At 29.7% G+C, this 72089-nt stretch overlaps 4 protein-coding genes across 11 annotated transcripts; all 4 read left to right on the top strand.

Moving 5' to 3' along the window:
- The first annotated feature begins 5659 nt into the window (after positions 1-5659).
- On the top strand, positions 5660-13260 carry LOC129313106 (probable disease resistance protein At4g27220). Of its 2 annotated transcripts, XM_054955998.1 has the most exons (3): positions 5660-5709; positions 5862-5912; positions 10735-13260. In XM_054955998.1, exon 3 carries the CDS (start codon positions 11454-11456, stop codon positions 13257-13259), a length of 1806 nt encoding a protein of 601 aa, XP_054811973.1. In that variant the 5' UTR covers positions 5660-5709; positions 5862-5912; positions 10735-11453; the 3' UTR covers position 13260. The 2 variants fall into 2 exon arrangements, with proteins under 2 accessions (XP_054811973.1, XP_054811974.1); XM_054955999.1 differs by lacking the exons at positions 5660-5709; positions 5862-5912 and adding an exon at positions 9688-9737.
- A 266-nt stretch (positions 13261-13526) lies between these two features.
- On the top strand, positions 13527-21363 carry LOC129313105 (uncharacterized). Its single transcript, XM_054955997.1, has 7 exons — positions 13527-13796; positions 14367-14999; positions 16073-16711; positions 18561-19251; positions 19330-19508; positions 19940-20032; positions 21149-21363. Exons 1-7 carry the CDS (start codon positions 13527-13529, stop codon positions 21254-21256), a joined length of 2613 nt encoding a protein of 870 aa, XP_054811972.1. The 3' UTR covers positions 21257-21363.
- A 773-nt stretch (positions 21364-22136) lies between these two features.
- LOC129312579 (uncharacterized) lies at positions 22137-24431 on the top strand. Of its 2 annotated transcripts, none has more exons than XM_054955239.1 (6): positions 22137-22245; positions 22854-22925; positions 23006-23114; positions 23185-23271; positions 23384-23518; positions 23600-24431. In XM_054955239.1, the coding sequence occupies exons 1-6, from the start codon at positions 22198-22200 to the stop codon at positions 24301-24303; spliced, it is 1155 nt and encodes a 384-aa protein (XP_054811214.1). In that variant the 5' UTR covers positions 22137-22197; the 3' UTR covers positions 24304-24431. The 2 variants fall into 2 exon arrangements, with proteins under 2 accessions (XP_054811214.1, XP_054811215.1); XM_054955240.1 differs by having other exon boundaries at positions 23009-23114.
- Positions 24432-37802: 13371 nt separating this feature from the next.
- On the top strand, positions 37803-51880 carry LOC129313457 (uncharacterized). Of its 6 annotated transcripts, none has more exons than XM_054956585.1 (11): positions 38081-38101; positions 41624-41704; positions 42283-42915; positions 43226-43714; positions 44607-45242; positions 46594-47284; positions 47364-47545; positions 48949-49032; positions 49991-50065; positions 50817-50888; positions 50973-51880. In XM_054956585.1, the coding sequence occupies exons 1-11, from the start codon at positions 38096-38098 to the stop codon at positions 51654-51656; spliced, it is 3633 nt and encodes a 1210-aa protein (XP_054812560.1). In that variant the 5' UTR covers positions 38081-38095; the 3' UTR covers positions 51657-51880. The 6 variants fall into 6 exon arrangements, with proteins under 6 accessions (XP_054812562.1, XP_054812560.1, XP_054812561.1 ...); XM_054956583.1 differs by lacking the exon at positions 38081-38101 and adding an exon at positions 39372-39404; XM_054956584.1 differs by lacking the exon at positions 38081-38101 and adding an exon at positions 39372-39404 and having other exon boundaries at positions 43229-43714.
- The last annotated feature ends 20209 nt before the right edge of the window (positions 51881-72089 follow it).

A 72089-nucleotide genomic window follows, 5' to 3' on the forward strand; every position in this document is an offset into this window, starting at 1 on the left:
GTAATACAGATGGCTTAGATAATAGATTTTGGGTTTCATTAAAATTTATTGGAATGAAGGCAGGACATTAAAATTTGACTTTAATTTAGACCTCAATTGCTTCAATACATTGTATTGGAAATGAAAGCAAAATCCATCTGAATATACCCACTTTATTATCCACTCCCAAACACAATGCTCCTTAATTATGATTTCAATACCAATGAATCAAAAAACAGTCCTCTATAAGAGCCCTCTCTGGTGAACCTTCATATATGGTTTTAGCCTTTCTCTCTTTGGAGATTTTCCCCTAATTTTATTTTTAAATTCAGCCACTTTTACTTAGTTCCAGGTTTTTTTATGCTCCTAGTGATTCCATTTACCTATAAATTTTCCTCATGGATTACAAACTACTCCCTCGCTTTCTATATACTCCCTCCATCCCTGTATATAAAGTGTCTTTAATTGAATCTCGCATACTAATTAATGTTTATTATTTAATCGAAATCACATAAAACACAATAATTTTTCAGTTTTACCTCTAATAATATCATAATTAATATCATGATGGTGATAGGAAAAACATACAATTAATGATCTATTCCATTTTCCAAGACAAGGGTAAATTTGTCTAATTATTTAAAAATATCATTGCCACTCCTTATATTTAGAGACAAAATAGGCTTTTAGAAAACACCTTATCTATAGGGACAGAGGGAGTACAAGAGAAAAAAAACTGTATCATACAGTTTAAAAAAGTTAGTTAACTATAATAATTATGTCTGAAAATAAAATAAGTGGACTAAAATGCCCTATATTAATCAACATAAGTATACATTAATTATTTATCGTTAATGTAAATTAAGAGAGGTGATTTAAAAAATGTGTAATAATTACTTATTAAAATGGATGATTTTGCTTATAAAAAATATAAATCAAAAGTGATAGTTTCTCTAACAATAAAAAATGGAGGGAGTATCATGGTTTATTGTATATAAGATGAAGTTAATTTTTTTTTGGTCCTTAATACAAAGCTTCTTGCTTTATGTACATACTAAGCATATCTTGAAGAACAAGAAGTTCCACGACTGCTTTATGCCTTTCTTGCCCTCTTCCTCTTGCTCTTCGCGAGGGAAAAAGTATTTGAGGAAATTCTTGAAGTTTATTAGGGAATTGATAATGGACTGAAAATAATTTCAAACAGTAACACACACATACACAAAAAGCAAGAAGCAAAGAATATGGACAATGACAACATTGAGGAGAGGTTGATGAAAACTGTCACCTCTTTTTCCCCAAATAAAGACGAAAGATGAATCATCTTTGAGTGGAACACACTCCTGTGAGATTCTTGCTCTCATTACATATAATTAAGCTAAGCAAATAGATAACTCTCTTTACAATTCCTTCATCGATCACTCTGAGTTCAAGAAGTTTGATCTTCCAGCTTTAACCAATCGTCAACAAGTTCGATTCAGTTGTTGCTGCTTCAATTTTTACAATCGAGGTGTGTATAGTAATATAAATGCACATCTGTACATGTATTGTTCTTTGCTTTATATGTATGAGAATGATTTTCAGTGATATCAAAAAACTAGCATATTGTCAGCTTTTTCTATGCAATAATAAGTTTGATTAAAATGTTGATGCTTTCCATGCTTCGCTTATGTTAGCATTTGAATATATGTCAAAATTTTACTGGCTTATTTAACCTTTTTGGAGAGTTAATCAACTTAACAAATAACAATTGACAACTTCTGGGGATACAAGGCCTCTCAATAGAAAAATTGGTAACTTACAATTAAAAATTTCAAACTTAAGGGAAAATTATATGCATGGTGCAGTATTTTAAATATTCAAATTAATTATTTTCATGGCTCAAAGGGATTTTGAGTTGATGATGAGTGGGCAAAAATATCCTTATAATGGGGAACCTATAACTTTGTGAGAAGTCTAGGTTCTAACTTTTTTTATGTTGTCATGAACTAATGATCATAAAATACTTTTTTTTTGTTTTTGTTAATTTTATGCTTAGAGAGGCCCATTTTTGTACCCATTACTTAGCTAGTAATGCTCTGACCACTTAGCTGTTTGGACTATTTTTTATCAACCCTCGCCTTCTTGTGTTAAGGTGGTGGATGATAAGAGGAAGTACTGTCTTGATCCTATCTCAATGTAAATTGTTTTAATTTCTTTGTATCACTTTTCATTCGAAAAAAAAAAACTTCTTGTGGTTGTAGAAAAACTCAATATTTAGTAATTTGAAACATGATGAATAGTAAATTTCTTATGCTATAACTTCTTCGTGTAATTTTATCAAAATTAAGGATTAATAATATGATATGAGTCCTATATTAAAAAGTTTCAAAAGAAAAGTGCGGTTTATTTATAAGTTTAGTAAACACTTTCACCTAAAAGACTCATCTTTTAAGATAAGTTTTTCTTTTGAGCTTATACTCATAAGTCATAGCAAAATATTACGAAACATACATAGTAGAAGTATAAACTATATATATCATATCATTCCAAAGATGAAAAAAAAAACATATTATATGGTCAATGCATTTTATTATCGCCTTAAACACACATGTGCTTTCATTTAAATTGCTATATAATTTGCCTCTTTCCCTATATATTGGTAATGATTCTTCAATTATTAAAACTTTTGTAGTCATTTGCTTGGCAGATTCTGATTCTTGTCATCCTGCAGTATGAAGATTGTTGATTTTCTCTTCATTATTTTGATCTTCTTCAAATATTAAAAAAAAAAGGTTTCTTTGTTGAACAATATTGAAATATCTACGAAAAAAAAAGGTGAGGATTTATTTTGATTGTTATTTTTTTTATCATGTTATGTTTATCAGAGTTGTCTTTTAACATATAATAGGTTTGCACTTTTGGCCTTTTACATAATTCCGATCAATATACCTGCAATAATTATAATATTGACCTTTATTGACAATTAATGTATATTCGTATGGTCAAAACTAAATACGATGTTCTAAATTTTTTGTATTAAGAATACTTCTTCTTTTTTTTGTGAAAAACATTTTATAGCTATACGGGTGATCAAATTTTCATAAATTCTCCCCTCTATATTAATTCTGCCCTCATCATTCTATAGTTAACAATAATTACATTGTATCAGAAGTCTAGTATCATTCATAATATAATTGTTATAAAAGCAAAGGATTTATAGATTTTTATAACGATGAAGGCAACATGAATTTCACAGGACAAAATTATAAAAATGAAAAAAAAATAAATTGACACTGTTTTGTGGCAATAACATTAGTCATATGTATATATATAGTACTTAGAGAATATTTTTAATAAGAAAATATGTCTAAGCTTATATAGTTAATGTACTTTCTCCCATTTTTAAGTGCAAGTATTCCCCCATTTTTAATAGTATTAGAATTACAACCGGCCAAATAAAGAAAGGAAAAGTAATCTCAAGGACTATAGAAATTAACAGCCCAAAAGTAAAACAAGAGAAGATTGATTATATTTTATACCAAAATCTAACATGAGAGATGTTAAAAGTTCATAATTACTCTTAAGATCCACAGATTGCTAACCTTAATATAATTTTTTGATGCATAGTAATGAATGTTGCACATAATCAGTTTAAAGCTCATACTTTTATGTAATTTTTGTCGATTATTTGTGGTGTACTAAATTTTGGTCTGTTTTTGTTTGGCAGATGTTGTGTTCTTTTCTATTGCTGTGAGGAATCTTTTTATTTCTGCTTCAACACTTTGTTCTTCTCCAAATTTGAAAAAGATAAAAAAAAAAAGTAAAAAAGTAAAGAGGAGGTCTCTCTTTGTCCAACAACATTGAAATCTCTTAAAAAAAGGTAAAAATATATTGATAATGTTTCATTTCATTATATTCTTATATATTTGTCTTTTGCTATATATTAATCTAGACTATTAAAATATTACGTAAAATATATAATAATTATTTTAAAAGTTTATAATTGTTTTTTATTTGAATAATTTAAAATAAGATTAAATTTTAATGCTTGTTTCAAACCTAATGCTTGCAACAACGTACCTTTTCTTTTCATGCGAAGCAGCACTCAACCCAAATCAATGAATTTGTATGATACCCAAGATCCTGTCAAATTAACAAGACCTTCTTTTGGCTGCTCTTTTTTTTTAAAAAATAACCAATAGTTGCTTTGGTCATCTGCAAAAATGTTGTTTTATTTTTTAATTACTTCGTGTTTTATATTTGTCAGGAATTTATTTTGCATTAATTTTTTCATCGATGCTAGATTTCCTTTATATTTTTGTGTTAAACAGGTTTTCTTTGTTTCTGTTTTTCTGTGTGAAAGAAAGTTTCTTCATCAAGCAGCATTAAAATCCCTCAAAAGGGAAAAAAAAAAGAAAAAAGGAAGGTTAGAACACATTTTGATAGTGTTTAATTTTATCAATGCCGATTACCAAATGGACATTTGATCACTTATCTTTCTGCATACTTGATGTAGCATATGCTGTAATGACAGCTTGGAGCGTGTAATAATCATGATAAAATGTTTTATCTGATTTAAGAAATAAGAGATATAATTAACTCTTTAAAGTAGTAATATTATGAAAATTTTCTTGTACTTATAATTTACACAATAATATTATTAGAGGAATAAGTTGGCAAGAAATTAGAGGAATAAGTTTGTTTGACTAGCTCAAATAAAAAGGGTGAGATGTGTTAAACTCTTTATATTAAGTATGCTTGATGGTAGTTTGCTTCACCAAAATAATTTAAACTATTTAGTCAGACACACCCTATTTTTAGTCTATCTTCTATTCTCTAGATATGAGACTTTGATTTCTTTAGCTCTAATAAGATGAGATGTAGTTATCAAAAAATTCAAAATCTTTTGTTGGAAGAAAAAAATAATAGAAATAATTCTTTTGGATCAAAGGTTATGTGTGGCGCACATTATTTAAGTTACCATAGAATTGATATCCTTTTATGCAACAGAAGTAAGCCTCATAAAATTAGTCAAGGAAAGGTTTCCCGCAACATAAAAAAGAAAAAGGAAAAGGAAAACAAAAAAACAAAAAGAAAGGAGTTTCCTACCATAGAATAAAAATCTATCGCCAACTTTGTCAAGGTTTATAAAACATTATTTTAACTATCTTGCCCCTCCTTGATCTAAGATATTTTAATTTTTTATTTTCAAAAACAAGTGTTATTGTATGTATATGTGTGTTTCTCGTTTCTCTTTAAAAATATTAGCCTTATATATTATATTGAAAGGGCACCTATCTTTTTGAATACTCAACTTGTGTGTGTATATTGATGAGAGGAATTAATATCACCACTTTGATTTCTTTCCTTCCTTTCTTGCATTGTTTCTTACTAAACTTTCAATACTAATATTAAAAAAAATCATGAATTCGACCATCTTGCCAAACACATTTTTAGCCCAAAAATCAGTTTTCACCAAATATGTAAAGAAGCCTTTAATCAACATAGTTAAAACAATGTCTCACTTCCCTTGGGAACCATAATGTTTGAATTTGGCACTAAAATTTTGTATCAATTATTCTTTCACCAACAATAAATTGTGTTTTGTATTTGACAGATTTTGAAGTGTTGTCTTCTCATGTAAAAGACTGGTTTATTTTTCGTCTTCAATACTTGGTTCTTTTTTAAGTTCGGAAAAAGAAAAAAAAAGAAAGTGAAAAGAAACAACAGTGAGATCTTCAAGAAAAAGAGGTAAAACATATATATATATATATATATATCATATTTATTTTGTTGTATAATGGAATGCATATTATTGTCACTTTGAATCTTATACTCATGCGTTTCTGAACTAATTCTACTCTAGTTAATGCTGAAATTTTGTCAGCTCACTTTTTTGACAGATTTTGTGTTCTTGTCTCGTATAAGTAACATTGAAATCTCTGCAATAAAAGGTAAGTGTGAACATATTTTAATTTTTTATCCATGTTTTGTCTTATATATATATATATATATATATCATTTGTTATATATATTTAATCAGTTTGTACTTTTTAATATCAACTTCTACAGTTATGCATGAAAAAATTGACCGTTATAGACAGTTAATTAATTGCTTTGAACTTCAATAAGAAAGACAAAAGATATTTTTTATTATAGATCATTTGATGATCTATATATAATATGTTTATAGTTAGTATGCTAACTATTCACTCCTTTAAGGCGAATTAGTAGTTAGCTGATGATATACAGTAATAATGCATTGATATTATTGCTGTAAATATTGGGTGGCTTGGGCTGCGAAATTTTAAGTTCACTTAAGAGACCACCAGAGCTACCTATACTATCATATTCTAGTATTTGGCCTTGGCATATTACTACAATAATATAGAAAATTAGAAATTAAAAAAATCCGTTGCTATTCAAGGAAAAGTCTGCCACAAGTTAGCACTGCAAAAAAAAAGACTTGTGGGTCAAAAAGTTGCTGCTAAAAGTTTTTAGTAATGAAAGGTCGTTGTCATAACTTTTATTGCTAATAGTTTTTATACTTTTGTTGTCATCAAAACTTTTTTTAGAAAATAATAATTTATTTTACATCACGTCACTCTGCCATGGGTACATAGAGTTGGGAAACGGGGGGCCTGGCTCATATGGGCCCAAGCCTAAAAGCTCAGTTTTCCTAAAAATGCTATATTTTTAAGGCCAAGTCTTTATTCAAAGGACTTAGGATCAGGATCTTAAGCCCATTTTAGGGAAAAAAAAACAAACATTACTAATTAATTAAAATATCCAAAAAATGTCTCAAAGCAATTGGAAGATAAGAAATACATAAGATATTAATTGGATATGTATAAATCAATTTTTGATGATCTACAGAAAAGATCAACCTCTTTAATTATGAAGGAGAATCCTATCACTCCAAAACACAAGAATCTCCTCACCAAGAGACCTGGTCCACTATGTATCCCTTGTTCTAGGAAGCTTGATTACCATGATCATACAGTACCCATATCTCAATAATCAAACCATCCAATCAATAACTCACAAGTCATGAAGTTATTGATCACAACAACACAAGGCACATCATGGTGTCACATGAGAAGCTTTATTTAAGGAAACATAAGTTCAATGGACATTTTGACATTACATTAATTGAACCATCTTTGAAGGAACCATATTTGCAACATAACAATGTCTTGTTTAAGGTATGCTTGAATTTTGTAGGATGCAAAAAAAGAGAAGTTTACTCATCCTAGATTTAGACTTAGACCAAACCTTTCCTTCCCTCCTCTCTCCTTAATCCGAACATATCCTAAAGCTTACTCATCCTCTAACATGAACAAGGGAAAAATACTTACATATTTGAAAGCCTAAAACATTTTCCTTGCAACATGGGTTAGAGGTTGATTTATTCTGTAGAGGATGAAGGGGAGCAAATGAGCATAATGATTTGAAGCCAAGATAGAGGAGTGAGAAGAACGACCAAGAAGCAAGCGAGATTGAGACACGAGAGGCAACGACATCATGATTCTGTGACTTGGCAAGCTTGTCGTTGTCAAGAGAGTTGGTTGGAGTGAGGAGAGCATGTCACAGTATGGAATGTGAAAATGTTAAGTGATGATGTGGCAAAGTTTGTTAGAAGAAGTTATTGTGTGAAAGATGGAATGTGTGAATGGTGTGAGCAAATCTTTAACTATAAAGAGAAACAAGATGAAGCAATGGGTATGGATGATTTTAGTAATGTTCTCTCTCTAATATATTCTTCTCATTTCCCTTATATATATTCTGTCTTCCCTTTCCCTTCAACTCTATAACTATGCTTTCTTTACTTATTTCCCCTTTTGCTATCATCTTCTTTGAACATTTTCGTTGTACTTGACTTTATGATTGAAATTAGAGTTAAATAATATCTTGAGCTGGAATTTGATCCATATCAATCTTGTATCTTGTTGAGTATGCAACAGAGTGATTGAGCTGACTTAAGCTTTAAAGATCGAAAGGCAAGAGTGGAGAGGCGAGAGCTCAGTGACTGAGGAGAGGGAGCATTATGTGTTGTCAAGTGAGCATCTTAGCTCAAGGGTTTTCATTTTTCTTCCTCGGGTGAAGCTATCTGTTTTGAATTGAGGGTGGAAAAAAAAAAGAAAAGAAATTAGGCTTGGAGGACTGCTTGGACCTAGTCCCATTTTTTAAGGCCTATTAGGGCCAAGCTCTAAACCGAATTCCCTAAAATTGACCAATTTTTAAGCTCAAATCCTTATAAAAATGGGGTTTAAATGGGGTGGCTTGGCCCTACACGTGCATCACATGATGCCGCACGGTTGGGAGATGATGCCAGTCACCCACTACCTCGTACCATGTCACCTGCAATGTGTGTGTGCCTCCTCAAGTGACATCACGTGCCATATCACCTCCATGTACCATCTTAAACATTTGTTGCAAAATATGTCAAAGATAAGGTTTGAACTCTTAACCTTACATTTTCAAGCCTCAAGTCATCCTCCTTTACTAGTTGAACTAAAATACACTTGCAGTTATTATATGTGAAATTAAATATTTGTTATTTAACTACATACACATAAATCAAATAATATATTATTAATATATATATATATATTATAGTTTATTTTCAATTATTAATGTAACAAAATAATTTATATAAATATTTATATTATATTTTTAATATTATATTATTTTTTACTAGTAAATATTATTTTTGTTAGGAAAATGAACTTAAAATAAACAAATTTTAAATATTAAATAATTTTCTTATAAACATTGTAACCAATTTTTAAATTTTATTTTTAATTTTTAAATGAAAATTATCAAGTATATAATTTATTTATAAATATGTATTATATTAATTAACCTAATTATAACTGAAATGAATAACCCATAAAGATTTTAATTTATCATATTAAAATACTAGTTTAATAACATAATTCTAAAAAAATATGAGCTATATATGACAAAAAAGATTATGAATAATACAAAATTAGAACACAATTTAATAATTAAACTTAACACATCTTCACTATTATTCTTTTTGTCTCACAATCTTATATATCATTTATTTCTATTTTTGTCTATAAAATGAGAAATTTAATTTCATAAATAGCTTTTGAATGATTTTATCTGATTTTAAATTTCACAATAATTCATAAGAATTTTTTAATAATTTAAATTATAATTTTATAAATTATTTCATATAATTTAAAATTATATTTATTTTTTACAAATTCTTTTATTGGAGACAAATCTTTTCACTATTTTTAATTTTTAAATTATTTTTTTATAAAAATAATTTTGGCTGTGACGTAAATCCACCTTTGGCGGCGACTATTGCTGCCTCCTAAAGTCCACTTTTAGTGGTGACTTTTTTGATCTTCGCTAAAAATTACCATCAAAAGTCATTTTGGTTGTAGTGTAGGGTGTTGTAATTTTTTTTTTCTTTTGATAGAAAATTGTTTCTATAACAAAATTTCATTGCTTAGTACTTTTGAGATCACTTGTTTGATTCACAATCATGACACAAAGTTAAGCTCTAATAACATACAACCTTCAAAGGTTGACCATCTGTTAAATTTCTGTTGAGTTTATCCTTATCAATAATATATCATTGATGTAGAACAATAGGGCCTTTAATTTATTGATTGTAATGACTGCTTGCTATTTGAGGCTGTAGGTAGGGAATCCCAATGATGGTCTTCCAAAATTGCTGCATGAAGACCTCCTCTTGTGTGTCACAATTTAGGAATTAATGCATTCTTCATGTCAAGATGGTATATATTCCAATTTCATGATAAATAAAGCTTAAAAGATTAGAGTACAATTTGAATTGAACCATACAAGAAGACTAACTAAGAGTATGTTTAGTTTTTATTTTGAAAAACTGTTTTTTTTTCTTAAAAAAAAAACAAAGAAAGCTCATTTGCATAAGTGTTTTGAATTTAATTGTTTTCAAAATTGTTTTCATTTTTGTTTTCAAAGACAAGAAAAATGAAATATCTTAAAGTTATTTTTATTTTATTTTTCTTGTTTTCAAAACACATTACATTTTATTATTGAAAAATATAGTTAGCTTGACTAATTTCTATCATAAACAATCACAATTAATCATGTGCAACTATCACTATTAGCTTATTTTTTAATTCTAATTTTTTTAAAATTAACATAACTAAACAAAATTTCATTTTGCTTTGTTTTGAAAAAAATTCTAAAAATTATATTACAAAATAATTTTTAAAAACAAAAAAGGGGAACAGAAACTAAACAAGCCCTTAGTAAACATTCAAATTGATAATTATTGCCTCTTCTTACTTCCCACCATATGGTTCCATTGTCTCACAATCGATGGGGTCTTTCATGTTTTAAGCATTTCTTTTATTTTATTTTTCATTTTCTTTTGGATTACATTAAGAAAATTCAAATACTTGACCACCACATAAATCTCATCCTACTATCCCAAGTGACTTTAGCAACTCCTTTATCCGGCTTAGAAGCTATCCCAATCCAACTTGAAAACATATATACTAGCTATGTTTTTAGCATAGAAACTATCCAGCATGACATTTGTACTTTTATGATTATGAGTAACAATACGTTTTCATTCCTACTCTATTTAGTCACCATACCTTCTTTATTTGCATGTCTATCAAATTTCTAAATCATTGTAAATTCAGCTTTCAAATTCAATTATTATCATCATCATGCACTAATTTCATAGCCAAAATCTAGATAGTAGGATAGAATAACCATATTTCCTTGTATCTATGTTAGATGGAGGGCTTCCTTCTTGACCTTGCAAAGGATCAAGTCCCAAATTTGATGAATCTAGTGAAAAATGAAGTTCAATATTTATGTTGTTTCAACAGTTACGTTGAAAATTTTGATAAAGAAAGGGAAAGGTTGGTTGCAAAGTACAAGGATATCAACATAGATATTGGAAAAGCCAAAGGTGCTTCAAGAGTCACGAATGAAGTGCAGCAGTGGGCAAGTGAAGCAAATAGTCTCATTGACTATAACATTAAAGCAAAGAAGAAGTGTTTTTTTGGTTTATGTCCTAATTGTTGGTGGCAATATCGGAGTGGCAAGGAATTGGCACAAAAGACTCTACAAATTGAAGACCTCCTCGGAAGATGTAATAACTTAAGCATAGTGGCAGGTCAAGTGGATGTTTCAAGTATAAAATACTATTCACCAAAAATCTTCCTTGATTTTGAGAGTAGAAAGTAAAAGTTCCAAGAGCTAATGAAGGCATTAAAAGATGAAAATTGTAACATGGTTGGATTACAAGGCTTAGGGGGAACAGGAAAAACCTCAATGGCATTAAAAATTAGTTAAAATCTTGAAGGATCTCAATTTGACAAAGTTATCTTTCTTGTTGTGTCTAAACTCCTGATTTCAAAAACATTCGAAATGTAAGACGTTTAGATTTGAAATCAAATGATGACAAGGAGGAAGAACTCTTGAAGAGAATATGGTCCAAAATCACTAGTATGGAAGAAAAGCTACTTATAATACTAGATGATATGTGGGAAGAGTTTGATCTCAAGAAAGAGTTAGGGATTCCATCTGTTCTCCAGCGTAAGGGTTGTAGTGTACTAATAACTACACGCAACTTAAACATTTGTCAAAATATGGGATGCCAAAAGACAATTCAACTAGAGAAGCTACATGAGGAGGATGCATTGAAGCTTTTCCATACAAATGCTAGTATTAATAATTCCACCATTTCTAAGAGTCTAGTTCGAGATATTGTGAAGCAATGTAGAGGAGTACCAATTGCAATTGTAGCAATTGCAAGAGTGTTAAAAAATTGGCCTCTTAATGATTGGAAGGTTGCTTTGAAAACCTTGAAGACTTTTAAGTCAATTCTTGACGTCGATGATGAAAATTTAAAAGATGTTGGTAAATGCTTGAAGTTAAGCTATGACCACTTGAAAGAAGAAAAGGCCAAAGATCTCTTTTTGATATCTTCCATGTTCCCAGAAGATGAAGAAATTCCTATTCAAGTTTTAAGCAAGATTGGTATAGGGTTAAGCTCTTTTGGAGAAAATGACAGGCATTATTCAAAAAGAATCTTGGAAGTGCATGCTGTTATAAGGGAACTCATAGGTTCTTCTTTGCCATTGAGAGGTGAAGGAGATCTTGTGAAGATGCATGATTTGGTTCGTGAGGTGGCCTTATGGATAGGAGACAAAGATATTCAATCAACCACGGATTTGAAAAATCCTATAAAAGAGAATTTGAGATATTTGCTTTGGAAGAATGATGATTTCCCTGATGAATTTGATGGAAAGAAATTGGAGTTCCTATTAATCATTCTAAGGGGTTCAAAAGATTTAGATGTCTCAGAAACATTCTTTAATGAGATGAGAAGGCTCAAAGTTTTTATTTTGGAAGGTTATAAATATTACAAAAGAACCCAAGCTTTGTCATTGGTAAATTCACTTCAACCATTAAAGGATATTCGAACACTCATCTTAAAGAATTTGGAGTTAGGAGACATCTCTATCTTAGGAAACTTGTTGAATCTTGAGACTCTTGAGTTTTTTTATTGTTCTCTTATTGAATTACCAATAGAATTTTTGAATTTAAAGAAGTTGAGATCATTGGAGGTAAATGGATGTGAAATTGAAAACAATAATCCTTTTAAAGTGCTTGAAAGATGCTCACAATTAGAAGAGTTAACTTTTATTGGCAATGGGTGTGATGAAGAAGAAAACAATGCAATTTCTCAAAATAGATCTCCTCTTGCATTACATAAATATTGTATATCTTCTTATGATCTTTCATATTATTTTAAAATTCATGGTTCCATGTCAAGATGCTTTCAAATAGACAAACTAAGTCATTTACTCTCAGCTACAACATTTAAGAAACTTGTGGAAAGAGCCGAACTTCTTATCTTGGAAGGAGTGGGTGAACAAAGAATATGGAGAAATCTTGTCCCTGATCTTGTTGCAATAGATGAGGGGGGAACATTGAATGATTTGATTGTTCTTCATTTGAGTTCATATCCTCACATGGAGTGTCTTGTAGATACAAATGGTCATAATTCAGGTGTGACTGCTTTCTATACTTTGGTTGAACTATATCTCTTTAGAATAGACATTGAAGATTTATGTTGGGGTCCTTTACCGTCTAGCTTTTTGGAGCAATTAGAGATCATGAAGTTGAAGAAGTGCCAAAAATTGAGGAGCATATTTTCTAAAGGCAACTTCAACTTATGTCATCTCAAGTCTATAGAATTGGAAGATTGTCCAATGTTGACAACAATTTTCCAACCATGCACAGCTTAAAGTTTGCAGGAATTGAAAGAATTAACAATTAGAAATTGCAATGAGCTTGAACACATCATAGTGGGTGAAGATGGCGACAGTAATCAAAAGAGTTATGACTCATTGTTCCCAAAATTAATAACTTTTCAAATTAAAGGGTGCAACAAATTAAGAGTAATGTTGCCAATCATATCTGCTAGTGGCCTTCCACCTCTAGAAAAGATAAGTATATGTGAGAGTGAGTAGTTGGAATACATATTTGATAAGTTTCAAGAGGGGGAAGATGCTATGCTCCCCTCACTGAAAGAGATGGAACTTTGTGGAGTACCAAGACTAAGTGGAATTTTTAGAAACTATGAGCAACTCAAGAGTTTATCAATGCAAAAGCCATCATCTCCACTTTCAAGACATAAGTCCAATAAGATACATCAAATTCTTGCCACATGTGCTCTCTCTTGGGTTCAAGCATGTTGTTCTCTTAATAAATCAAGGCCAGCTAGTGAAGAGACTAATCTTACTGTTTCTGATCATGGACCACTTGACCACACAAACCCAATGGTATGCTGCACTTGCCTTACTGTTTTCATTCAAGTGTCTCATATATATACATATGTACATACATATATATATATATATATATATTGTTCAAGGAATAGAAATGTAAATTGCCAGTTATTTCAAAAGAAAAAAAATGGTTCACAATTGAACAAAGTAAGGTTTGAATGTTGAAAATATCTACTATATGAATTGCCATTATTTAAAGGTAATTTGAAATATTTTTGGATGCATGATTGAGTTAATTATTTGTAATAAGATTTTCCAAGTGCATCTTGTTAAAAAAAATTTGGTAAAATGGTAAGACTAAAAACACCCACACATGTATATATCTGAGTGCTTGTGCCTTGTGTATCTAGAACTATAAAATCAATTGCGTATAATCAAATATATATATATATATATAAATATAATTAACATGCTATATATATATATATATCTAACTAAAAAAAAGTTGGCATATATATTTGCTAATTGGATAAAGTGCTATTTTCCTAGATTTCATATCTCCATGCATTACTTTAAAAATTAATTTAAGTTGTTCAGGTGTTGAATAACAATGCTTGTTTGTAGGGATTACTTGCATCAGAGAAATGGATTGAAACTGCTGCTACCATTAAGAGACAGCTACTCCATGTTGGTCATATCAAGAAGATGGAACTTGTAGATTTCTTTTTAAATTCAAAATCAACACTGTTCACGTTATCTATGGCATCAATTATATTGTGGGAAGAATTGACAATTGGAAAATGTGATGGATTGAAGCACTTGGTAACCAGCGATGAAGATGATTATAAAGATCAAAAGAAGTGTAGTTCCATTTTTCCAAACTTGAAGAAGCTAGAAATCAGGAAGTGTAATGACATGGAATTTTTGTTTCCATCCACAATATCATTAGAAATTAAAAATTTAAGGTCTTGGACGATCAGAGATGCTCCTAAACTAACACAGATTGTTAGGAAATACCATCACAAGGATCTTTCAGCAAATCCAAATCCACAAAATGATCTGCACTTTGATCTCCCTGCTTTGGAGTTTCTTTGCTTTCAAGGTGTACCAAATATGATAAGCATTTGTGTGAAGAATTATTATTTCTTAGTATCGCCATCTCTTTATACTGTTTCTTTGGACAATTGTGGCATCATATCTTTTATTGATTTGATATTTTGTTCGAGTGAAGAATGCTTGAATTGGGAAATCACAAAGGTAACACTCTTTCTAACTTACTGTTATTTGTTTTGCTTTATCTATCATAAATAACTCTCTTTGGTTAACTAAGAGAAATCTTAGATCTCTATTATCTTTCCCAATTTTCTTGTTATACTACATGATTAACACTTTTTCTTTTCTTTTCAAAATCTCAATTTTTGTCTTTAATTTACTTGATATATGTCTCGTTTTATTTGTTATGATAGTTTAGGTGATATAATCTGACATTTTAAACTTTTTTTTTTCCTAATAAAGTTACAAGAAGACTATACTTACAAGAGCTATTTTTTTTTTCAATGCCATAAAATTAAGTCAAAATATTCATGTGTCTAATTTATTCTGGATTGTTCAAAATATAGCACAGTGACAAAAATTATTTTTTAACCTTTTAAAGTTGATGAAGAAAAAGAGAAATATGGAAATTATATTAATATGACAAAAAAGCGAACAAATCAAAATGTAACTAAAATGATGACTTTTACCAAAAAAAAAAAATCCCAACTTTAGAGCTCCTTTGCTTTAATGATATACCAAAAATGGTAAGCATTTGGGACATGAGTTATTATTATTTCCTATTGCCACCATTTCTTCACACCATTTCTCTGGATATTTTAGATTAATTGTCTGTCTACAAATGTTAGGCATTGGTTATTCAATAAAATGCTACATATAAATTTAAAACAGAACAACTTACTTTGTTCTTAAAGCTGTTACAAAAAAAAAAGAAAAGGAAACATTATCAAACAGTTATTTAAATTAACGTATAAAATTACGTCATTCAGTAATAAATATATATCTTATATTTTTTGCTTTCTCCCTATCTTAATTTTGCGTTTCTTTCCTAAAATTGCATTTTTTTGGATATTACTTTTTCATTGATAGACATGATGAATAGAAAAACAAATTAATGAAGCAATTATATACATATACATGGTAGATGTTACGATATGGGAAAAAACAGAAGAAAAGGAAAAGATAGAACTCCAACTAATATTCTTTCTAAATTAATTCGTATATGAAGATTTTATTGATTGTTTGCATTAATATGCATATAATTTATGTGTTTGTAGAGACTAGATTTATCAACAGATATAGTTCATCGAGCTTCTCAGGCAACTCAAAGCATCAGAATGCAATCATTGATTAACATCAAGAAGATGGAACTCGTGACTTGTGCCAACTTAATATCATTGTTTGCTCTACATGATGCCTCAATCCTTTCCTTGGAAGAACTGACTGTCAAAAGATGTGATCAACTAAAATGTATTGTAGCAGATGAGGGAGGTGCTACAACTCATATGAATCACAATTCCATCTTTCCAAAGTTGAAACAACTAGACATGTCAGAATGCAATGTAGTGGAATATCTATTTCCAGCATCTGCTTTTAGATCCCCCATGCATTTGGAACGTCTTAGAATCAAGGATGCTCCTAAGTTGGAATATGTGTTGGGAAGAAGCTCTCATGATGACAACTTATCTCATCAGAATCAGAATATCAAAATTTGCATTGACTTCCTTGCTCTAAAATCACTAGGGATGCATAATGTGCCAAAACTTGTCAGCCTGTGTCCCAAAAACTTTTGTTTGAGAGGGTTATCTCTAGAGGCCATTATACTGGATATTGACATTTCTTCTATGTCTAGCATCAAATCTTTTAATGATTTTATGGTTTGTGATCATGCAACACAAGACTCCACAACCATAAAGGTACAACTCTGTTTTAACTTCTTCCCTAGTCTTATTAGTAATTATTTTGAACAATCCTAGGAGATGTTATTTGATAATTTTTGAGTCATGATTTCACACACATAGGCATTACAAATTAAAAATGAAAAATATAATATTTATTTATATTAATCAATATTGAATTAAAAAATGGTGAAGGACAATTGCCTCTGTTTTGCATGTTTAATAATGCTTAGCAAGGTTGAATTTTTAATCACTTCACTCCTTCACATATGTGAACGTTAATGGTAAGTTGAGTTTAATAACAATTGCCCACAAATTTATTAGCATATTAATGTTGAAAGGTGCGAATGACATATACTCCTCTTTCTGATTCATTGAGTCCTAGCTAATCCCCATTTTCCCACAAATAGAGTCTTGTTAAATTCTCATTTCTTAACACACTTACGTGTTTCAGTGTTAATGTTTGGTTAATTAACTTTTCCATATTTGGCTAAGGATAAGGAGCATATTGTTATGCTACCAGGTTGATCTATTTCAATAATTGTTACCATATGAAATGGAATCATGATCTGAACATCAATACTCTCCTACTGTTACTAATCCATTAATAAGCAAGTCTTTGCAACTCCTTGTTAATGGCCATGATTAATGTTAGTAATATATGTAACTCCTTTAACCTATGTTAAATGTTTGTCAAATATTTTGGATGAAAATGTCCTTATACAATCAGTATAAATAGGTTTCAAAAGTTGTTCAAGGATGGTCAAGCAATAACAGAGTAGTTTCTTCCTATTTGATAGATTTTAATTGTTATCAGTTGCTCTTTTTGAGTTTCTATACCACCATATCTTAATTAACAAATGCACTTTTCTCTCATTTTTATTTTTTATTAATTGAGTAAGAATAATTTTATATACTTCAATTTAATTTGATTCTTTCTTCCTCCGATCCCCTATTTTCTATGATGTTAAAATGCAGAAGGACAATTGCCTCTGTTTTTCATGTTTAATAATGCTAGGGCTGCAATCACTTCACATGTTCACACATATCAATGTTAATGGTAGGTTAAATTTGATTACAATTACCTACAAGTTTATAACATATTAAATGTTAAAAAGTTGAGCATCACACAGTCATCTTCCCCATTCATTGCTAGTGCCTTTTTCTTTTTCTATAAAACAGAGTGATTGAATTATATTCTCAATTCACTCAATAATGCATTTTTGTGTTTCAATATTAATGTTTTGGTTAATTAGCTTTTCCATATTCTATCAAGGATAAGGAGTATAATGTTATGCTAGTATATGTTTGATCTAATTCAATAATTATTACTAGATCTTAATATCAAATGCTTTTATCTCTAATTTTTATATTTTATCAATGGAATAAGAATAGTTTCATTTACTTTAATTAAATATTCTCTTCCTCTCCTATGTTCTATGATGTTCAGTTGATATTCTAAATAAGTTAAATGTTATATTTAATTCTGCTCAAAGGTATGATTAAAAATATGTAAAAACTTTTAAAAAATAAAGATTTAAACAAACTTTTTTAGAAATGTAAACTAATTACTAATAACTTATATTGTGGTTTGGAGAGAGTATGTGTTTTCAATGTTAATGACTGGCCCATTAGATTTTTCAGATTTTGTTAAGAATAAGGAGTGTTTTGTTATAATTATAGGTTGATCTAATTCAATAATTGTTACTGGATCTTATTATCAATATTTTTTCTCTAATTTTTATTTGTTATCAATTGACTATGAAAAATTTTATTTACTTTAGTTTGATTCATTCTTCCTCCCCTATGTTCTATAATGTTAAATTGGAATATGATATCGATATTATTCTTTATTTGTATTTTGCAGTTAATTGAGATGCGCTTGCATGCTTTGAAAGAGCTTACATTAGCAAATTCCAAAATAGAAGAGATTTTCAACTTGAAAAATCTGGATGCAAAGAAAAATAAAAAAAGACTTGAACCATTAACATCAAGTTTACAAGAATTGGTGTTGATAAATCTATGGGAGTTGAGGAATATATGTGTGGGCCCCAAATGTATTCTAAGCCTCAAGAATCTCTCTGAGTTACAAATTAGAGGATGCAAAAAGCTTGAAGTTGTCTTCTCTACCTCTACATTGAGAAGCCTACCACAGTTGGAGAAATTATGGATATGGGAATGTGAAGAATTAGTTAAGATCACTGAAGAGGATAATGAGGAAAGTGCTGGAGATCATTTGCCTCATCAACCATGCTTCCCAAAGTTAATTGAGCTGCGTGTTGTAGGTTGTCACAGGTTGAAGTATTTGTTCTCTATCACAAGGTCTGGTATCCTTCCAAAACTACAAGAAGTATGTATAGAAGATGCCTACGCTCTTGAGCATGTGCTGATCAGACCATTTCAGCCAAAAGAAATGGCAAAGAAGGATGTGCTTCCAGAGCTACGATATGTAGAACTAGGAATAAATACAAGCCTCATCAACATCTGCCATGGGATTGATTTTCAAACATTAGAAAATTGCTCAAAATTGTATGGTTGTCCCAAATTTTCTTTTCATGGTATGCGTTCAAACATTCAAAGTGAAAACTATTATTATGTGATCATGTTAACATGACATCAGAAAATCCTACTTGCAGAAACCATCGCTACTCAGCATCAAGATGGCCCAAAGAATCTTGATTCCAATGTTGAGGCAAAAACAGGGGAGAAGGCTTCTTCACATCCAAACACAAATCAGTCAGACATGGGAGATACCAAAGGGAGCCCAAGTTTAAAAACCCACCAATCCCGAATTGGTCCACCAAACTTCACAATGGTATATCTTATTTCACCACATCATGGACATAATCATGTTTGTGACATTGTCTTAGCTATAGAATGCCATTAACAACTCATGTATATTCTTTATATTTTAAGGTTACTTTGCGAATAGATATATATATTTTATATAAGCTAAACTTTGGTAGAAAATATTGTTGCTAATGATACTATAATACTATTTCACAAACATGATTACATCTACAAACAAGCATGTATTAATTACATGCTGTCATTCTCAAGTACAAAATTATCTAATTTTTCTGTTTTAAAATTATCTTCTTAGACATGATTTATTTTAATCCAAATAATGGAAGCAAAAATATTGAATTTGATGAGATATTTATAAAAGAAATCAACAAAAGTAATTTTATTTATGAATTCCACATGATTAAAACTTTTATAACGAATGTTGGTTTGGGCACTAAGGAAACAACAAACGAAATTGCGGAAGAAGATGTTGTTCCTGAGATGCCAAAAGTGACAAATTTATCATCTGATTCAAAAGCCATTGATCAACTGGTATGTATTTCTCATTTGATCTCTTTATAATTCCTTCTCCATTGAGACGGATGTTTGTTGGAGCACAAAAAAAGGAAGAAATTTCCTTTAAACAAGACAATATAAAAAAGCTATATTATTGGATACAAAGTCATCCCACGCTCATACAATACATATCCCACGGTCACACACAAACACACATAAGGCAATTTTCACTCTCTAGCACATAATTATTTTCTCGGTTTTGCACTTGCCTGTTGAACGTTGAAATAACATAATGACTTTTATAACCAGTCAAAGCCCTTCTTAAAATCAAAATTATTGAATATATCATGACTAAAAATAAACTTATGTTATCAATAAGAAATATTTGAGGCCGACAACTTCATCATCTGATTCAAAATTCATAAGACAACTTGTATAGTTCATTTTATACCCAGCATTAGACAAGGAGGGACCAACTATTGATTGCTCTTATTTATTTTTCATCTAAAATCATAAAGAAACAAGTGCTCAAATGACTTTGAGATAACTAATTCACATGTAAAATATCTCCAAAAGTAAAATTGTTTTTCTTTTAAATATATTACAGGTTTTATGCCCGATGGCTATAAATTATGCATGATGCGTCAACCATCTTTATGTAGGATGAGTTGGTTAGCAAAGAAATGCCAAAGGAAAAACTTATGATGGATCCACAACAACCTCATCAAATTCAACGTTTTTTTTTTTTTTACTGCCTAAATATTATACAAGCATGTAATGTATCTAGTATATTGATACGGGAATAAGAAAAGAGAATGGCATATTCTGACTCTTTCCTTGGTGTGGCAATAAAATCTTGGGGACATTGTTTCTAATGATATTCCAGTACTATATCGCAAACATGATTACATCCACAAGCATGTATTAGATGTTGTCATTCTCACGTATACAATTATCTTCTTTCTCTGTTTCAAATATTATCTCGGGAGACATGCGTTATTTATTTTAACCAAATAATGGAAACAAAGAAAGTTGAATTTGATGAGGTTTTTATAAAAGAAACCAACAAGAGTACATGTATAACCTTTTATTTTATTAATGAATTCCACATGACCAAACTTCTTCTTTTTTTTTTTGGCTTTGGGCAATAAGGAAACAAGAAGGGAAATTGTTGAAGAGGATGCTATTGCCATGATGCCAAAAATGATGAATTCGTGGTCTGATTCAAAAGCCATAGATCAACCGGTATGTTTATGCTAATTTGATCTCTTTATAATTCAAAATCTTTTACATATATTGGGATGATGGTTGGAACCAAAAATAAAGTAGAATGAAATTTCCTTCAAACAAGACAATATAAAAGAAAAAAGTGCTATTAATGTAAATAAATTCATTCTTTTTATGTAGAAATTAAAAAGCACCACATTCATCAGTGATCTAGAGATGTCTCCCTCATATAACACACCACTCTCAAAGCTGTTTCAAATCAAAACTACTGAACTTGACATGACTAAATTCTATTTCAACCTATATTATATCATCAAGAGATTTTGAACGACAAAGTAAAAATGAAAAATTAAGAATGACAAGTTTATCTCTATTTTTTTTTTAAATTGTACATTGTCCAACAAGTGCATGTAAAAATATATATTACAAAGCATCTTTTTTCTTAAACAAAAAACTTTCCTTTATTTCAGAATATTCTCTCTTATGATCTCAACAATAACTTCTCAACTAATTCACAATTTCAAATTTTAATTTTAAACTAAGACACCTTATATTTTAATCCAAAAATAATGCCAAAAAAAAAGATTAATGAATTCCACGTGAAGAAATCTTTTACGATGTATTGTTGGTTTACACACTAAGGAAACTACAAAGGAAATTGTTGAAGAGGATGATATTTCTGAGAACCCAAAAGTGACTTTATCATCTGCTTCAAAAGCCATAGATCAATTGGTATGTATGTACTAATATGATCTCTCTATAATTACTTTTACTTTTATTGTGACGTTGGTTGGACCACCAAAAAGAAAAAATACATATCATGTGGTCACAGGCAAAAGGCAATTGTCACTCTACCACATGATTATTTTCTGTCTTTGTTTTGTATTTTTCTTTGAAAAATATAATACTTACGCTTTCAATTATCTTTATGTTGGGATGAGTTGGTTGGTAAAGAAGTGCAGAACGAAAAAATTATGGAGCATCCACAACAACCCACAAATAGGATACAAAACATATCAAAGGTATATATACCTCATTTTATTTGATCATACTCTAGTGTGAGAGTGTACTTCGTACGCTGTATATTAGTTATCATCTTTGGGATATAGTATCAATAATAGAATGCTACTAGCAATCAACATACATACATACATATAAATATCATAGTTTTCAAATGACATTATATAACTGTTTCTTCTCAAATATGATTATATGGAAAAACTTGTATTAGATGCTATCATTCTCTAGTACATAATTGTCTTCTCTCTCGTTCAAAGTTATTTTACGAGAAGATAGGATGTACATGTTTTCTCTTTTTCTACAAACTTGTATTAGATGCTTCCATTCTTCATTACACAAGTATCTTTTATCTCTGTTCTATACTTATCGTCTAAGACATCATTTATTTTTATAAAAAACATTAGATTTGACGAGACACTTGAAAAAACCAATTATGACTACATGACACATTCTCTTTTATTAATGAATCACAAAGGACTAAACTTTTTAATTATGCATATTTTTGGTTAGGTAAATAAAGAAGAATACAAAGAAAATAAAATTTAATTTATAATGGTTTAATTTCTTATAAAAAATAAAATTTAAACAAATTTAATTTGGTGGTGTGTAGATTGTTGAAGAAACAGTAGAAGAAGGTGCTTCACTAGAGACCTTACACCCAGCCTCCTTACCTTCTAAAAAGGTGAGATTCTTGCAACCACTTAAACCATTTAACAGATTTGTCATTATGATAATAATGAGATGCGTACTTTATCATACAAGGAGGCATCAATTACTGCAAGTCCCAACCTCACTGTCCATCCTACTGGAGATAGAACTATTAGTGCAACTTCCAAAATTTCTGAAGGAGAAGAGGAAGAGGAAGAGGAAGGTAAGATCTAGCTGTCTTAATTTACTTGAAAGATTATATCTCCTTTGATTACTTATTTCAGGTTTTATAGGTGGCTTGATCACAACTACAAGACACCGACGTGGCATGCAAGCAGTGAGTTCTTCGTTGGGAAAAGAGCACAAGACTTCCATTCATGGTACGTATTGCTTTCTTTAAATGAATTCCTTCAACCTTTTATTTGCTAAATATATTTTTATAAATTTTATTATTGGTGAGCCTTACTATGCTGCCTGCACCAATTATTTTAGGTGAGAAAACATCCAAGTCCATCTTGCCATTGAGTCCTATGTCATCAAAAGCTCCAACAAGTCTCAAGAGAACCCCTTCATTAACTCCTTCATGTAACCTGACAAAACCAGAACAAGAGTCATCATATTCTAAAGGTGATTCACTTTTAACTACTCTTCATTCTGCATATTTGGTTTTATTAGTCTCATCTGCTAATAATGTGATGATTCTATCAGGCCAAATTATTAAAAATCACGGTGTGACAATGTCAGAACTTGTTGGTGATGCACAATTATCAGCATTTCGATCTTTTCCTCCAGCAAATATGGCACCTTCTTTTGCTGAGCCAAATCAAGCTTCGGCAGTTCTTGGGGCGCAAGAGATAGTTGATATGATGAAACTAGAGGGTCTTAAGCCTTCCTTACTAGCAGAGGCATTCAAGATTCACCCACAACTACGTCTTCCTACAAATGATCGAAGCAAATGGATGTTGTGTAATTCCTATAGGGTACTTCTTAATATCTTGAACATTCTGACAACCAAGACCCCATTCACAATCACTGAGGCAGACAAGATGTTGTTGGCAGACAATTTAAAGGATGCTCATTTTGTGGGTTTTGACAAGAACTGGCTTGAGTCTGTGAAAACTAGGGTTTTGGATTGTAATATATCTCAATTTGATCGCATCCAAGAAGATCTAAAGGGTTTAGAAGATGATATGAAGATCAATGAATCAATGCTTGAAGCCATTTGTGAGGAGGAGGTGGAGATTGCACAAGAGGTTGAAGTTGCTCAAAAGGAGTTAGATGCAGCTCAACACAAGCAAGCAGATGTTATAGCTCGTCATGCTCATCTTTTGAAGGCACACCAAGACATTCTGTCACAGTGGCATAAATGTTGGGAAATAATCGCTGCTAAAAATAGACATTTTGGAATTTAGCAGCTTGAATTTCAGTATTGTATGTGTACTTCATTTTATAAATTGTTCATTGCCTTTCCCCCATCAATGTCGTACTTTTTTAATTTTCATGGGAGCATTATTATTTGTTAATCGCAAACTATACAACATTTAAGAGACGTATGTACTGTTTAAGTATACATTTTCATGAGAATACTCTCTCACACTCCATCTAACTTGGATTTCAATATTGTGTGTGTATTTCATGATTTTTACAATTTAGAATTTAGCAGCTATTGGATTTTAATATCGTGTGTACTTTATTTTTGTATGGTTTGTTGTTCTCATTAAAAGAAGAATTCTTGATATTTAAAATATACATGTTAGTCTATGCTTTATTAGTTATTTGGGACAATAATTATATGAATTCATACAGACATAAAAACTGAGGAAGTGAATAATTTATGGATATAAAAATAGAAAAAGACAACCGAACGGGACGAAATCACAATGAGTGGCCACTGGATGGTAATTCTATTGACCATTATTAGCCGCGTCAACTCCGCTGCTACAAAAGATGTGTGTGTGTGTGTGTGTGTGTGTGAATTTATGGTAAGTCATATAATTTTGTATAGTATATGTAAATAGAATGGCATATTCTCTTTATTTTATATACACAAGGCTCGATCTAATTAAGGACACTTGGAAACTAGGCATTGTTTTAATATATATTGATATGTAGATTGACTTGTAATTAATTTAAATAAAAAACCAAATAGATATGAGGATATAGATGCTATGCTTTCCAATTTTATTATACAGAATGGAGGATCTTGAAACGTTATTGTTTTTTGTTTCTCTCCAACTCTCTAAAGGGGATCTTCCTCATCATCCCTTTTGTGATCTCTTCCTTAGAAAAAAAAAAAGTACGAGAAAAAGCAATTAATTACGATTGGGATTAATCATATATTAAGCGACTTGTAATTAAATAAATAATAATAAATCTGGAAACAAAATTGGAATATCAACTAATAAACAATTCTTCTTAAGGACCGTCTGCTAAAAAGAATAGGGAAAACTATCCCAGATACTTACATCTTCAGCAAATTTTCTAATCAGCCCCTTATCATTTTTTTTTTTTACTGCATCCTTCTAGTTTTTGCCATTTTTACCTGGTAGATGATAAGTTGAGGGTGACTCTTTGACCAGAATATCAGAAGAGCTTTGTGAAGGTGGGGCCTGAAGGCAAAGTTAGGGATTTTGCGGGAAACATATGAGAAAGGAGAAGATCACCATTCTTGAAAGAAGCTTCGATTAGATTGTCAAAGTGTAAGCATATTTAAGTTGATGTGGAAAATCTGACATCAGATCATAACATTGAGCTTAATATAAAATAAAGAGAAATAACTCATAAATTTGATTATTGGTAAGATTTTGAATTAAGATGTAGTATTCTTCTACCACCTTTATCTGAAATTTAGACCCTTCATTTCTTATTACTCTACTTGTTTCTTACATGCAATCCCATCTAAGTACTATATATATTGAGTCTCAGCAAAATTTTAAGTTAAGATATAGTGTTTCTGCTGCTATTATCCATTTGTCCTCCATTGAAAAGAGAAGATTATTGATGCCACAATGAACTTCCAATTTCTCATTCTTTGATCAGAGATTTTCGTCATGCTATATGAAATTTAGACCTTTAATTTCTTTTTATCACTCTGCTTGTTTTGATTCTGTTCCTTGAATTTAAACTCTTATGTGTTGTTTGAATTGTGATTATTTTGTTTCCAAATTGTTATATATGCAGTTCCATCTAAATTATATATACTTTCGTAATTCCCACGTGCACGTGTCTTAAATTATGGACTTGTCAGCCACCTTAATGCATATAAACGGCATCATGTAATCTGCCCTCATCCTTCATGAACGGATATTATCATAACTAACTTGTAGAATATAATTTAATTAAAAAAATAATCACAGAAATTTAATTAAAAATTACCTAGAACTATAAAGATCAGAAAATTAATTTTTGAAAAAAACTATATTGTGATGTGAAGGGGCAGAAAATGTATGGAATGGGAAAAATGCCAAACACCCGCAGGTTTGGCATGAAATGACAAGGGGGTAAATTTGTCAATTTGGAAAACAAAATTAAAATAAATAAATCCACTACCGTCAACGACATCATCTACGCCTATGAAAGAAAGGAGAAAAAAGCCTTACTTGGAAAACAACTAAGCATAAGCCATCGTGATAACCTCTAAGTCTAAGCACAAATTGAAAGCCAATAAACACAATCAATAAACTGAGATCCAAACTAAGCTATCATAAATCAAAAACCACATCCAGAGAGAAATTGACAAACGGTCAATATAAACAATATAAAATAATCAGGTAAAACAATAGTGGAATATGAGAAAACGAAAAGAGATCCAGGAGATCCCACATTCAAGACAAAGAACGCAGATATGGTGATTGGACAAAATTGGAATTTCATCCCATTTCCTTCAATTATTGAAGGACCTTCCCCCCCCCCCCCCTCTCTTTTGCCAGAACGCATATGGCTATGGATGACTTAACTGCAGTCTTTATTTATTTAGAAAAAAATGATAAGAAATTATTTGTAGGGATTTTTACACACAATAATTAGAATGATTTGAAGTGCTATACTCAATGCTATCCACCGGCCACCAACTGAACATCAATGGATGGGCACGTTTTTTTTTTTCTGATGAAAAAATTTTAAGATGAAGATAATTATGAGATTTTGACAAATCACCACGGTCAATGACGGATAATTCAAAGCTTTAAGGGAAGGCTTTCACTATCAGTGTTTTTCTTTCATTTTGGACAGTGTTTAGTGCTCCTTGTATTTGTTTTTTTTTTCTGAATTCCAAAAATAGCCGGATTTAAAATAACTAATTTTACTTTTTTTACAATTCCAAAAATAAGTAATTTTTTTAGGGGCGTTTTCACGATTTAACATGAGGGAATATCCTCTTCCAACTTTCATATTAAAAAAAAAAACTTCTAAAATGGGGATAGAATTATAGCATAATTACTATAGAGTCACTTAGAAGTTTTCTAAATACTGAAAATTCTCACAAAATGTATAAATAACTGTACGAAGTCATGAGATCCTTGGCTATAAATAATGTTAGACAGACAATTACTAAATTGCCCAATAGATTCTAACATTTATGGGAAGAAATTCAAGAACAAATATCACTTCTCCTACCAATTTACAGCAAATCTTTTCACATTGAGCCACACCGACTTCATCATCACCAGAACGAGATTGTTGGAATGTGATATTAACAAGTTTATCAAAAATTGACAAGGTGACACTTGTTGTTAACAACTTTCTTATGCCTTATTGATAAGTAAAAACTTATCAGGTGGAAGAATTTTATTTTAAACTGAAAATAACGAATCTACTATTAACAACTTTACGATAGGTGATTATAATATGGAGAATGACAACTTACAAATAGGGTGTTGATAAGTAAAAATTTAAGATGTGTTATGGCATTTAAACTGACAAGGCAGTGAGTAATGACAATATGACAAAGGCAAATGATGACTTACGCATAGGATATTATATGCTATTTAAATTGACAACAAGGTAACCAGAAATGATAACATGACAAATTAAGGAAAAGGACAGCTTACACATAAGGTATGGATAGGTAAGAATTTATGAATTTATTTGCCGTTTAAGTTGATAAGGCAACAAGTAATGACAACACGACAAAGAGAACTGACAATATACACATATAGTAAAATATATGAAGTTATATGCTGTTTAAATTGAGAAGGTAATGGATAATGAAAATATGGCCAAAAAAAAAATTGACAACTTACACATAGAATATTGACAAGTAAACATTTATGAAGTTATCTTCTATTATTTTATACTATAGTTGCCAATTTGTTATGACCAGTTGTCATTTTACATAGTATAACCACATTAATTTGTCATTTGCTCTTCCACTTAATAAATTTTGACGTATCAATACCTTATGCATAAGTTATTATTTTTCTTTGCCATGTTATCATATGGATGACTTGACCAGTTGAGTTATCTGCAAGACCAAAAGGTGCATTTCTTTCCTATCCTCTTTATATATATATATATATATATTAAAAAAAGAAGGTATAATAAATTATTTGTCACAAATCACTGTTGAGTAAGTCGATAATTGAAGTGTTAAACTCTACTCTGCACTAGCCACCAATTGAACATGCACAAGTGGATGGGCACATATTAAGATGAATAAATAAAAAATATGAGATTTTTCAAGTACCCATTGAGAGAAGTATCCATATTTAATGCCTAACTGTGTCTTAAATGAGATAATACATATATGCAATCAAAAAAAAAAATTCATGTGTTCGGATAAAGATAAAATGTTGGGTTTGATGTTTAAAATTTTCAGAGGAAAATAATTATGAGATTTGACAGAATGATGGGCAATTAGGAAGTTAATTTTTTTGGTCAAAAGAAAATAAGAAGTTAATTTAATCATAAGACTTTAACATAATAAATATTTCCTACCATTGTGTCTTTTTCTTCAAAATAACAAAATAGCAATGCATTGGATATCTCATTGCACGATGACTGAAAAGCATCATGGCCAAAAAGACGAGTCCAGCAAATAGTGTTACTTTATTAAAAGCAATATCAAGGACAACACACATTATGGCCTGTGCCGCATGAAGATTTTATTTTGATTTTAGTGTCCTACACTACATGGATATATGTATTACTATTTCCCTATCTAATGATATCATTTTTATTTTATTTTGTAATGAGTCGATTAAACAATAACATACACATGTATAGTACCCAGACGCAAGCAAGGATATGTATATATCAACAAGTGACATCCCTCATCAATTACTTGAATGATGAGGGTCTCTATCATTCATGTTAATTTTAATTGATTATTTTTCTTACATTATATGGAGTAATGTAGTTCAAGCTTTATACTTTACAGTGTAGCTGAATTATAGAGAATGAAAACAACTAAACAAGTGGGGCCTTGAGGAGACCACAGGAACGCAAAATTATATTGAAGACTTTGGATATGAATGGCTCTCCTCTCCTTCTTCCATTAATTGCTCTTATCATCTTTCACTTTCTCTTACTCTGATTCCTTTGCTCTCATTTCTATCTCTTCACAAAAGCAGATTTCTCTCTGCAACATCGTTCAAGTCGCTCAGGATCTTTATGGTAGTATAGTTAGTACACAGATTATATATGAAAATCTGGCAATTGAGTTTATAACTAAATTATTTCACACTCTAGATATATCTTTTCATTTTTTGCAGGACTTGTTTCCGGTTTGCTATAATTCGTGTGTTCTGCATTAATTCCTCACAATTATTCCTTCTCCTCATCTTATTTTCATTCAGAGCTTCCTGCGTCTATCAATCGAAAAAAAAAAAAGGTAAGATTACTTTTTAATTATGTCTTTTAATTTACGGCAGAAATGCATTCTAATTATGTTTATTTATATATAGTGCTACGGTTATTTGTCCCTCTCTCTTTTTTTAAACATATTTCGATTACTCTGCAGTCACTTTTTCCCCCCTATTTCGTTTACGCAATGTTTTTTTCTGAACCCTCTAGGCTCTGCCTTAAAAAATCATTAGTCTCGCAAAAGAAAGGGAAATAACACTTGAAAATAATTATATAAAAAATAAAACCTGAAAATAAAAAGTGACAACAAAAAATTTAAACATTTATACAAAGAAAATAAAAATCATTAGTCTCATTTTCGTTCTCCAGGAGATCGATTTTTTATTGCAACCAAGCTAATGGCTTATTACTTTCTGAGTCACTAATGGCTGATTACTTTCTGAGTCCATATTTTATCATGGTCCAGTTTTTATCTTCGTCACTCACTTTGTTCTTCTTCAAATCCGATCTAAAAAGAATAAAAATCCCAAAAAGGGGGCTCTCTGTGTTTCTTTCTTTAATTTTGACAACGTGTTTAATTTATCAAGGTTCTCTTGTTTTTGTGTTTTTGCCGTCATTTTCCCTCTTAATTGATAATTTACAATGTCTTGCAAGACCTTATTAATGAAAAATAATTATGAAAATAGTTTATATTTTTTTATCGTATTCCCATTTTTTAAATTATTTTTAAACCACTTTTTTTAAAAAAATTAATTATGTTAACTTAAAAATAATTTTAAAATTAAAAAATCAGCTGATGATTGTGTTCGTCAATGGTTAACATATAATAGTGGTTCATTGCTGATAGTAACTTATAATAGTCTACTATAGCATATTTTTAAAAGAAAAAAGAAAATAACAAATAAAATTAATTGTCAACTCACTTTCTCTCTCCATCTCTACATTCTTCTTCCTGTCCTGACTCTGTCTCCAAACTTATTTTGTATTTTTTTTTAACTTTTTTTTTCTGATGGTCAGTTTAGGGCTACAAGAACCCATGGGTCCCATCTATTCATGTGAATATATATTTTAATTTATAAAAATATATGTGGAATTGGAAATGTATCAAATTTTGGTAAAAAAATAAAGAAAAAAAATACAATCATTGGTCCTTATAATTTTATCAAGTTTTGCCTCTAATTTTTGCAATTTTTTAATATTTTTATTTTTTATATTTTTTTTGTAAAATTAGGTTATGTTTGTTCCCTGAGTCCCTATAGTATCAATATTTTTAGCGGGCTGAAAACAGTAAAAAAACTGCATAAATTAAAATTAAAAATCAATAAAATTATAGAAATCAATGATTTTTTTTTCAAAACATAAAATTTAAATGAACTAAAAAGAAAATCCCAAAATCATTGCAAAGTTAAACTATCTAATTTTATTTTTATGCTATTTGACAATTTGATATTTTTTATAAATATTATATATGTATAATATTATTTTTATTTTATTATTATATCATCAATTTGACATATTGTCAAACCATTTAGACTATACAAATTTTTCCAGCTGGCTTTTTTAGTTTAATTTGATATCTAGTCTAGTTTTTGAAACATTAAAAAATGTGAAAGTGAGATAAAGCTAAAGGCAAAAATGTCCAAGCGACAACATATATATATATATATATAATATTATTTTTATTTTATTATTATATCACTAATTCTATCATAATTTACTTGATTAAATCATAAAAATTGTGATCAGTTAGCTTTTTAGGTTTGAAAGTTAGTCAGGTTTTTGAAATATTGAAAAACGTGAAAATGAGATAAATCTGATGGTAAAAAATGTACAAGACACAACGCATTAAAGTAAGGGGCATGTTTGACTGGGTTCTCATTTTTGTTTTTTGTTTTTTGTTTTTTTAGTTTTTTGAATTGAAAACTGAAATGCATTAATAAAACTGAAATACAATCGCTTAAAATATAAAGACTGACCAATCATCATTCACCTCCTTCTGACATCCAAAGTGGCAATGTCTATGGAAGAACAAATTGAGTTAAATCGTATTCTTAAAAATGATAATAGAGATGATAATTATCTTGTTAGACTGCCTCACATTCTAAAAGTTAATTTTGTCTCTTTGATCATTATTCATGTCTTAATTTTGACATGAAAGACGACAAAAGAGGATAGGTTTTTTTTTTTTTTGGCTTTTTGTTCCTTGATATATTTTGTTTCCTTTGTTTAGTTTAGTATTTGAATTTCCATTCCAAAAAAAGAAATCCAGTGGGAAATCATCAAAGATAATATAAGGTCTCTCAAAATCATGAGCTTTCCTAGCACGAAAATGCACAATACGAATAACTTACAAACAGTGCAAAGAATATCATTTTTGTTTTTAAAAAGGATAATTTGTAAATCCTTTTTTAAAATTATTTTTCAAAATAAAACAAAAAGAAAATGTTTGATTATATTAATTTAAAAAATTGAAATTAAAATATTGAATGCTACTAGCAGTCGTAAGTGATTAACAATGATAGTATAACACTTCACTTTTTCAGCCATAATTATTTAAATCTATTATGACAATTAAGGATCTACCATATAATTAAAACAAAACTTATCTTTTAAAATACCTACCAAGATAGAAAGAATAAAAATTATCTTTTAAAAGATACTATCATGATAGAAAATAAATAAATCAATTTAAATAAAATTTATCATGATAAAAAAAATTTCTTGATTATATAAAACAAGTTTAAAATTGACTATATAAAAAGGATTTTATCACAGTAAAAAGAATTAACCTGAGTAAAACGGGGATCAAATTATTGACGAACCTTTTCGTACGTGGACCCTAAAACAAAACTATTGAAGGGCTTTTTACTGCTCTTTTCTGCTGGAACGCATTCATGGATGACTTGACTAGTTGAGTTACTGTAACAATAAAGTGCATATCTTTCCTATTCCCTTTTTGAATGTGCGCACGCGCTTTTTTTTTTTAAAAAAAAAGAAGGGATAAGAAATTATTTGTCATCAATCCCAATAGATCGAGTAAATTAACAGTTGAAGTGTTAAACTTAAAGCTCTCCACCAGCCACCGATTGAACAACAGTGGATGGGCATGTGAGTTAATTTTAAAAAAAATGACAATTAAGGATAGTTATTAATTTTAATTAAGAACTATAAAATGTTAAAATCCTAATAAAAAAACTGTGGTTCTTACATAAAATTTAAAAAAATAAAAATTATTTTAAATGCCCCTCAGAAAAAATCAAAATATGTGCGCAAATTCTTAAGTAAGATTCTATATTTTTCCAACTAACATTAACAATATTTTCATACCACAATAATGACTTTAGTAGTGAAAGAAACTTTATTTTTCAAGTAATCTAATTATAAATTTACAAGTATAAAATTTGACAAGTCAATGGGTTAATATTTTTGAGAGAAGTTGGTAAATTTAATAGTCACTTTTGCATTTTGATAAGTAATCTTGGAATGTTTCAAAAGTGAGTTTCTGAAATTATGGAAAATAATTTATTTTCAAGTGGGATTTCATCCTTTTTCAACTGACATTAACAATACTCCATTGCCATAATAGTAATTTCAACAATGAATACACTTTATTTTTCTAGTGGTCTAATTATAACAAGCATGAAATTTGACAAGGCAATGGGATGGTATTACTAAGTGATGTTAGTAAATTTACAATTCACTTTTGTAAATTCATTAGTGATATTGAAACATTTCAAAAGTAAGTTTCTGAAATGATATGAAACAATTTATTTTTAAATAGGGTTTCATATTTTTTCAACTGACATTAACAATATTGCCTTACCATGATAATAATTTCAACAGTGAAGACACTTTATTTTTCAAGTAATCTAATTTTTAGTGCTTAGTGAAGATAATTTTGTAAAGTTATGTATGTTTTTTATTTCAAGTAAGGACCAAGGTTCTTTATGGGATTTTAATATTTTATGATCCTCAATTCAAATTAATGACTCTAAGGGTTCCTTAATCATCATTTTACTAATTATTATTATTATTATTATTATTATTATTATTATTGTAAAAAAGAAGGGATAAGACTACGATGTAGCTTGAACTTGAATTACTGAGAAAGAGAGAAAGTGGGACCTTTGGGAGATTGCCGGAACGCATAATTGAAGCACTTTTTTTGGTTGTATAAACGAGGTCGAAGCCCAAATTACATGAGATTAAACATCAGCAGTACAAAAGTACTGAAGTCTATAGTAATAAAACATCTCTTAAGGTTATTAATTTCAATTAAAAATTATAAAATATTTAAATTTTAATAAAAAATTGTGGTCCTTATTTAAAATTTTAAAAAATATAAATTGTCACCCCTCAAAAAAAATCAAAATACCTGCAAAGATTCTCAAGTAAGATTTCATGTTTTTCAAATTGATATTAATAATATTCTCATGACACTAGTGATTTCAATAGTGAAGACACTTTATTTTTCAGGCCGTCTAATTATAAATTCACAAACATAAAATTTGACAAGTCAATGGGTTGATATTCTTAAGTAAAGTTAGTAAATTTATTAGTCACTTTTGTGCATTCATAAATCATAAGTGACATTGGAATGTTTCAAAAGTGAGTCTTTGAAATTGTGGGAAATAATTTATTTTCAAATGGGGTTTCATCTTTTTCCAACTAAAATTAACAATATTCCCTTGTTATGATAGTGATTTTAGCAATGAAGACACTTTATTTTTCTAATAGTCTAATTATAACAAGCATAGAATTTGACAAGACAATGGGATGATATTATTGAGTGAACTTAGAAAATTCACAAATCACTGTTGCATATTCATTAGTGAAATTGAAATATTTTAAAAGTGAGTTTTGAAAATTGTAGGAAACAATCTATCTTCAAGTAGGGTTCCATATTTTCTCAATTGACATTAATAATATTCCCTTACCATGATAGTGATTTCAGTAGTGAAGATACTTTATTTTTCAAGTGGTCCAATTTTTAGTGTTTAGTGGAGAGCAATTTTGTAAAGTTACATATATTTTTTATTCCAAGTAAGGACCAAGGTCCTTTATGAAATTTTAATATTTTATGATCTCAATTGAAATTAATGAGTTTAGGGGGTCTTAAATCGTCATTTTCCTTATTATTATTATTATTATTATTTATTATTATTATTATTATTATTTTTGTAAAAAAGAAGGGATAAGACTACAATGTGGCTTGAACTTGAATTACTGAGAAAGAAAGAAAGTGGGACCATTGGGAGATCGCGGGAACGCATAATTGGAGCACTTTTTTTTTTTTTTTTGGGTATAAAGGAGGGTGAAGCCCAAATAACATGAGATTAAACATCAGCCGTACAAAGGGACTGAAGTCCGATTCATTCTTTAAACACAAGGGTCCCTCAAGAAAAAGGGAATCGAATCAAATAGAGAAGAACCCAAAATTCCTTCCTTAGCTAGGGAGCCCGCATAATTGAAGCACTTTGAATGAATGGCTCTTATCTTCTTCTTCCATTAATCGCTCCTATCACACTTTTCTCTCATCTTTTCCTCTCATTTCTATCTCTTCGCAAACAACGTCGTTCAAGTTGCTTAAGATCTTCATGGTACAAGTACACAGATTATATATATATATATATATGCTAATCTTGTAATTTAGTTTATAACCAAATTCAGCTCTGAATATATCTTTTTATTTTTGCAGGAATTGTTTTCGGTTTGCTACTCCTGTTTTCATTCATAGCTTCGTGCATCTTTCAACCAAATTTTTTTTTTAAAAAGGGGTAAGAATACATTTTAATTATGTTTTTTTTATGCCGAATATGCCTTCTAATTATGTTTATTTATATATAGTGCTATAGTTACGTTATTTGTTCGCTTCTTAATATTTTGTTTGCACTGCACTTTTAATTTTCCATACTTGTGTTAAAGATATATTCTTTGACAAATTATTCAATATCCTTTAATGATAATGTCTTAGATTTGATTCTAAAAAAGAAAGCCCCCGAGGCCTGTCAATTAAGTCAAGGGGCGACTTGTAAGATTGAATTATATGTTACCTATATATATATATAGTTTAACATTTCAAGCAAGAATTCTATATAATATATATAACCGAATTTTGTAAATTCTTAATTAAATCTTATTCAACCTTCCTAATAAAAATTAACTAGTAAGAGACTTGTTTCTATAGGTACACAAACTTTAGGTTATTGCTTATATCTATAGTAACAAATTCTCCAATCAAATCATAAATATTATATAATAACACAACATATGTTGAACGGAACAAAGAGGGGAAAGATTTTTCAATATACTACCTCTCTGCTTTTTTCATCCACTCGTTTTCCCTTCATTAGTTCCTTCTAAATGTAAGAATACAATCAAATTGTATTATTAGTTCCTTCTGTTAGATTAAACCAATAAACTATTAAACCAGTATATTGAAGAGTGTCAAAGATTGAGGAGCATATTTTGTAAAGGCAACTTCAACTTGGGCCATCTCAAGTCCATAGAATTAGAAAACTGTCCAATGTTGATATCAGTTTTCCAGTCGACCGCTGCTCAAAGTTTGAAGGAATTGAAAGAATTATATATTAGAAATTGCAATGAGCTGGAACACATCATAGTAGGTGAAGATGGCGACAATAATCAAAAGGGTTATGAGTACTCATTGTTCCCAATCCTACTTGCTGGAGCCCTAGCATGTTTAGAAAAGATAAGTATATGTGAGACACTACAAAAAAAATGACTTTCGGCGTCGACTTTTAACGGTGACTTTTTACTATCGCCACTGAAAGTTGAGAATCAGCGGCGACTTTTTAGTGTCGCTGCTGATTGTTAGCATTTTTTTATTTATTTTAAAAAATTATGTTGCAAGTTTCAGCGGCGACTTTTTACTATTGTTGCTGATTGTTAGCATTTTTTATTTTTTTAAAAAAATTATGTTACAAGTTTCAGTGGCGATATGCAAATCATCGCTGAAAGTCCACTTTCAGCGGTAACTTTTTAGTGTCACCGCTAATTGTCTGCATTTTTTAATTTCTTTTAAAAACATTATGTTGCAAGTTTTAGCGGCAACTTTTTAGTGTCGCCGCTGATTATCAGCATTTTTTATTTCTTTTAAAAAAATTATGTTGCCAGTTTCAGCAGTAACATGTAAGTCGTCGTTGAAAGTCCACTTTTAGTGGTGACTTTTTAGTGTCGCCACTGATTGTCAGCATTTTTTAATTTCTTTTAAAAAAATTATATTGCAAGTTTTAGCAGTGACATATAAGTCGCAGCTGAAAGTTGACTTTCAGCGGTGACTTTTTACTGTCACCGCTGATTGTCAGCATTTTTTATTTCTTTTAAAAAAATTATGTTGCAAGTTTCAGCGGCGTCATGCAAGTCGCCGCTGAAAGTCCACTTTGAGTGGCGACACTAAAAAGTCACCGCTAATTTTTAGCATTTTTTAATTTCTTTTAAAAAAATTATGTTGCAAGTTTCAACGGCGACATACAAGTCATCGCTAATTGTCAGCATTTTTTATTTCTTTTAAAAAATTATGTTGCAAGTTTTAGCTATAACATGCAAGTCGCCGCTGAAAGTCCACTTTCAGTGGTGACTTTTTAGTGTTGCCGTTGATTGTCAGCATTTTTTAATTTCTTTTAAAAAAATTATATTGCAAGTTTCAGCGGCGACATACAAGTCACCGCTGATTGTCTTCATTTTTATAATTTTTTTACTAATGTATAATCATCAGTATTTTTACTATTTATTCTTAGATATTTTTTATATTATAATTATAAATATGAATATTAAAATAAATAATATAACAACCTCAAGAAGTAAAAAAATTAAAATAAATAATATAAATTATATTGTATCAATTATATTTATAATTTACTTTAAACGAAATAAATAATATAATTTATAATTTTATAAATTGAAAGAATTAAATTGAAGAATTTAAGGATAGTAATGATATTTTATAATATTTAATATTTAATATATATGTGTGTTTGTATAGTTTAATAATATGTGTGTGTATATATATATATATATATATTTAATTATGCAATAATAGACTACAGGTTCATTTCAGCTCAGTGGCAAAATGGTTGGGCACAAAAGGAGGAGGTTACGGGTTCAAACCTTGGAGGAAACAACTTTCAAAGTGAAAATATAAATTGATGACATGGCGTCATGTGGTGTAAGGTGGGGCCCTATGTGGAGGATGACATGGCACCACGTGGCGTATGGTGAGAGCGACACATAGAGAATGACATGGTGCCACGTGGCGTGAGGTGAGGGCGACACATGGAGGATGACATGGCGACATGTGGTGCGAGGTGGGGCCTTACATGGAGGGTGACATGGCACCACGTGGTGTGAGTTGGGGCACCACATGGACGGTGACGTGGTGTCATGTGTGTAAGTGAACCAACATTACTTTTCAGCGATAACTTTTTGGTAGCTTAAGTGGCAACAATTGTCGCCACTGATACTTAACATTCAGCGGTGACAGAAATAGTCGCTGTTGATGCGTGGTTTCTGCGGCGACAATTGTCGCCACTGATTCTCAACTTTTAGCGACGACTTTTTTGTCGCCGCAGATTGAATCAGTGACATAAGCTCTCGCGGCAACATTGTGATGACTTTTTATTGTTGCGATGACTTTTTGACTTTCAACGGCGCCATTTGTTGCTGCTACTGAAAGTCAATTTTTTGTTAGTGAGAGTAATCAACTGGAATACATATTTGATATGCTCCAATAGGGGGATGATGCTATTCTTCCCTCACTGCAAGAGTTAGAACTTTGTGGAGTTTCAAGATTGAGAGGAATTTATAGAGAATATGAGAAACTTAAGAGTTCATCAACGCAAATGCCATCATCTCAAATTTCAAGACATAAGTCTAACAAGATACATCAAAGTCTTGCCACATATGCTCTCTCTTGGGTTCAAGCATGTTGTCCTCTCAATAAATTGAGACCCGATAGTGAAGAGACCAATCTTGCAGTTTCCAAACATAGGCCACTTGATCACACAAACCTATACTACACTTGCCTTAATGTTTTCGTTCAAATGTCTCATATATATATATATATATATTGTTCAACGAATAGAAATGTAATTTGTCAGTTATTTCAAGAAGAAAAAAGGTTCTCAACAAAACAAAATAAGGTTTGAATGTTGAAAATATCTATTATATGAATCATCATTATTTAAGGGTAATTTGAAATAGTTTTTTTATGCATGACTGAGTTAATTTGTAATAAGATTTTGCAAGTGCATTTTGTTGAAAATAAAATGATAGGGATAAAAACACTCACATGCATATTGTAATGATCCTAAATTTTAATTTGAACAAAATTTTCTCCTAATAGATATTTTATTTAAATAAGCTTTATGAGCAAGTAGAAGGTAGTGGTTTATAAGAATTTATGCTAGAAATTTTCTCAAGGATCCAAGGTCTAAATTTTTTTGAGCAAAAGTTCAGTTTTAAAATTATAAAAAAATTTAGTTTCCTTTTTTATAATTTTATTGTGTCTTTCCTTGTGATTTTCTCATGATCTTTTTTGTAACTTTCCCGAATAGTTTTTTGATCAGATTTTATATTTTTCATGAATGAAAAACAGAGCATTCTTGTCTCTTCTCTTCGCCGACTTTAGACTTCCTTTCTCGTCACTGTCAAGCCCTTACTCCTCACCGTCGGCATGCCTCTTGCTTTACTGGTTCATCTCTACTATTTTTCTGTTTTCTGTCTTGTGCTGAGTTGAATCTCTACTCTTTTCTTTGTTGTTCTGTGGTGGAAAAAGCTATGCCCATGTGTTTATGTTCAGATCTTCTTTTCTTTCCCCTCAACAGTTGGAAGTCTATGTGTGTATGGTAATCTGTTTTGTGTGTTTGCTGGTTGAAAGTTTTTGTCTTCTTCCTTCCTCGGTTCTACTTTGGTTCGTGGCTTACAAAGGTAGTGTATGCACGCATGTTCGGTCCTTCTTTTGCTTCCTCCTCAGTTGCTGAAAGTTCCATGTGTGTGTGTGTGTGTGTGTTTGTGGTAGCTCGAATATTTTGTTTGCCGGCTGAATTTTGGTCTTCTTCTTTCTCGTGCATGTGGAAACTTGAAGCTCTTCTTCATTCCTTCTTCAATGTTAAGCACGTTTGATTTATAGTTGTTGTCACTGCGTTTCGTTGATGTAAGTTGCTGTTTTTCTTCTCCTTTTCGATCTCTATAGCAGCACGGTATCTTTCTTTTCCCTCCTTTACTGATGAGTGATGTTCCTATTCCATGTTGCTACTGTTATGCAATTCTAGCAAGAGTTGAGTTATATGTGTCTGTTGGTGCTGAATATTATCATGCTGTGATGCTGAATTGAATTTTGGGGTGGAATTAACAATTTGAAAGCTGTTGAATTGCATGGGTGCATATCTCATAAATTTGTCAATGATAAATATATTCTCTCAAGGTGTTTGTAAAAATGTGTGAGAGAAGGATTTGGTGACTTATGGATTATTAAAGCTTCCATGTTATAGCTTGGAGAAGTCCCTATAATTTTAGTTCAAGTTATTAATTAAAAATTTTAAAATATTAAAGCGGGAGAAAGGATTACATAAGATGCTCATTTCACATTTTTTTTAATCTAGAGGAAGCTTAAGAATGATCGATATAGTTTATTATAATTTATGAATGAGTATAGGTCATAAGGAAATATGATGATAAATTAAAAGTTGTCAAATGATTTAACTAACTCAAGTGTATTTGAAACATAAATTGTTAGAGTATTATCTTTAATATTGTTTAGATTGAATTCAAATGCCCAATAAGTAATTGAAAAAGTTCTTGATAAATTATTTTAGAATTACGATATATTTATCAGGAAATTAAGAACACAATTAGAATTAAAGCAAAAGATTAAGAGAAGAACGCTTTAGAATTTTGAAAAACTATCAGGTGAGTGGAAAGCACTCCGAATACATTTTTAGTAAAGTGTTTATAAAATTCTTTATTTAAATTTTACTATTATTCTTTTATAAATTGTGCAAATATCATTGCTAATCCTATTTTTTTCAATAATTATGTTATTAAAGAAAATGTCTTGATTTTACTAATGATTTATATTGTTGATAAGTTACATATGATAAATGATATACATTTTTTATAGTTTAATTACTGAATTTTTTATGTTGATATAAAATATTTTAATTCAATGATTCATGTATGGAGGAAATAAGGATAAATTTGGATAATAGAAAATGATGGTTGAATGGTGTTTGAAAGAAAAATTTTTGAAATTATTTTCTTGCTCCATACATGCTTAATTTTATTAAGGATGATTGAATTTAGAATATTGGATGCTAACGACAATTCCATTAGCCCTTGGCACACCGTAATACACCTAGCTAGCAGGGTGCTTAAAGGAGGTGCTAGCCTCGTGCGATAGTCAATGCACGTAAAATGGAGGAATGGTTATTCATGAGTATCCTACTCACATTTGTATTTTTGGGCTTCATTCTTGCACTTGTTTCATGGCTTTTAGCCATACTTGATTAATTACTTACCTTTGTGAATTGTGTATCCATGATAGATTGATTATTTACCCTCGTATTTATTTTTTATTCTGATAAACCCCTTCTAAATTTAAGTTAAAATTTATCATTTCTCTTGTAATTATCTAAAAGAACTTTGTTAAACTACACTATTATTGAAAATTTTTATATTTATGAGCGGTAAAAAAAATTAATACATTTATATGATTCTACTAGCATTGTTTAATTTTACAATTATATTATTGAGAATTAAAAAAATCATTATCTATTTTTAGTTAAGTATATGATTTATTATTTCATTAAGTTATTTTGAGTTAACTTTATTATTTATTTTCTTCATATTTTCTTTATTATAATTGTGATTGGAATGCTACTCATAATTAATTTCTTTTCTCAACTATTATAGTTGACCTTGTGCCTCCAACAGATCATTGTGGGCCCTTTTGCTTTTTTGGAAAGGAGGAAGCCTATTGCAATTATTGTTTTGGTAAAACTATTTATTATATTTTGTAATCATAACTTAGTGCTCCACGTACACTATGATTAAATCCTAGCCTTATTTTATTATCATGTAAATTGTTAAAATGGAGCTAGTCTCCTTGCTATCCTGGTTGGTAGGTTTTGTTGTTGTTGTAGAAATTTTGAGAGGTCCAGTTTATATGTGAGGCTTTATCAAAATTTTTACAAAACATTTAAAAATTTATGAACTTTATTATTATATATAACTTATATATATCAATATTTTAGTTTAATTTCTAATTAATTAAGGTTTGTGGAATATGAATTCACTTCATATTCTATATTGATCATACCCTTAGTATTGGGGTGTGACACATAAATATATGTGTGTGTGCACGTGCACGCACATGTCTTAAGAGTCAAGAACTATAAAATCAATTGAGTATAATCAAATATATATAACCAAATAAAAAGTTGGCACATATATATATATATGTATGTATGCTAATTAGATGAAGTGATATTTCCTAGATTTCATATATCCATGCATTGCTTAAAAAATTAAATTAAGTGGTTCAATTGTTGAATTACAATGTCTGTTTGTAGGGATTACTTGCATCAAAGAAATTGATGGAAACTACTACTACCATTAGAACACAGTTACTCCATGTTGGTCATGTCAAGAAGATGGAACTCGCATATTTCTCTTTAAATTCAAAATCAACATTGTTCACTTTATCAATGGCATCAATTGTATTGTGGGAAGAATTGATAGTCAGAAAATGTGATGGATTGAAGCACTTGGTGACAAGTGACGGAGATGATTATGAAGATCAAAAGAATTGTAGCTCCATTTTCCCAAATTTGAAGAAGCTAGAAATCAGGGAGTGTGATGACATAGAATTTTTATTTCCATCCACAATATCTTTAGAAATTAAAAAGTTAAGGTCTTGGACTATCAAAGATGCTCCTAAACTAACATATATTGTAGGGAAAAACCAACACAAGGATATTTTTGCCAATCAATATCAACAAAATGAGCTGCACCTTGATCTCCTTGCTTTGCAGTGCCTTTGCTTTCAAGGTGTACCAAATGTGGTAAGCATTTGTGCCATGAATTTTGATGTCCTGGTGCCACAATCTCTTCAAACAATTTCTTTGGCCGATTGTGGCATTGAATCTTTTAATGAGTGGAAGTTTCATACAAGTGAAGAACTCTTGGATTGGAAAATCACCAAGGTAAAACTCTTTTAACTTACTATCATTTATTTTGCTTTATTCATCTTAATTACTAGGAAGTAGAGAATTTTCATATCATGCAATACTATTGTTCTATTTAGATATTGTTTAATTTTTTAGATGTGAAACACTAAGTTGGTGAGATCGTATATAACAAAATATGACAAGAATATTAATATGACATAAAAAAGGTGCACAAATCAAAATTTGACAAAAATGATGGCTTTTTCACAAATCTAACTAATTACTATACTCTAGTTGAGGTTGAAAATGAATTTTGTTGATTGTTTGGTTTAAATTTATTTGACAGCAGGAAACAATTGCATCCACAGACAGAGTCACCAGCTTACAAATAGTCCAAAGCCCGCTGATTCAATCATTGAAAAATATCAAGCATATGAAGCTCCAAAATTGTTCAAAGCTTATATCATTGTTCACTCTACCAACTGCCTCAACAGTTTTGTTGGAAAATTTGACAATCGAAAGTTGTCATCAACTGAAGTGCATTGTAGAAGATGAAGACAATGCTCAAGGTTCCAGGAATTGCTCCTACATTTTCCCAACATTAAAGAACCTAGAAATTGAGGATTGTGAAGGGTTGGAATTTTTATTTCCATCTTCATCATTTGTGCAACTTAAGAGTCTCAAGTCTTTAACTATCAAGGGTGCTTCTGAGCTAAAATATGCCATTGAAAAATGCCAACATGAGGATCATTTATCCAATCAAAATCAACATCATGAGATGCACTTTGATCTGCCAGTTTTAGAGTTCCTTTCCTTTCAACACATCCCAAAAATGGTAAGCATTTGGGTTATGAATAATTTTATATTTGAATACACTATTTCTATAGATCATTTTAGATTAATTGTTTATCTGCAATTAAATGTTGGGCATTGGTTATACAATAAAATATATACTACATAGAAATTTAAAAAAGAACAGTTTAATTTGTTCTTAAAACTTTTTTTTTTAAAAAGGAAACATTATCAATCAATTATTTAAACTAACATATAAAATTACAACATTGGATACTAAATGAGTGAGTGTGTGTGTTATATTTCTACTTTCTCCCTATCTTAATTTGCTTTTCTTTTCCAACGTCGCATATTTTTTCTTGTTACTTTCTCATTGATAGACATGATGAATAGGAAAAAAATTAATGCAGAAATTATATATATATATATATATACATATATATTTGAGGAGATATTACAATATGGAATTTCTGCAAAAATTAAAATAAAATAAAATAAATTTAAAAGCTAGACCTTAAACTAATAGGCTAAAGTGTACTTTTGGTCTTTTAATTTTATATAAAGTTTCAATTTGGTTCTTTAATTTTAAAAAGTGTCTTTCCAATTATCTAACTCTATCACGGGTAATTTCAAGTGATTGTGTTTTAATGCTAATCATTGTTATTTTATAAAAATTAAACTTAGTATGTCAACAATTGAAAATATTTTCAATATTTAAAAATTTAATTATAATTATTTGTAATAAAACTAATAGTGTTAGGGTTAAAGGACTAAAAACATATATTATAAAATTAAGATATTAAAATAAAATCTTATATAAAGTTAAAGGACTAAATGTATACTTTAGCCAAACTAATATTCTTTCTAAATTAATTTGTATATGCAGATTTTATTGATTGTTTGCATTGATATACATATAATTCATGTATTTGTAGAGACTAAATTTATCGATAGATACAGTTCATCTTCAAGCAACTCAAGGCCTCACAATGCAATCATTGATCAACATCAAGAAGATGGAACTTGTGAATTGTGCCACCTTAATATCATTGTTTGCCCTACATGATGCCTCAATCCTTTCCTTGGAAGAACTAACAATTGAAGGCTGTCATCAACTAAAATACATTGTAGCAGATGAGGGAGGTGCTACAACTCATATGAATCACAAATCCATCTTTCCAAAGTTGAAACGTCTAGACATTTCATTTTGTAATGCAATGGAATATCTATTTCCAGCATCTACTTTCAGATCCCCCATGCATTTGGAATGTCTTTCAATCTTCGGTGCTCATGAGCTGGAATATGTGTTGGGAAGAAGCTCTCATGATTACAATTTATCTCATCAGAATGAGAATATGAAAACTTGCATTGATTTCCCTGCTTTAAAAGAACTATGGATATATTATGTGCCAAAACTTGTCAGCTTGTGTCCTGAAAACTATTGTTTGAAAGGGTTATCTATGAAGTTCATTAAACTAGATATTGATATTTCTTCGATGTTTAGCATCAGATCTTTTAATGATTTTATGGTTTGTGATCATGCAACACAAGGAGACTCCAAAACCACAAAGGTACGACTTTATTTTAACTTCTCCCACAGTCTTATTAGTAATTATTTTGAACAATCCCAGTAGATGTTATTTGATAATTTTTCAGTCATGATTTCTCATATGTATATATATATATATATGCATTACAAATAAAGTTGAAAAGGATAATATTTATTTACATTAATCAATATTGAATTGAAAAAAATGGTGAAGGACAATTGCCTTTGTTTCACATGTTTAGTAATGCTTAGTGTGGTTGAATTTTTAATCACTTCACACATTCACATATTTCAACATTAATGGTAAGTTAAGTTTTATTACAATTGCCCACAAGTTTATTAGCATATTAGTGTTGAAAGGTGAGAATGACATGTAGTCCTCTTTCCCATTCAATGAGTCCTACCTATCTAATCCCCATTTTTTCACAAAATAGAGTCTTGTTAGATTCTCATTAGCTTAACACTTTTATGTGTTTCAATCTTAATGTTTGATTAATTAGCTTTTCCAAATTTGGCTAAGGATAAGGTGCATATTGTCATGCTAACAGGTTGATCAAATTCAATAATTGTTACCATATGAAATGGAATCATGATCTGAACATCAGTGTTCTCCTACTGTCACTAATCCATTAATAAGCAAGTCATTGCAACTCCCCGTTAATGACCATGATTAATAGCTAGTAACATATGTAACTCCTTTAGCCTATGTTAAATTCTTTGTCTAAGATTTTAGACGAAAATGTCCATGTACAATCAGTATAAATAGGTTTTGAAAGTTCTTCAAGGATGGTCAAGCAATAATAGAGTAATTTCTTCCTATTTGATAGTATTTAATTATCACTTGTTCTTTCGAGTTTCTGCACCACCATATATTAATTAAAAAATGCATTTTTCTCTATTTTTTATTTTTTATTAATTGATTATTTATTTACTTTAATTTGATTTGATTCTTTCTTCCTCCCCTATATTCTATGATGTTAAATTGGAATGTGATATTAATGTTGTGTCTTTGTATTTTACAGAAAATTGAGATGCGCTTGTAAATTTTGAAAAAAAAAATCTTATAATAGAAAATTTTAAAATAGGAGATTTTCAACTTGAAAAATTTGGATTAAAAGAAAAATGAAAAAAAAGACTTGAACCATTAATATCAAGTTTACAAGAATTGCAGTTGAAAGATCTAAGTAAGCTTCAATTCAAGAATTTATTAAGTTGTAGACTTGAACTCATCTTTTGTTTTTCTCTAATTTTTATTAGTTATCAATTGATTAAGAACAATTTTATTTACTTTAATTTGATTCTTTCTTCCTCCCCTATGTTCTATGATGTTAAATTGAAAAATGATATTGATATTGTTTCTTTGTATTTTACAGGCAACTGAGATGCGCTTGCATATTTTGGAAGAGCTTACATTAAAAAATTCCAAAATAGAAGAGATTTTCAACTTGAAAAATCTAGATGCAAAGAAAAATGAGAAAAAGCTTGAACCATTAACATCAAGTTTAGAATTATTGTTGTTGGAAGATCTAAGTGAGTTGAGGAATATATGTGTGGGCCCAAAATATATTATGAGCCTCAACAATCTCTCCAGCTTAGTTATTAAAAGATGCACAAAGCTTGAAGTTGTCTTCTCTGCCTCTACATTGAGAACCCTACCACAGTTGAGGAGGCTAGAGATATCAGAATGTGAAGAGTTAGTTGAGATCATTGAAGATGATATTGAGGAAAGTGCTAGAGATCATTTGCCTCATCAACCATGCTTCCCAGTGTTAAAATATCTAAGTGTCGAGAGCTGTCACAAGTTGAAGTATTTGTTCTCTATCACAGTGTCTGGTGTCCTTCCACAACTAGAGAGATTATTTGTAATAGATGCCTCCGCCCTTGAGCATGTGCTGATTAGACCAAATGAGTCGAAAGAAATGACAGTGAAAGATTTGCTTCCAAAGCTAAGATATGTAACAATAGGAAGAAATATAAGCATCATCAATATCTGCCATGGGATTGATTTTCAAATATTAGCAAATGATTCAATTGTGCTTGGCTGTCCCAAATTTTCTTTTCACGGTGTGCTTTCATACATTCAAATTGAAAACTATTTTGTGATCATCATAACATAATAACATTGCAAAATCCTACTTTGCAGAAACTACGACTTCTAGTCAGCTTCATCATGATGGCCATGAGGATATGCTACGTTCGAATGTCGAGGCCAAAACAGAGGAGAAGCTTTCTTCACATCTAAACACAAATCTGTTAGACATGGAAGATACTAAAGGGAGGCCAAGTTTTCAACAATCCCGAATTGGTTCACCCAACTTCATAGGGGTATATCTTATTTCACTGCCTTGTGTTTATAATCGTGTGAATAGATATTATTTATATTTTAAAGTTATTTTGTGAATAGATATTATTTTTTAGAATCTAAAATTTGGTAGAAAACATTGTTTCTGATAATATTCTATTGTACTATTATCTTCTTTCTCAAGTGCACAAGCACAATTATCTTCTTTCTCTGTTAAAATTATATTATGAGACATGATTTATTTTAATGCAAATAATGGCAGCCAAAACATTGAATTTTATGAGATATTTATAAAATAAACCAACAAAACTATACATATAACATTTTTCTTTTATTTATTTATGCCACTTGACTAAACTTTTTACCATGTATTGTTACGACTGGGGTACTAAGGAAATTACAAAGGAAATTGTTGAAGAGGATGTTATTTCTGAGATGCCAAAAGTGACAAATTTATCATTTGATTCAAAGCCATTGATCAACTAGTATATATGTTTTTGCTAATTTGATTTCTTTATAATTCCTTCTACACATTGTGATGTTGGCTGAAGCACAAAAAAATTAAGAAATTTCCTTCAAACAGAACTATATGAAAAAAGCTTTAAATGTAAGCAAGTACATTCCCTTTTAAGTAAAATAATTAAAAACAAAATATTCACAAGTGATTTAGAGATATGTGGCTCATATAACACATCCCAAGACACACACACACGCACACACACACAAAGGCAATTGTGTCACTCTCTAGCACATAGTTGTCTTCTGTGTATTTGTTTTTACATTTGCTTTTTAAAGGTTGAAATGTAGTGACTTTATAACAATCAAAGCCCTTCCAAGTCAAAATTAATGAATTTGACATGAATAAACCATGTTATCAATTAGGCAGTGTTTGAATTGATGGATTTGAATTTGAATTTTAGATTTGAAATTTTACATTTCAAATCTCACATTTAAAATTCATGTATTTAAAATCCTTTATTTGGGTATAGTTTAAAAAATTTTGAATGAAAAAGAGAGATGAACTAATATTTGAAACGAGAATGAAAAATTGAAAATGATAAGCTTATTTTTATTTTTTAATTGATAAGAGATAAAAAAAGATACCAAAGTCATAAAAGTATTAATAGTGAAAACGCAAAGAAAAGAAAACAAGATATATTTGAAGTACTTAGAATTTCAAATGACTAGAGTATAAAAGAAATTTAAAATTAAAAATGAATTATAATTTGAAATGAATTTGGATTTAAACCAAATTTAAATTCATAATTTTTTGTGTATCCGAATGAGGGATTTAGTTCAAATCCTAGTTCTCATTAATTCAAACACACCATAAGAGAATTTGAGAATGATAACTTCATCATCTCATTCAAAATTCATAAGACAACTTGGATAAATAATTATGCCTATTGCTTTGATCTTTGCGTAGGATGGGTTGGGTGGCAGAGAAGTGCAGAACGAAAAATTTATGGAAGATCTACGACAACCCACAAATACAGAAAACTTATCAAAGGTATATTTCATGGTATTCGATCATATTCTCTTGTATATATTACATGGTACAATATAATTAGCTATCATGTTTGTGGCAGAGTTTTAGTAAAAGAATGCTGCTTGCAGTTAGCATGAGCATGTGCACTCTCTTTTTAAATGTTAGTTTGTGAAGAGATGATTTATTTTAATGAAAAGTTTGCAGAAAACACTGTTTTCTAATGGCATTCTATTACTATTTCCCGAGTATGATTACATATACAAGCTTGTAATAGACACAGTCATTTTCTTTTATCAATTCACAGTTCATCAAATTCACAAGAGCGCATCTCACTCGTTTCATTTTCCAGTACATAATTATCTTCTGTCCTTGTTTTAAACTTACATTCCAAGACATCATTTATTTTCATCCAAATAATGAATTTGATAAGATACTTGAAAAAAAAAACCAATAATAACTACATATATTTGGCACATTCTCTTTTACTAATGAATCACACACGACTAACTTTTATTAACTACAGATGACACATTATTAGGGAAAGAATGAAGCAACAAAGAAAAAATCGTTGAAGAGGATGTTATTTCTAAGGTTCAAAAAATGACAAATGTATCATCTAACTAAAAAAAAATTGTGACAACTTGTATTTGTTTGACAATCTGATCTTTTCATAGTTCTTTTTTACATCTATTGGGATGTTGGTTTGAGCCAAAAAAAAAACTAAGAACAATATTTATATAGAACTGGGAAGGAAGTTGGTCCCCCCTTAGCTACAACGTAGTTCTGCCTCTGAGGGTACTCAAGATCAAGTAGTGCATTCAATTATTCTAGATGATCCTAATATAGAGAAAATTAAAACAACGAATCAATTATAACAAGATGAATCTTTAAAGGTAACACATTTGTTTTTTCTCATATAAGATGTTTAGCATGATGGTGGATGACTTAAACTTAGTTTAAATACTTTGATGGTGTGCAGATTGTTGAAGAAAGAGTTGAAGATGGCACTTCATTAGAGACCTTATATCGTCCAAGCTCATCAACTTCTACAAAGGTGGGCCTCTTGCAACCATTTAAGCATTTAATAAATTTATCATTTTATATTATAATGATCTATCACTTCCAATAGAAGGCAAGCGTCACTCTCCCCCAAATCATTGTTTTCTGTCTCTGTTTTGTATTTTTCTTTCAAAAATATAATACTTGCGCTTTCAACGATCTTTATAGAGGAAGAGTTCGTTGGTAAAGAAGCGGAGAACGAAAAAATTATGGAGTATTAATGATAGAATGCTACTGGCTGCCAATCAATATATATATATATATAAATCTGTTTTCTAATGACATTATATCACTGTTTCTCCCAAATATGATTATATGTACAAACTTGTATTAGAATTCTTTTAAAATCTATTGGGATGTTGGTTGGAACACACAATAGCTAATTAAGAAAGAATTATATTTAACAGATGATGAAAATGAGAACGTCATCTGGTTCAAAAAGTTCTAGGACAACTTGTATAAATTATAAAATATGAAGAGGGTCTTGTGAACTTTTTCACCTAGCAAAATATATCAATAAAGAGAAGTGCAAAACGAGAAAATTATGACTGATCTACAACAACCCTCAAATGCTACACCAAACTTAGCAAAGGTATATCTCATGGTATTCCATTATGTGAGATTTTGGATTGTTTTTGGTCCAAAATTTTATGAGAATTGTGGGTATCTAGTATATATAAGGGAAAAGAAGAAAAAACAATGGATTATATTTATTCACTTCATATGTTCAATTTGGTGGTGTGTAGATTGTTGAAGAAAGAGATGAAGAAGGTGCTTCACTAGAGACCTTACACCCAGCCTCCTTACCTCCTAAAAATGTGAGCTTCTTGCAACCACTTAAATCATTCAATAGATTTGTCATTGTGATAATAATGACGATGCATATTTTATCATACAAGCAGGTGTCTATTCATGCAAGTCCCAACAGAGACAATGTCACTGTGGAGGATTCAAAGTTGTCACTGTTACAATTTTCTACACCAACAGAGACAATGCCTTCTTTTCTAGAGACTAATAATCAGGCTTCAATTGTCCCTGAGGTGCAAGAAATAATTGATATGATGAAGTTGGAGGGTTTTGACCGTTCAATATTGGCGAAGGCACTTGAGACTCGTCCACAACTTCGACTCTCTTCAAATGATCGAAGCACTCGAGTGTTGTGCATGTCCTACAGGATATTGCTTGATATCTTGAACATTCTGACCACTAGGACTCCCTTTACAATCACTGAAGCTGACAAGAGGTTGCTGGCTGAACATTTAAAGGACGCTTATTTTTTCGGTTTCGACAAGGAATGGATTGAGTCTATAAAGACTAAGGTTATAGATTGTGAGATATCTGAAGGTGATCGAATCCAAGAAGTTCTAAAGGGTTTGGACAATGATTTGATGACCAACGAGGTAATGCTTGCAGCTATTCATGATGAGGAGGTTGAGGCTGCACGAGTGGTACAAGTGGCTCAACAAGAACATGTCAATGTCATGGCTCGTCATGCTCAGCTTTTGAAGGCCCGTCAAGATATTCTAGCACGAAGGCATCAATTCCGAGAGATAATTGCTACTAAAAGTAGGCATTTTGGATTTTAGCAAGTATTTTGTTTACTTTTTGTATTGTCTTTTTTATTTTCACAAGAGAGTTATTATTGCTATACATAGACTGTGCAACGTAAAAATTAAAACCAAGGACAATTCAGGTGTGTTTTTCCACCATTGAGAATGCTCTCAATTCACGTACGTCTCTGAGGAGAGATGTGAAGCATTCATATCTTATGTTGACAATCAAATAAATAAAAGTGAGATAATAATATAAATCACTTTGTTTTTGGGTGACATTATTATTCATTTTAAACAAGTGGTGCAAGTGAGGTGGAAGCAAACAGGCCAATCCGTGAGAGATCCTTCTCTGCTTTCCATCTACATATATGCTCTGTTCGGGATTAAGGGGCTCAAAATCACATACATATTTATCTATTCTGAATTTCAGAATTTGAACACATTTTCAAATCTGACTTTTGAGTCAAGCTTAACTCAATGGGCCAAATATGCATAAGATAAGAGCCACCATAGTGGGGAAAAATCATCCTCTAATTCTGCTTTATAAGAAACACGTTTTCAAATGTGAGTTTTGGGCCAAGGGCTCGACTCAATGGGCTTTAGATAAGAGCCTCATCTTTCACCTTTAAGATATCCCATTCAGCTCCATCATTACCTTTATTCACCATTGCCACTTCATTCTCACTAAAGCCATCTTGGATCATTACTTCGCCTATGTCAGCTAAAAAAGAACTTGTAATAATAGTCACTGTATTATCTTCCACCTCTGCTATTTTGAGTCGAATCCATTGACCAATTATTGCCTATCCCCACCACCACAATTAGTCTATACATTATATCTTTTAGAAGTCTTGTTTGATTAAAAATACAAGGTGTTAAATAATTTAATAATTGCTTTTCTAACTAAACCCCTTCTTTATTTATTACTTTTTTTAAAAAAAATAATACATTGTAAACTAAAGACGATATGGAAGCCTCATATTAGATAAAATTAGCCTTAATAACTAATATAAAATAAAGAAAAAAATACTCAAACTTTAGGCTTCAAGTTTTGAGTTAATATGTAATATCTTTCTACTACTCTTGCTCCTTTCTCATCTCTTCTTATTTTCAAGCGATCACTCTCCATTCTGTCATTATGAACATACTTATATAATGTATTTAATGGCAGTATGATATGAAAGATGTAAATCTACATATATATAAAATCAGGAACCTCAAGCACACGTGTTAGCATATTATGAAGCCACATTAGCTCCATGTTTTTCTCTTGTGATAACAAGTGGACATAAGTTAAATAATTTTTCAATGATAAATTATTATTCATTGTTTGAAAATATAATGCATGCATTTAATGTGCATGGATGTAGTGAATTAATTCAAGATTTGATTCTTTAATTTATGGAAAGTATAATCATGAGATAAATTTATGAGGAAATTGAATTCTTGATTCCATTTTATTTTGATTAATAATCTATATATATATATATATATATATCAGGACTTCTAAGCACTAGAATATTAGTAAGCTACCTCGACTCCACCTTTCTCTCCCGTAGTGACACATGAATATCCAAGCTAAATAATTCCTCAACAAAATAAATTATTTGTATATGTAATCAATTAATTTCATGATTTGATTATTTAATTTATGTAAGTAATAGTCATGATATTTATGGAAATTGAGATCGTACAATGAATTCATTTATAAAAATAATTATATATTATTAATATTTTGAAGGAAATAAGTTGGTAGCATATATAATTTTTTTCAGAAAATTAAAATCGTGCAGTGAATTCATTTATTGAGATGGTGCAATTAATCCTTTGAATTTCATTTTTTTACATCAAAATTACTCCATTAAATTTTATTTCTGCATAAAATTTAAAAATTGAAAGGAAATTATCTTGCAGTACACAAAATTATGTTATAAGGAAATTAAAAAAAGCATACAAAAACACAAAATCAGCAATTAAATTAGATGGAAATGAATTCAAAAAATAAAAAACAAAAAAAATATTTGCAATACCCAAATCAATCAGCATTATATTAGAGAGTTAATGTTATCATACCAATGTCAATTATGTTTTAACTTTGGATGTTTATTTTAAAAAAAAAAACTACTAAATCAACAAGAGTAATTTTTAAATTAATGTATTTTAAATAAGCATCATACAAAGATGCATTATTGCAAATTTTTCATTAACTCATAAATACTTTGATTGATTTGATAGTTTTTTTTTAGAATAAGCATACGTATTCAAAACACAAAAAAAAAAACACAATTTTAAAAATATGCAAAAAAATGTATAAAAATAAATTAACTGCTCATATCATAAATGAAAACACAAAATCAACAATTAAATTTGATGAAAATGAATTCAAAAAATAAAAAAAAATATTTGTACAACCCAAATAAATTGGCATTAAATTAGAGAATTAATATTATTGTAATGATGTCAACTATGTTTTGAATACGGATATTTATTTTTAAAAAACTACTAAATCAATCACAGGAATTTTTAAATTAATGTGTCTTAAATAATAAGTAGCATAAAAAGATGGACTATTGCAAATTTTATATTACCTCATAAATAATTTGATTGATTTGGCAACTTTTTTAAGAATAAATATCCATATTCAAAACATAGTTGACCTAGGTATAATAATGTTGATTCTTTAATTTAATTGCTGAAATATTGGACAACATTTTTTTGAATTGTTTTTTTTTTTTACTTTTTTGAACTCATTTCCATCTTAATTAGTTGTTACCCACATTAGCCACTATTTAAATCGATTACCCATTATCCCAAACTTAAATCACTTGTTGTCTTATTGACTTGCTCATGTGCATTCGTTTCTTGCAACTTCTTTTTTATTTCTATTTCTCTATTCATATTTTGATTTTAGTTGTTATTTATGGAGAATTGACCATGCTTCGTGCTGCAAGTTATGGTTCCACCATTTGACATTGTCACACATACTAATAAGATTCATTAAATACACTTACAACCTTACTTTTTCAAAATAAAAATGCAAACTTTCAAAAATACTTTGCATTTAATACTCCATTTGTTAAAGAATATTATAGAGAGAGAATATACGAGAAGGGTAATATTAGAGAAATATAATTAATGAAATATTATTTTTGTCTAAGTGTCTTATATTTTAGGACATTAATTTTTTTAAAAAAATGTTTTATAATCTGGAACAGGGGTAATAACTAATTAATTTTTACAAAAAATTTTGTTTCAATATTTAAAATTCAAGTTCAATAATGACTTAGTCTCAGTAAATGCCACAAGCATCATGGGTCTTCCATCATCACCCAATTTAATCAAATATTCATAATTAATTTTAAATATATATGTGATTTTTATTTATTTTAAAAATATATCAATTTTAATTTTTTTGTTATTATATATATATATATATAATTTTACTTCAATTGAGTAAAAAAATAGAGATATAGAATATATTGATATTTTTAAACATGTATGTCAACCTCTTTGAAATGTTGATGAAATTTTTTTACTACCATTTAGAGTATTAAGATGAGAAGACAACTTTCTAAGGAAAATAAAAATAAAAATTAAATTTTTATTAGTAGTCGGCTACATAAAAATAGGAAAGAAGGAGTCTTTTATTAATAGTAATGTATAAACTCCATCTTTATTTGATAAAAAAGTTTGTTGATATAGGAAATGAGTTAATAGAAATCATATACACTACAAACAAATTAACCATACCTTGACTATTTCCATTGTGTCTTCAAAAGTGAAAATGACACTTTTTTATGAAATTTCTTGGTCTCATCTTATCCTGTCCCGATCCCAAACAAGATGGGATTTGATAAAAAATAAAAATTCCTTTTTTTTTTTGTAACAAGACACAAGATAAGGTTGTTCCGATCTATCCCTTAATCACGCCTACCATCTACTCAATTACTTATACTAAGTATTTATTATAATTAACCTTGGCCTTTAATTTTGATTTTGCATCAGAAATATTGTTAAAAATGTTATCCTCAAAATCTAAATTGCCATCCCAATTGTATGATATCTTTGTGCAAAAATTACTATTTAATTATCGGAATATTATATAATATATGATATTTATTTAATATTAATTTGTTTAAAATTTAGGATGCAACAGGACATCCTAACACTGAAAGAGGATAGAGTTAGAAAAATGAACCAACTCATTTGTTTATTTCTTTACTTTCATTTTTTAATTTAATTTTTTTAAAATAAATGGAATCTAATTTTTCTTTATAAATTGATTATCCAAATATTAATAAAATATTTTCTAAATAAAAAAATACTTCTTAAATTAATTATATTCAATAAAATTAGTTTTTTTATTTTTAACTTGAACAATGTGGGATTTTAAAATAAAGTTAACCATTATTGGTAGGGGAGACAAAGTTGAGGAAACTTATTATGATAATGACTTGAAAAATGATATCATATTAAAAAAAGAAAATAAAATGTGGATTTTATTCAAAGTTTCAAATAACAATGATTTTCTCATTGTTCTTATAACTTAAAAAACAATGGATTGTATTAAAAAACAAACACTGGTTATTTATAAAACACATATCTAGAGGAGGACAGAGAGACAAGGTATTTTGATTTTAGGAATTTTGGGAGGAGTGACCAAAGAAGGGAAGATTTATATGAGTAGATTGAAATTTTAAACAAAAAATAAAGAAAAAAAAATGAGCTAACCCATAAGTTAGCAAGTTTGCTATGTAAGGCTGAAAATGACCTACTCTTAACTGAGCCTCCACTTACCCAACCCAAACTTGCCACTTTTTGATTCGTTGATGAGCTCAACCTATATTGCCAGCCCTAAAAGAGGGAGCTTGCTCTTGATTAATAATAATGTATGAACTTTAGTACCCCATGTGACATTAAATTGAAATATATAGATGGCATGAATAATGAAAGACATGGGGCATGGTCAATTTAGTTGATAAAAATGCCTGTTGATTTGTTAGATGAGTTAACAAAAATATATGCATTGTAAAACAAATCTACAATGTCTAGAGTGTTTTCATTGTATCTTCAAATTTGACTATAATTTTTTTCCTATCTTATCTCGATTCCTAATGAAAGGGAGGAGATAAAATTCAGTCCTTATCCTTTTTTTATGATTGGATATAGGATATGATTGTCATAATCCCATTTTGTACTATTCAAACCACTACTTATATCAAACAGATACTATACTTAAAAAGGAAAAAAGTAACCATGAGAGATACATTTTAATGTGTTTATATGTTATACTATAAATAAATTAGATGACGGTAAATGATAATTTTTTTTGGCCAAAAATGGTATATGACAATTGACAATTTTTTATTTTATATGACTATTTGATAAGATTAGATCTAAGTATTGTTAGACTAATTAGGAGTAGCTCTCACAAAGACATTTTATACATTCATATAAATTCAAACTTGAGACCTCATGCTTAAATGACAATATAGCCCATTTCACTAGGACCAATGCCTATTATTGACAATTGACAAGTTTTAATGTCCCAATTATATAATATATTTGTACTAAATTTTCTATTTACTAATTACACACACACTGCATAATATTTAAATTTTTATTTAATAATTTATATAAAAATTAAGAATATAGTATATTGTTAGTTCTTATAAGAAAATAAGTTCTTAACTAACTTTTCTTTAAAACCATGAATGAGTTATTAATGTTCTATATTGTGCTTCAAAGGTTGTAAATATTAGCTGAAGCAGCAAATAGCTCATCATAACCTTTTGAGGCTGCTTTGGCATATTACAAAAAATTGTATCAGATAATTATTTTATGACATACTTTTAAGCTGATGTTGTTATAATACTTTTTCATAATAGTGATACCATTAATATGTACAAATGGCTTCTCATAACCTTTTAAGTATCAATACGTAAAAAAGAAAATATTAAAAAAAAAAAGAACGCAATGTGTGGACTTGGGGTGAAAGGAGAGGGCCCCGTTGAAAAAGTTACAAGAGATTTCTGCTATTATGGCTTGGGATTGAAATATTATGCTAATCAACATTTACGGGAAAGCCAATTAATATGTTAACTAACTTGTGCTCCATGTCTCATTTTAAACGTATTAAATAAATAACAGATTAAATAAATTACATATGCTAATTAATCATAAAAATAATATGCATTGATTTCCCTAAAATATCCCTCCTTTTAATTATTTATATCTAGAAATACCTTGTTGATTGCATGCATCAGCAAGGATAGTTTAGAAGAAAGTGCATAAAACATAAAGGAGATTGATGTCTTGTATTTAAAATCAGAATAAATTTGTTAACGAATTATTACATTTAGAACTTGAAACATGAGCTGGGATTGCAATAGTAAGTCTAACTTATTCAACAACAAATGAGATTTTTTTTGGACAAATAATATTGTAACGATGCGACCGGTTTTTTTTAATAAAATCGTAACAAAATTAATTACGGTATAATATGTAATAGAAAAATAATTAAACAGATTGTACAAAAAATTATTGTTATAAGAAGTAAGATAATTATTTTACAATCATGACGACGCAAACGATTGTAAGAATGTTTGGGTGTTTATATATATATCAACTGATAATTACATTTAATATGTGCCCTCCTTTGCTCATCGTCATCGATAATGTTGCTGACAATGGGGACGCTGAGGAATGCGATGACGCTTTTTCCCAACAATCATTTTTCCTTTGGAACTTATGAATATCCCCAATGGCTATCAGTCTCTGATATGGCTCTTCCAGTTGCTACAAGTTGTGTATTTCTTTATCACATGCTCGTGCTTATCATTCTTGGTTTTGTAAACATATTAAATATTGGTAGGATATGGCCACCACGAGCAAGAGATGCACAATATACAAGGGTGAAATCAGAATTTAAGAATAAGAGAGGTCAAGATTTAAAAACATATATAGTATAAAGTTTTTATAAATTTTAAAATGATTGAAAGTATGAAACACCTAATATAAAAAAATTTAAAAAAATTTGAGGGGTCATAGCCACTGCTAGTCTCCCTCCCTCCGCCAATGGATATATTCCTTGAACCATAATATGTGTAATGACTTAAAAAATTAAATATATTATAATTTATGTATAGACATTTTTAGTGTATTTTCCAAAAATTTGACAAGGTGAATTGATATCTCAGTGGTAATTACGGATTAGAGTGTCGTTAGAGGTCCAAATGTCGAATCCTCTCTTGATCTTAGTAGAGCCTTTTACTTTTATTTTAGCCATATGAAATTACTATTATGCCCCTTGTTTAAAAAATAAAGGGAATCAGAAACCCAAAGGCACGCATCATCTCCATTCTCTTCCCCATCTTATCTTTGATTTCTTCAGAACCTAGGAGAGAGAGCTCCGATCAAACCTCTGTTCCTCGATCTTCCTTCTCTGTTTTCAGCCATTGCTGGCGTGGTTGTGCAACTGCTTGGGATTTTCGGTCACTGGTGCTAGAGCTTCAAAGCACGATTTTCTCCTCTCCCCTGCTTCACGTCATAGATCACCCTCTTGCTTCTGGCTCAGCCATTTGTCCGCTGCTGTGGTGGTTCTTTGAATGCTTGAGCTAAGTTGCCGGAACTGGAGGTTTCTCTGGCAAGGCCGAAATTTTCCTCCTCTGTCTGCCTCGCGTGGCTACATTAGATCCTTCTTCTTTCTCCTTTGTTTGCGTCGTTAAGTTCTTCTTCCTCTGCAATATTCACATTGCTATTGCTTCCTTAGTTCTATGTTGCTATTGATATAAGTAGTGATAGGTTCGATTTCTTTCCCTCTTCATTTTTGTGTGCGTGTGTGTTTGTGTGGCTGATGTGGTAAGTTTTCCTTTATTATTTGTTCTGCTCCATTATGTGCATGGGTAAGGAGAAGATTTGAATCAAAATGAAGATGGTTTGGGTTGAGTTTTTCTTGAATTTAAGTTAATTATTATTGCAGAATTTGATTGGTAAAATATGATAAAACCAAAAGTTGTATTTGATATTGTTGGGACTTAAATAGAAGAGTTTAAAATTAAAATCTATCAAGAATTGGAGTTGAGAAACTTTTATGTATGTTTATGGTTGAAGGTTATTTGATTTGTGTATTGAGAATTATAGGAATTAACTTAGAAGTTATAATTGAGAATTTGAGTTGCATGCCAAATGTTTGATGAAATGAGAGATGAATTTTTGAACTATTTTGACAATTAAGAGTGTTGAAGGCATCATTGATTACAGTATAAAATAAGTAAGTTATTTTCTATGACGAAACTTCGGAAAAGCCAAGAAGTTGACTTATTGGTGTATAAGTTAGTATTTGAACGTACTAGGTAAAATTATGAAATTTGTTGGATTAGATTGTGTCTTGAAGCATATGGGAACAAGAAAGAAATTTGTTATATTTGATGACATTTGTGATATTGAATTAAGGGTGTTGTAACATTAGTTGTGACTGTGTAGGATAAGAAGTTGTACTGTTTTGAATAAAGTGTATTTTATGATAAATTATTGAAGAGCCTTAATAATAAATCACTCATTGATAAGGATGTATGATTGAGATAAATATATCATTGTAGGTGCGAGAAAGGAATAATAAGAAAATAATTTTTAAATATGGTTGGTGGGTTAAGGACAAATAAGGATTGAGAGGACTTTAATGTGTTTTAGATTACATATTAAGTCCATGAATATCAGTTAGAGATACATGAATTAGAGCTTTTAATAAAGAAAGTTATTTGTTCTTCTGGTTAAAGTAATAGAGTAACTAAAGGGAAATGGAGAAGTGTTTAGAAAGAATATATTATTTTAAGACCTTATCAGGTAAGTGGATAGCATCTTAATTAATTTATCAATTAATTTTTTATTCAAATTTTATATTTTTATATTGATTATTCCAATAGTAATTATGTTGATTAGTGGATACATGGTTAACTAAATTTTTTCATTTTTAAGTTATAAGACAGTGATGAAAAATATCTATAACATGACATATGAATGTTTTACTCCTTACAAGATATACTTTCAAGATTGATAAAAATTATTTTCACTAGAATAAGCAATTTTTTATTATTCAATAAATGCAAACATGAGCATTGGATATGAAATTTTATTCGGACAAGTTTTGATGCCTAAAAACTATTCATGTGAGTTTGATTTCAAGAATAGAATTATATTTTAATAGTGGTGATTTTTTTTTTGCATGTTTGAAAGTGGATTTGGAGGAGATTTGATACAGAACACTGGTTGCTAACGATAGTTTCATTAGCCTTTAGCGTGCTATGATCAATGACTAGCTATTTTAATTTTCGTGAGCTCTGTTCTCATATTTGTTATTCGTGGGTTTAATAAATGGTTTGTTTCCGTAGCTTTGAGTTGCGTTTGGTTAGTATTACTCTCGTGAATTGTGTGTCTATATTTGTTTCATAACTTAAGCTGCGTTTGATTACTTATCCTCATGGACTGTGTATCCACGTTTGTGAATTATTCTGATAAACCTCCAAAAAATATAAATTAATTGATGATTTTATACTCTAACGGTTTTTAATTAGTGAATGTTATTAATTTTTATTCATTTAATTATTTAATCTATTTTACTCATCAAAATTAAATGTTAAAGTTGCTTTTATAATAACCTTGAAATATAATTATAAAGATAAGTTGTATTTATTGTATTTTTATTTAACGTTGGGGAAAAATAAGCCAAAAGGAGTTGGTGGCTTAGTGGAATTGATTATAGCTATTGCCCTATTCAATCTTTGGTCAAAATTCGATTCTTAAAGAGTTCGAAGGGGTGTTTTATTTTGGTTGTTTCAGATTAAGTGAAATTACTGTGATGCCCTCCAATTAACCCATCAGATTTTTTTTTCTTGCCCCTTCTCGCCGACCAGTGGGCAGCATTCTGGCCTGATGAGAGAGAGAGAGGTCTCAAGGCCTAAAATCTTCAAAACCCCACCGTTCCTCCTCCATTCCAGTTCGCCGACGTGGGAGCGTGCGTCTGCCATCGTCTTCTTTGTTCTATCTCTGTGCGATCGTCGTGAGCGCGTGAGGTTCTTCTTCATCCTTCCCCAGTTTTGCTTCGCGTCACCCGAGCTTCTTCCTTCTCCTCTGTTCCTGTCGCAGTGTGGGAGTGTGTCGGACGTTCTTTTTCTCCCTCCTTTATGTCCGCATGATTTGCAATTCGTGCTCCCTGATTCTGGTGTTACTGAGATTTTAGGTGTGCATCTTCCAGTCCTTCTCCTCTATGCTAGATCTTTGCGTGTGGGTATGAATGTGTAGTTGTGAAATTTATTTTCTTTCTATATTCTATTTGCTGTGTGAATGTGAGGAGCTTCGAATCTTTCTCTTCCTCTTTGATTTTTGTGTGTATGTTTTTAAATGGCTGAGATTGTAAAATTTTTTCGCTGTTCAACTTCGAACTCCTCTCCCTCCATCGTTCTTGTTGCCTATGGCTAGTTTGAAGGAGCTTATCCTCCCATCTTCATCTTTGATGATCTTGTGTGGTATATAGATATATATTGGCTTTCATTACTTCCTTGTTTGGCTGTAAATATGCTGTTTCCAATTGAATTTTTTTCTGAGCTAAAATTGATTTTTGATGGAGACTTAGATTGGAAAAGGAGGATGAATTTAATGATGTATGTATGGAAATTATCAAGTAAGATATTGATTATTGTATGACTTAAAAGTTGTGCGCAGATGGTATCTGATATAAGGCTTGAGAGAGAATTATGTCCCAATGGAATAATTAACGATGGCTATAGTTTTATGAAGAAATTGTGATATAAATGATGATGTTTGGGGTAACCTTTGAATCAATTAGATGAATTTTGGTTGTGTTAAGGACTAAAAATTTAAATTTAGAATCATGTTTTTCTCTTAACGGAAGTCGAATTTCATTATCAAATTGAATCTAGGAAACTTTATAAAGAACTTGTTAATGCTTGAGGGTTGTATGGTTGGCAATTTATACATTTTGGTACCTATGTATGATTTGATTTTAAAATATATATATATATATATAAGATGTTTGATGAAATATTGTAGAAAGATTTTAAATGTAAAAATGATATTGTTTGGTTAAAATGTGTCAGTGGATTATTATGACTTGTGTGCTAGAAAGGAATGTGGAGGATATGAATTTCTCTAGAATGAAAATTAAAAGATGGGTGTCCAAGAGCAATGCTAGAATATACTATAATAGTTAAGTAAGTGGGCAATTATGAGTTTTGAAAAATTTTCAAGGTTCAATTATTATTATATTGGGTGTTTCAAGAATAAATCTTGTGAGGAATGCTAAATGGGTAAATTTTAGTGTTTGGATTGCTTCAAGCAAGTGGATAACATCCTAATAAATTTACTAACAAATTCTTTTCATTGAAATATTAGTTTTCTTAAATAAATTTCATGTACTATTTCAAAGTGTTTTAATACTTTGTTAATTATATTGCTTTAAACTCTTGCAGTTGTAATTTGTATGGTGAAAAGTAATGGAATTGTAATATGTCTATATGTTCATTGTAAAATATACTTTGAAGGCTGATGAAAAGTTTGACCAGCTCAAATAGTAATTTTTTTAAATATATTTGATAAAAGCAAATGTGGAATTAGTGAAGAATTTTATATTGAGAATAATTGAGGTTTTGAAAGGTTCATGCGAGTTTGATATTAAAAATATAATATTTTACTTTTAAAATGATTAATTTGTTACGTGTTTGAAAAAGTGATTTTTAGATGACTGTATGCAGAGCACTAATTGCTAACGGTAGTTCCGTTAGCCCTTGGTATACCTTGGTAAATGACTAGCTAATTTGATTTTCATGAGCTTTATTCTCATATTTGTTATCTGTGGGCTTTGTGCTCATGTTTGATTTCGTGATCTTGAGCCACGTTTGGTTATTTACCATTGTGAATTGTGTATCCATGTTTGTTTCGTGGCTTCAGCTGCATTTGGTTATTTACCTTCATGAACTGTGTATCCACATTTGTTATTGTGGCGTAAGTCGCGTTTAGTTATTTATCTTCGTGGATTGTGTGTCTACATTTGTTACTTGTTCTACAAAATCTTCGGATTTAATTGATTTTGTGAATACATTTTTATATACACTTTACTAATTTTAAACAGTGATTTTTATTATTTTCATTACTTAATTTCTTTTATTTTACAAGATCAAGTGCTAGGGTTTTGCCATTGTAAATTTACTGGTTTGGTATTTTTGAAGCTATATAGAATCTCTTAATATTTAAATTTTGTTATGATATTATATTATGTTCTCTTTTAATTGTGCACCAATTTACTCTATAAATTTAATTATCTTGATTTTTTTAAATTTTTATTATTGGGATGTTATTCATTGAAAAAGTTTTTGGCTTCAGATGCTATAGATAGCTATGAACCTCTAGAGGATCAATGAAGGGTATATTTTCAAATTGAGGTTAAAGCATTAATTTGATTAAATTTCTAGTTGTTGTAAAACTTGAATTTATATATTATACTATGTGATTTGTAAATTCTATTTTAGACACTCTATATCGTCTATATTTAGGAACCTTGTATTGAATAGTTATTTGTTTATCTATTGATAAGAGCAAAACTCATAATTGTTGTTTGTGCTGATGTTGTTGTAGAATTTGTGGAAACTAAAGGATGTGTGTTATTATGCATATCTCAAGCCAGTCATGCTTAAATTTTCATAAATGTTGTTAATTATTCATTTTAATTTTGCAAATTTTATGGTGGAACATTATTCATTGAAAGGTATTTGGTTTGTTCGTCGATGATGTAGCAGATATTATACACTCTGCTAAACCTCAAGAGATTTTTTATTGAGTCAGGTGGAGAGTCATGTTGTGAATATTCCCTTTTGATGTAATCATGAAATTTACATATTATGTTTTAAAAAATATACTTAGATGCTCTACATTGACTATAAGCAGGGTCTCGATTCTCTTTTATTATGCTGTTTATCTATTATTGAGGAGTAGAGTTCTGTATTGCTGGATGTATATTGTAAAATTTATGTTATAGAGATTTTGAGAGATCTTACTTATAGGGAAAGTGCTGCCAAAAATTTATATGAAATTTTGATTTAGGTGAAAAGTAAAATTAGGTACATATAATCATGTTGATAGTATATTAGACATATTAATTGAAAACTTTTCTTAATTGAGGTTTTAGGGATGTGTGTTTGTGCACATATCCTGTGCTGATCACTCTTATATTTCGAGGTGTGACAATATAAGTCATATAGTTAATTAATTCACTATTTAAGAAAAATGGTAATGTTAATTAAAACTATAAATTTTTAAGAATATTTGCATCTTTCTATTTATACCCTCATTAAATGCCCTATATAAAAACTTTGATAATACTCCCTCCGTTTCTATTTGTAAGAAAAAAAACTGTATCACACAACTTAATAAAATTAACTAACTAAGTTAATTGTGTTTGAAAATAAAAAAATAGATTATAATACCCTTTATTAATTATATTAATCAAACTTTCATTAATTGTTTTCTATGACTGTGAATGATGAAATTATGAGAGGTAATTTATGAAATTTGCAATAAATGTCCATTGAAAAATATGATTTTACTTATATATAAAAAAAAAGAAAAAACATAATTTTTGGTTCTTGTACTTTGCTTGTATTTTGTTATAGGTCTCTCTATTTTTTTTATTGTGTTTTGAAGCCTACATTTTTTTTTTTGGTGTTCTAGGTCCCTAAATGAACAACATGAACAAAGTGTGGGGACCTTAGGTAAATGTAAAATACTAAAAAATAAAAATATAGGGATTGAAAACACTGAAAAAAGTGTAGGCACCTATAGTAAAATGCGAGGAAAATATAGGGATCAAAAATTATGTTTTTCCAAAAACAAGCTAAAAGTGATAGTTTCTCCTATAAAAAAAATAGAAGGAGTAGCAATTAAAATTTTAATGCACAATTTTTTTTCAAGAGGAGTGATAAATGAAGTAAATGTATAGTTGAAAAAATAAATATAAAAATTATACAATGTCCTATATTATGGACAATTAAGGTTTCTAGGAGATGGGAAATGATTGAAAAATGTAGGGTAAATATCAATATGGATCCCCATATTTTAAATGTATTTTATTTTTTAGTCCTATAGTTTATTTATGTTGTTCTTTGCTTGCAATGTTAATCCTTCTAATTTAAAATATATCTATAAGGATTGTGATTCAGCCTAAATAGTGTTTAATTTGCTGACATTGAATAAACAAGATTCAAAGTTTACAGTTTAGCTAGCTAAAATTGTGTCTTCCAGATCATCACACAATTTAACTGTGTTAGGTTCATATCAGAAAAATATAAACACTACTCGAACAGCTCAGGGTTTTATGAATATTTTTCAAACTATAATAACTAATATTGTAAACAAGTCACATATAAAGAATGAGGAATAATGAAAATAAATTACAGGTTAATTTTTTGTACAATATGTTGAATTATTTTTCTATGACATTATACTGCAATTAATTTGTTTATGATTTTATTTAAAAAAACCGGTCACATCATTACAATATTATTTTTCCAAAAAACAAAATCTCACTTGTTGAATAAGTTAAACTCAGTACTGATCAAGGCCAAAGAGAACAAAGTAGAAGAATTGTCAAGGCCAAAGAGAACAAAATAGAAGAATTGTCACCTTCCAAAAATTTAAATGTGACTGGTATAGGATTTAAACACAAACATACATCCTATGAGCTTTAATCAAAGAACTCTAATCTAATATTTTAATTTATTTAAAATAGGATTAAAATTTTTTGCAACATTTTTATATAAATAAGAGATTCCTAACATTTTTGTAAAAATTTTGACAAAACCTCTTTTATAAATAGGACCTCTCAAAAATTTTACAACAAAAGTTTTCAAACAAAAATCGCAACAACCAAGAGCTTTGCTCCTTCCAGCCAAAAAACAAGTGCATAATGAAAATAAGGATCTTAACTATAGTTTATGTGGAGCGCCTATAGCAAGATTACAAATTATAAGTTTAGAAATCCATATTTTATATCAAAAAGGATTGTTCGCTGGTTCTTGGACTTCAGTTCAGTCGATAAGCCCCTTAGTAGTCTGTAAAAGGTACAACATCAGCTGAGGTATTTGACATTAAAAATATTTTTTAATGAATAACGTCCCAATTTACAATTAAAGAAAATAAAGGAAAGTAAATCAATAAGTCAGTTATAAAGTTACTAAAATAGTCAATTGAAAATAATATAAACACTAAATTCATAATTATCAACAACAACAATTAGGTAAATGTATAAATCATGAATATATGAATTCAAGTAAAAATTATTAAAAGTTCAAGTTTAACTTTTAATTTTTATACATGATTAAACACTTTGAAATATACATTGCTCAATATAAAATTCATATATATATATATATATATTGATGACTTTTAATATTTTACTAAATTTATTCATGTTTTTAATGCAATTGGAAGTCATTTGTTTGAATTTATTAGCAAAAATATGATTAAGTAGATGATTGTGTGTGAAAATGGACTTGAAAATGTGATTGAAAGTTAGTAGACCAATTCTATATTTAATTTTGGATTTTATGCATGTAGGGTAGCCCAATTTATGGCCTAAAGATAAAAATTTTGGAGCCCAAGTAAAAAGAAGTAAATCTAAAAAGAAAATATGAACAAGTCATATTCGCTGCAGTAAAAACACATTTCGCTACAACAAAGCACAATTTTAGTAAAACGCACAGTTTTGATCCTCAGCAAATTTTTAGGATTTGAGCACCTCATTTTCAACCATTTCTCATCTCTAGTAACTGCAGAACATTCAAGGAGAGCAAAATGAGCCAAATGAGAGGTTGGAGAAACTTAGGTTTAGTGAAAAATTGAGGGTTTCACTCAAGATTGCTTCAATTAAGCTTTTATTCTTCTTCTTCTCTTTACTTTGCTGTATACATTGTTGATTTTGCTATCATGGAAGAAATGTGTGGCTGATTTTCTCTTAATCTAGGGTAGCTATGAACTGATTCTTGGATTAGAATATGTTTGAACTATTTATTTGAGCTTAATATTAGTTTTGTTTATTTAATTTTATGCTTATATGTTTACTTAATGTTTGGCCACCGTGAATTTGGATGTTTATGTTTTGCTTTGGAAGAGAAAAATCTGAATTTGACTATTAGATTGAGTAATGTGAGATTAGAATTATTTCTAATTTGCCAATATGATAGGAATATACCTATTGGATTCATATAATCACATTAAAATAAATTTATACCTTTTTGCCTCTTAGGTATTTGTGTTAGGAATAGCATATTAATTTAAGAAAGGGGTGTAATTAATTAAAAGATAATTATTTTTATTAATATTCTAGATTAACAAATTAATACTAAGCTCAAATATGGGCATACTTGAAAATCAAGTCAAGAATTAAATTTTTAAAATTTTATTTATATTTATCTTGAGTATTGTAGTGTAGTTTTTAATTATAGTTATTTAGGGTAATTTTATCATTTGAGTAAATCATTAGGTTTTATTTGTTTTGAGAGACGCAAACCTATATATAAAAGACAAAGGAGCATATGACTTCAGGAGAGAAAAAATAGAAACAGAGACGCGGCAGAATGTGAGGGGCGATCGTTTGTCTTCTTTTGTTCAAGAATTCTTGATGGCTTCTCGTCCTAAGTGTTGTTTGATTTTTAGTTCTATAAAGAGTTAAATTATTAGTGTGATCAATCATAAATCATGACTTTAAATTTTAATCAGAGTCTTTAATATTTTAAAAAAATTATTTTAGCTTTATTTTAATTTGCTCTTCTTCTCTCTACCTCTGAATTTTATGTTTTAATTGCTATTATTAATTAGAGTAGTTTTATTGCATAATTTTTGAGTTATAAATTTCATCTGAGATTTTGCTTGCTATAATCGATTGATATAGTATCATAAGAGTAATTTAAACTAACTTGGGTGATTATCCATGCTTTATTTCTAGTGTGGCTAACTTAAAATAATTGTTAGGTTGTGGGTTAAGGGAGATTTCAATTAACCTATAACTTAATTTCTTGTTTAATTCTTAAATGAGAATTTAGAAAATATATATAAAGATCAAAATAATAAAGTTAAATGAAATTAATTCATTTTATGGATGAGGAAGATTAGTTTAGGTGATTGGATTGTGATTGATTATGTTGTTTATTCTTGATAATTTTGTCAATTGAATTTCCTTTATTTAATCTTAATTTAGTTTTTTTAAAATAATTTCATCACAAAAAATTCTCCCATTATTTACCTTTTCATAATCATAATTTAAATAGTTATTCTATTGACTTTTAGGAAGATGACCTAGGTTACACTTTACTATAAAATTTAATTTTTATTAATTTTGGTGCTATTCGACAGTAATGTCAAGAGGCAAGCAGGAATCCATGAATCTTTGAGAAGGACTCAAGTAAATCTAGGCTGGCCAAGGTGAGATCGACAAAGAAAGAGGCGATGGGCAATGGTAGAGGAATAGATCTACCTCATCATTGAACCGTCACATTTAGTCCAACTAAGTGATGAGTCATCATCCCCATTAACAGAGTTAAACCATTTTAAGGGATTTATTAACGTGAAGGACTAACAAGGTTTAATAGATAAAAGTATAATGATCAAATTTCAACAAAAAAATTACAAATACCTAATTAAAAATTGAAGCAAACTATAAGGATTTGTAGACATATTTTTCCTATTGAAAATTAGTGCTATAGTCAACTTTGGGAAACAAGCATGTGGTGCTTGTTATTACCTATATGGCCTTCTCATTTATGTCATAATTGAGGAATGCATTATTCATGTCAAGGTAGCATGTATTCCAATTTCATGATAAATCTTACTAGATTAGAGTAAAATTTGAATTGAACCATATAAAATGAGAGAACTAACTAAGAGTGTGTTGATAATCATAAAATCAGTGCCCGTATGATAGGCCTAATGAGCAATATAATGAGCACAATCATATGCCTCCATGGACATTTCAAAAGTAACAAGCCAATCTAGCATAACTAGGTTTCTAATCTCATTATAGTCCTCATAGAGGAATTTTATGAAGAAATATGTTTGAAGATGTGTAATTAGATTTAGAAATGGGGCAATATATGAAAGTGAGAAATTAATGTCATTGGTTGTTTCAAAGGTTATTGGCTTTACCTAGTAAGGTAGTGGTAAAGTTGCATTTGCAAGTAGTGTGAGGACCATTTCTATGATATATATGAGTTATAAGTCCTAGAATGAAGAGCCTCACACAAATTCAATAAAGTGAGGTTCTATAAGTTCAAGGTAAACTATCTCACCCAATAAGCTAATAATCTTTTAGTATGGACTTTCTCTTTAAAGTGGAAGCACCAAGGATGTTGGCTCTTGAATGAGGTGACATTATTATGAGTCCCACATTAGAGAGTGTCACAAATAAAATAATGTTTATAAATTCAAGGAGTTCTCTCATCCAATCAGCAAATCTTTTAAGATTAACTCTTCTTTCAGATTTTTGCTCATAAATTGGTGTTTTATTATGAGGTGATGTCATAAAAAGGGCTTCACATGAAAGGTTTTAAGAGGTAGGAGGCTGAGTGAAGTATAGTGAAATAGAGCTATTGAATTGTTCTTGAATGGGATGACATTGTTATGAGTCACATAGATGAGCCTCAGAAGATAATTTATATTGACAGTTAAACAAATAGTGGCTTTTATTGCCTTTTTATTGGTTTTCAATGTAGCTTCCTTTATTAATATTTGGTTGTATTAGATCATGTTCAAACCAATGTGACCATTCCCTTCCCTCATCCCTTGCACTCATTTAGAAAGAGTTACACGAGAGAAGTTAGTTGTTTATAGGTTCAACATAATTTTGTCTATTGCCTCTTTCCCCTCCACTGTTTCTCTATTAACTATTTTTTTTTTGGCCAAAAAAAGGGGTCAACATAATTAGTTGTTAATTTTGAATGTTCCTGGGAACGTCAGAATGGATCCAAACAATCTAACACCAACAGAGCAAGAGTTATCATATTCTAAAGGTGATTCACCTTGTCGCTCTACTGTCAAGACTTAATTATGTTGCATTAATTAGTTGACTTGATTCCTTCCTTTGACATCTAAATTAAGTATTTTTCATCCTTCATATTTGATTTAATAGTCATCTTTTAATGTCATGGTTTTTTTGACCAAATTGTCAAATATCATGGTGCACAACCGTTAGCTTCACCATTTTTTGCTAAGACTAATCAAGCTTTGCGTGTTCTTGGGATGCAAGAGATAGTTGATAGGATGAAATTAGAGGGTTCTAAGACTTACTCTATTGGCAGAGGCACTCATGACTCTCCCACCAATATGTCTATCCATAAATGATCGACGCACTCAAATGTTATGCTTCCTATAGAGTGTTGCTTGATATACTCAACATTCTTACCACTAGGACACCCTTCACCATCAATGAATCAGACAAGAGAGAGTTGGAAGAGAAATTAAAGGATGCTTGTCTTCTTAGCTTTGACAAGGACTGCCTTGAATCTATCAAGACTAGGGTTTTTAATTGTGATTATGTATCTGAAATTGATTGCTTCCATGAAATTCTAAAGGGCTTGGACAGTGATTCCAAGCCCAATGAGGCAATACTTACGGCTGCATGCAATCAGGACGTAGAGGCAGCACGAGTAGTCGAAGCGGCTCAAAAGGACTTAGATGTTGCATTGCAAGAGCATGCAAATGTTATGGCGAATCACACTTATCTTCTGAAATCATGCCAAGATATTCTAGCAAGGCAAAATCAATGCTGGGAATTAATTGCTACTAAAAATAGACATTTTTTATTTTAATTTTGGTTTCATTTTCATGCTTCTTGGTTTTTTTTCTTTTTTTGGGTGATTAAAAGAAGTGCACTTCATATATTTCATTTGTTGTCACGAGAATACTCTCTTTCATCCTTGCCTATAAATGCTTGTATTATATATATGGATAATATTATAGGCATTAACGATTTAATATATTTTCCCCAATTCTTGGTCTAAGGCAAAGAATTTAAATTGTTTTAAGCTGTAAAGAAAATCTAAATGATTCTAATTTGTGTTCTGTTTTCCAAGCTTGAACTTGCACTGATTAATTTAAATTTTCTATATATATATATATATATTAATCTATTTACTTTTGAGTATTAAGTTGTTGCCCAGAGAAATCTTTCTGCACCGATATATATATATATATATATATTTTGCTACAAAGACACTCAATGTTTAAGTAGTAGTATCAGTTGTTATCATGTTTCCAACACAAAAGGAAGCTTTGTTTTAGCTGCTTTAAAACAGAGCTGTTTTAGTTGCTTTAAAACAGAGCATGGTGTAGTTTCCCAAAAAGAAAAAAAAAACAGGGCATGGTGAGATCAATGTTCAACAGAGGAAAATAAATTTTCAACCTTTT

The sequence above is a fragment of the Prosopis cineraria genome, unplaced genomic scaffold, assembly GCF_029017545.1.
Source record: "Prosopis cineraria cultivar Desert tree isolate PC_DT_omini unplaced genomic scaffold, ASM2901754v1 PC6, whole genome shotgun sequence".
NCBI lineage: Eukaryota > Viridiplantae > Streptophyta > Magnoliopsida > Fabales > Fabaceae > Prosopis > Prosopis cineraria.

What these genes read in the sequence shown, in the direction of transcription:
- LOC129313106 (XM_054955998.1), top strand. Translation starts at nt 11,454, where the DNA reads ATGGAAGAAAAGCTACTTATAATACTAGATGATATGTGGGAAGAGTTT.
- LOC129313105 (XM_054955997.1), top strand. Translation starts at nt 13,527, where the DNA reads ATGCTCCCCTCACTGAAAGAGATGGAACTTTGTGGAGTACCAAGACTA. An exon ending in TTGACCACACAAACCCAATG is followed by an intron (nt 13,797 to 14,366) that starts GTATGCTGCACT and finishes GCTTGTTTGTAG; the next exon opens with GGATTACTTGCATCAGAGAA. An exon ending in AAGACTCCACAACCATAAAG is followed by an intron (nt 16,712 to 18,560) that starts GTACAACTCTGT and finishes TGTATTTTGCAG; the next exon opens with TTAATTGAGATGCGCTTGCA.
- LOC129312579 (XM_054955239.1), top strand. Translation starts at nt 22,198, where the DNA reads ATGGAGCATCCACAACAACCCACAAATAGGATACAAAACATATCAAAG. An exon ending in AGAGGAAGAGGAAGAGGAAG is followed by an intron (nt 23,115 to 23,184) that starts GTAAGATCTAGC and finishes CAGGTTTTATAG; the next exon opens with GTGGCTTGATCACAACTACA. An exon ending in GCACAAGACTTCCATTCATG is followed by an intron (nt 23,272 to 23,383) that starts GTACGTATTGCT and finishes CAATTATTTTAG; the next exon opens with GTGAGAAAACATCCAAGTCC.
- LOC129313457 (XM_054956583.1), top strand. An exon ending in TTCAACACATCCCAAAAATG is followed by an intron (nt 43,715 to 44,606) that starts GTAAGCATTTGG and finishes ATGTATTTGTAG; the next exon opens with AGACTAAATTTATCGATAGA. An exon ending in GTTCACCCAACTTCATAGGG is followed by an intron (nt 47,546 to 48,948) that starts GTATATCTTATT and finishes ATCTTTGCGTAG; the next exon opens with GATGGGTTGGGTGGCAGAGA.